This window comes from Esox lucius, chromosome 7, assembly GCF_011004845.1.
Source record: "Esox lucius isolate fEsoLuc1 chromosome 7, fEsoLuc1.pri, whole genome shotgun sequence".
NCBI lineage: Eukaryota > Metazoa > Chordata > Actinopteri > Esociformes > Esocidae > Esox > Esox lucius.
Window position 1 is genome coordinate 26,499,044 of NC_047575.1, and position 71,934 is coordinate 26,570,977.

At 40.4% G+C, this 71,934-nt stretch overlaps 4 protein-coding genes across 28 annotated transcripts in view; 3 read left to right on the plus strand and 1 right to left on the minus strand.

Moving 5' to 3' along the window:
- The first annotated feature begins 238 nt into the window (after positions 1-238).
- Positions 239-36,568, plus strand: sytl2a (synaptotagmin-like 2a). Of its 9 annotated transcripts, none has more exons than XM_010870765.5 (18): positions 247-553; positions 6,066-6,546; positions 8,768-8,919; positions 11,105-11,231; positions 12,288-12,357; positions 13,960-14,068; positions 16,638-19,061; positions 21,484-21,582; positions 21,782-21,835; positions 26,616-26,701; positions 28,047-28,166; positions 28,911-29,080; positions 33,936-34,038; positions 34,211-34,372; positions 34,508-34,604; positions 34,698-34,803; positions 35,267-35,472; positions 35,777-36,568. In XM_010870765.5, the coding sequence occupies exons 2-18, from the start codon at positions 6,446-6,448 to the stop codon at positions 35,923-35,925; spliced, it is 4,335 nt and encodes a 1,444-aa protein (XP_010869067.2). In that variant the 5' UTR covers positions 247-553; positions 6,066-6,445; the 3' UTR covers positions 35,926-36,568. The 9 variants fall into 9 exon arrangements, with proteins under 9 accessions (XP_019904161.2, XP_010869067.2, XP_010869070.2 ...); XM_010870768.5 differs by having other exon boundaries at positions 26,649-26,701; XM_010870767.4 differs by lacking the exon at positions 247-553 and adding an exon at positions 1,644-1,738.
- A 6,107-nt stretch (positions 36,569-42,675) lies between these two features.
- crebzf (CREB/ATF bZIP transcription factor) lies at positions 42,676-47,097 on the plus strand. Of its 2 annotated transcripts, XM_020048636.3 has the most exons (4): positions 42,676-43,046; positions 44,061-44,911; positions 45,114-45,189; positions 45,657-47,097. In XM_020048636.3, the coding sequence occupies exons 2-4, from the start codon at positions 44,124-44,126 to the stop codon at positions 45,735-45,737; spliced, it is 945 nt and encodes a 314-aa protein (XP_019904195.1). In that variant the 5' UTR covers positions 42,676-43,046; positions 44,061-44,123; the 3' UTR covers positions 45,738-47,097. The 2 variants fall into 2 exon arrangements, with proteins under 2 accessions (XP_019904195.1, XP_019904196.1); XM_020048637.3 differs by having other exon boundaries at positions 42,681-43,046; positions 44,061-45,189.
- A 699-nt stretch (positions 47,098-47,796) lies between these two features.
- Positions 47,797-49,763, minus strand: tmem126a (transmembrane protein 126A). Of its 2 annotated transcripts, none has more exons than XM_010870764.5 (5): positions 49,626-49,763; positions 49,265-49,392; positions 48,625-48,818; positions 48,420-48,534; positions 47,797-48,196 (listed from the first exon to the last, which is right to left on the minus strand). In XM_010870764.5, exons 2-5 carry the CDS (start codon positions 49,375-49,377, stop codon positions 47,998-48,000), a joined length of 621 nt encoding a protein of 206 aa, XP_010869066.1. In that variant the 5' UTR covers positions 49,378-49,392; positions 49,626-49,763; the 3' UTR covers positions 47,797-47,997.
- A 168-nt stretch (positions 49,764-49,931) lies between these two features.
- Positions 49,932-71,934, plus strand: part of dlg2 (discs, large homolog 2 (Drosophila)) — a 262,715-nt gene continuing 240,712 nt past the window's right edge. For 2 of the 15 annotated variants that reach the window (XM_034293214.1, XM_034293218.1), the window contains exons 1-2: positions 49,959-51,537; positions 54,150-54,281. In XM_034293214.1, the coding sequence (XP_034149105.1) occupies positions 51,405-51,537; positions 54,150-54,281 (265 nt within the window). In that variant the 5' untranslated portion in view covers positions 49,959-51,404. Of the gene's footprint in view, positions 51,538-54,149; positions 54,282-71,934 lie in introns of all 15 variants that reach the window. The other 13 variants (XM_020048234.2, XR_002196977.2, XM_020048218.3 and 10 more) reach the window with 13 other exon arrangements.

The window sequence follows — 71,934 nt, forward strand, 5'->3', positions numbered from 1 at the left end:
GCCATCTAATTATGACATTCCTATGGGATTATTGGAATTCACCTCGTTCCTCTTGCTTTCACCCTCTGTAACCCAGGATTACCCGTGACGTCCCATGTTCACATCAATGTTGTAGTGTTATGTAGAAAGATCTCCTGCTCACACAGCCTTGTTGGAACACAACAAAACCGTCATGGCTATGGCACTTCCCTCAGTCTGAAAAATATCTGGCTCCGATGTTATTTAAAGAGAGCAAATGTTTTGCTCTCTATCTTTCTTTCTTAAAGACCGACACATACACAATAATGAAAGTGGTTTGTTTACAATTATTTTGAGAATCACATTACATTTGTATCATACATGAAGGCAAATTGTAGCAGATTGTTTCTTCCCTCAAAAACATTTCCTCTCCAAAACATGTACTCACACATCTCTGTCTCTCTCTCTGTCTTTCATGCTCTCTCTCTCTGATACACACGCACACACACGCACACATACACATTCTCTTATGAGCCTTGTGCTCAGGACCTCTCAAGAAGTTGTTTTTACAGCTCAGCTGATGCCTCTGTCTTGGGTAAGTGAAATTAAATTTTTCTGGATGTGAGTTAAACCAACGTTTCTGTTTTCGTTATGTTGAGTGCAAAAGCTGCTGTGTTTTACAGTGCCATCCTACAGTAGGCCTACCTAACTTTAATCTTAAACATATTTACTGCGATAGGTTTACATACTTGCTGAGGCAGGATTCACCACTCTCAAATTCATCATCAGAGGTATAGATTTACAGCTAAGATACCTCTAATGAAACTCAGATTAAGTTGTTCTCCATTATAACCGAACACATTCCTCTTGAATTTGTATCTCTTCTACACATATACAAAACAGCTTTGCACAATTGTTCAATCAGCAATCCATCCTTATTCATACATAAAATAGTTCACATATGAATTGTTTGTTGGAAGAATGGACCTAACAAAGAGAAGTTAAGAGTGGTTTAGAGGCGTGGTGGTGGAATAGATCAAACTGGAATAGAAAACCATAGTTTTAGATAAATATCATGCCACACTTATTTTATTGTCAATCAGTTCTGTGAAATAGCCAGGGCATTGGGTCCAGCCCAACTTCAGCAGATCAACTGGGGCATAAATAGTAAGAATGTTCAAGAAAGACAATAGGTACATTGCAATACTATACAATATTGTACCAAGTACAATAAACATATAAAATACATTGTTGAAATTGCTTTGTCTTCTAAATGATTTGGATGCTTGGTGTATTTTATTCTCTGTATGTATAGCATTGTAAAGAATCCCCAATTATAGCATCACCAAATGGCCCATTCATATAAAAGGTTAAAACTGCTAGGGTATATTGATTGTTGTATTTAATATTTATCTGTTTGTGTGTCATTTAAAATAACATTCAAGACATATTAACTTTATATCATGTAAAAAAATTACTTCTATTGGTTACAAAATATTTGTTTTAATTGTGAAACAGCAATATGCAACAAAGGAACTTTAGTCCATGGCGCAGCAGAAATAAATGGTCCACTTTGGGGTGAAGTTTGGTGTTATTAAACTCTGATCGTTTGTGTCTTGTTGTATGGGAGCCTATGCCATGTAATGTTCCTAGGTGGAGAACGGAATGTTGAGACATGTTGAAGTCTTGACATGCTCATTGAAAATGAATGTTTGAAACAACAATGATCAGCTCTCTTCTCCAAAACCATGGGATGTGGTAAAAAAAAAAATTCTATCAGGTAATGATTTGAATTAAAACGGCAAGGTTAGAAATTGCTGATAAGTGTTTAAGGGGAATTGGTCACACTGGGAAGAGATATTTATCTGGGAGTATATTGGTCTTATAGAGGCCATCTGTAATCTGATGTATAGCAATGCTTTGCATTTTAAGATGAATAAAGGCGTGCTCTAGTCATTAGTTGAGTTTTCCAAGCAAGCCAAAGATTTAGCTACACTAGTGGTCTCTTCAAAGGAATGTTGGTGAATATAATCTCATGGCTAGTTATGCTCATTCTCATAAGCTTTTTCTTTTAACACGGCAGCTACAATAGCTGCCTTTTCTTTGACTAATCTGCCCCTATACTGCCAGTGGGAAAGATCAGGTAGCACGGCCTGTATAGTGTAGACTATGGAATGTCCCACACTCTGATTAACTTGAAAAGGAACATAGTCTTTTTTATTACAAAGTTTTGTTTTAGTCTTTTACATTTTATCCTTTGACCATGAGGGACAAATAACTAATTTAAAAAGTAAGTTTTCTGGATCCATTATTCATTGCGGCCAAACGTTATTGACATATTGGATATATGAACTACTGCATCAATGTGTTTGTCTATAATGCTTTTCAGTTTTTATGAGTTATGAATTCTCTGAAGGAATTCCTTCTTCTGCTGAAAATAAGGAAATATTGTGTACACAGCAAAGCAACCTGAATATACCCATGGTGAAAACAGGATTAAAAGAATTCTTTGAAGTCAATATTGTGTTCTGCTTCCTCTAATTACCCTGGTAATGGTATTGGTAATCCGGTAGAATTGACCAACCATTGGTAAAGTATACCAGCTATGCCTGCTTTCCTTTACTCTGGCCGTGTAGTCCCAGATCACTGGTATTTTCATAAAACGCAAGCAGTCTTTTGGTGCTGTTGTAACATGCAAGCATTCCTTTACAAGATGGCTCACCAGGTGTGTTAAACTGATATACTTCATTTCCATTCCTTGTTAATCAGTGGACTTGTTACAAGGGAGATTGATTGTTTTCTATACACTGTTAAAAAAAGTGCTTAGAAACACCAACACCAATTTATTGGAGAAAACCCTTTTCTAGAGTACTTATATGCACAGATTAAAGCTTCTTAACACTGTTATGGTGTTTCAAAGAACATCTGTTGCAGAGTTACTTTCTGGAGTACTTATATGTTTAACTTTTATTTATGGATCTTATTATTTCCTCCGCTAAACCCATTTTGGTAGGAATTATGAAGCAGTTTTCAATCCACTAGTAGTAACTAGAGATTTTGCAGCTAAAATGACAGAAAATATCATATATGTCAGAACATTATGGAAATGTCATCATAGAATAACATTTTGTCTTTCTGTATTTATTCATCACAATCATGTACACGTGATGGCGAAAGCTACTTAACTCTAATATGTGTAGAGTTGAACCCATTTTCCCCCATTCCATAACATTTAATTTGTCATTAAGGCCCTGCGTCATCACAGCAACTCTCTCTTAACAGGCTTGGGACAGTTGATGTCAAGATATGTGTTACCCAAAGTACGTACAATCATTTTCTGTTTCATACCCTGCTGCTCAATCAACCAAGAAGATTAACCAGGAAATGTTTGAGGGCAACATCAATGACTTCAAGGATGGCAGCAAAACTAAATGTGTGTTGTGCTTCATATAAAGTCTGTAGAAGGAAATGTAGGCCAGAGTAAAAATATGTCGAAACAGTCAAAAAGGCAAAAGGTCAGGACAAAGACAAATTATTATAGTCACAAAGGGGTTTTTAGCAAGTCGCCCTTGGGCATACACAACCCGTAGGAAAACGTCTAAAAACAATAGTTAGAACAGAGTTGACCACCCACTGTATTTCTGTATTGGTTAGTAGTTAGCTAAGCGGTTCTTGAGGCAGGCAAGTTCAGTTTAGGGGTGTTTGGACTATATTATTTCATTTCTTGGGTCCAGCTCAGATCCTTTTCCTTAACCCCTTTACCGTGTGTTTATGATAAACATTTTATGTTTGACGGTAGCTTTGGTTGTCTGTGTCGTTTATTCTACACCATGAGTTTGCATAAGTTTTATGTTACAGGTCTCTGTACCATCCACCCTAGGCTGCTAGAGCCACAGGGTTTGTAACATTCTCTATCATGGGTTATCTTCATACTTGACCAAGAATGCAGGTAACTGCTGAATGGGTGATCCACAAATCAACTTATTATTAACTCCTTCATTATAAAATGAAGGTGGAACCCACTACACCTCTAAACAATCAGGTTGAAAATCAAGACATAATTATATTCTCCAAGCGCATCTCGCCAAGCCATTGTGGTTTTTATCACACTGCTAGCTCAACAAGGACGGTTTTGTTGGAACACACACATTGAGTAGAATGCAATCTTTGCTAAGAACTAAGAGTGCGTTTTGCAGGTGCCTGATCTACCACAAGTTGCTAGAGCGTGATGTAACAAGGCAGCCCTATGCTGGAGGCATTTTGGTGTGCCACAACCGGGATTGACATACCTGTCCGCAGTATTCAGCCTTTTACTTCTGCTAAAAACCCTAAAAGTGTTTTTACAACATTACTAAATAAAAACCAATGTTAAGATTAATCAACCAGAGTGTGTCTATCCAGTTTGTGAAACACAATGTGTAAAACATTTAGACAAAACATTTATACTGGGTCAACACTGTCCAAACTACAGATATCAACTTAGATTACATACTTTAATAGTGTCTGGAGTCATTCTATTTTTACTGTCTATGCAGTGCCAGCTCTTGTCTTCTTGGGGCCCTCAGCAACATTTTATTTGGGGCCCCCTCTCCCTTGTTGGTCGAGGGTTCCCTAGCAGTTGGAGGCCCCCTAGCGGTTGGGGGCTCTAAGCAACCGCTCATGTCACCTATACCTGGAGCCGTCCCTGTGTCTATGACCCTGATGCCCACCATGGATCACAGAGAAAACACTGATTTGAAAAACATAGCTGCTTGTGTCAACCCTAAAAAAGCTGGTTGCTATGTTTATCTTTTTGGACTGACAACCCTCAGCATCCCAAATTGGTAATTTGTATGATCTGTTATGGATTGATATGTGGCTGATGTGATCTAAACACCTGATAAAATTGTGTTATAGCACGATCAGTATGATGTGTGCAATGTGGATAAGGTAACTAACTAACTCTAGCACAATTGAAGTGTTTAACATTAGCTGTCATTGCATCATTAGGTAGCTTTGGCTTGCGAAATTAAAAAAGTTGTATCCATATGTATCCACAGATACCACATGTATCCACATGTTCTTTGGCCAAACCCTTAGGTATTCCAAGTATATGACCCTGAGTCTATGCCAAGTTGAGTCATTGGGTATTTTATCATGAGGTTCTAAGGAAAAAGATTGGGAACAGATGGGGATGGCAGGGCTGCCTCTATGAGATGGGAAGCTACCTCTATGATAGAGGCTTATGTCATCACTGTGTCATCGGTTTTCTACATGCAGGGGCAAAATTGTGCTTAGATCATATCTCACTGTCTTGAGGTGTGGTACTGTATGAATAAGGTATAAATGAGTTCCAACGCGCTGTGTCAAGTAGAGTGTCTAATAAACATGGTCTTCTGTAGCTCTTTTTTTACAAGACAAAAAATATGCATTAGGAAACATGACATTCATAAAGCAGCACTGGCCAGCCATCCAGTTGCATTGATGTTCTTGAGCAACTTAGACAAAGTTCAGATAATGGTTTTGGTTTCTGAGAACAAGGAAACCAAGTTGTCATGTAATTGCGTTATGTATGGAAGTAGATGTAGATTAGAGGCTGTCAGTGACATCATCTGGGGATATTCTCCCGGTAGCAATACTCAATGCCATCACATCCAGTTTTAACACAAAATTCACCTAAAGAAGTTAATTTCCTTTCATTTGAACCATTTAGTCGTTCTGTACAGCCTTAACTGAAATGTAAACTGATAGAAAGAAGATAAAATAGTTGTTCCATATAGGGTCAGAAATTGGTGGCTAATTTGAATTAAGCTTAATTTGATTTGTGGACAACCATTGCTTTCTCTAAGGGGTTCCACCCAAAATGTTTTTCAGAGTGTTCAAACGCCACATCCTCTTAGTCAGATGACCAAACTGTATCACATGTTTCCTAATCTACCACCCTCTGATTCTTGAGGTCGATATGGGAAAATGACATCCTGCAGGTTTCCCCAAACTCAGGAAACATTGTGTTCAGAGAAAATGTAAGAATGTGCAGCTATTGTACTGTATGTTTTAATGACAGAGTATCAACTGAGCAGCATTTTCTTTTTTTATTGATATAAATTTTGACAAATGTTGTTTTGCAGGTGCTTATGCTGGATCTTTGCCAGACCACCACCATAACTGTGCATGCAGCAGCCTAATACATACAAACGTGGGAATTTCATCTACTTCGGTGACCTGCTAAACTTACCGAGCAACCAATTGCATAAAAGCCTTTGCAAACTCGATGCCTGCACTTAAGCACATAAGCTAACGCTACTAACCGGCACGTGGACTTCAAGGACCTGTGTACCAGGAGACGCTGGAATTCTATGAGTCCATATACATAACCACATCAGGACACTTCAGCAAGCCATTTTTCTAGACAAACAGGAACTATCATCATCACAGACCCTGGACAGTCGCTTTAAGTTGACAACCATTTTGTTTTCTGAGGAGACACTTTTTGGGTGGGCTTGGCACCATGATTGACCTGACCTACCTTACGGAGATGGAGCAGGAAATGATCCTGTCTGTGCTAAAAAGGGATGCCAATCTTAAGAAGTCAGAGGAACAGCGTGTGAAGTGAGTTTACATTCCATCATGTGTTCTCATACACCAGGTTTCAATCTGTAATTTTCCCTATGACAATAATGTAATTATTAATGTACAAGCAAGCCTTCAAATAGGTGTTAAAAACACACTGGGCAGAACATGTACCATCAATATTAAAATCCTTGTTGTTAATAGCTTGAAGCTTTGATAGCTGTTGGGGTTCAATAAGATGGTGGCTTGACATCCTCTCACTAGTTGATTGGTTTGAACTTTACCCCCTGGTAAAGATGCATTACATTTACATAGCATGGATGTTTTGTCATATAATTAGCACAGGACTTCAAAAACAGTAAATGTGACTACATACAAAAACCTTTTATTGCCTATATTATTTTACAATAGAATATACTGTGTACCTTTTCATGTTCAGCCCAGTGTGCTGTTATTAGGACATTGGAAAACAGAAGAAAAAGTTAATATTAAGAAGATTTTTCTGTCATGGAACAGACATTTTTGTTTTCCTTGTCTGACCTAGTTGTTGCCGATTGCTTAAGACATCAGTGGTCAAAGTCTTTTTATTTATTAAATGCATTGAATAAAACAGTGTCATTCTGAACAAAGAAATGTTTGTGACATGGCACACAACATCTACACGGGAAGAATTAAGAAATATATAAAGCCAAAATAAAGAAAACATTTACATAACATGTAAATTAGTAGCAATTTTAAAGCGAATAGAATGGGGAATATGAACAATATGGTTAGAAATATTTATTATTAAAAATATAATTGTAAGTGTAATATGCCTATGAATGGTGCATACAAATATTCTAATGTACAATGAATCTACATAGAAAGACATCAGAGCAAAACTTTTTGTGAGTCTGGAGGAGTGTGCCCTAATGCTCTGGTAGCAACTATCAGATGGCAGCAGTGTGAACAGACCATAGCCTGGGTGGCTGTAGTCTTTGATGATGTTCCATGCTTTCCTAAGGTGTTGTGTATGGTAGTTACCTTGCACAGAGGGGAGGTGGCAGCCGATGACACGCTCCGCAGACTTCACCACCCTTTAGAGGGCCTTGCGATTAGCAGCGTATCTACAAACTAAGAATGACAGTACTGTTATTCTTTGTTGGTAAACATACAAGTGCTGAAATTGTGAGAAATGAAAAATGACATTCTGTACATTTGCCTGATACTCATATTTTAATCGTATTTTCATATGCCAGCAAAAATAGAAATTTTAAAAAAGATAAATAGGTTTAATCCTTGTGGAATCTTTGTGTGTTGGTCAACCCTAAAGACATGATCCAAATCTTAGATAGATACTCTTATATACAGCTCCAGAAAAAATTAACAGACTACTACACCTTTTTCTTTCCTTTCCAAAAAAGTAGAAAAGGAAGGTTTTGAGTGAGGAACAGAAGGGTTAAAATTGAGAGACCACTGCAAATTGAACGCTTCTGTTCCTCACTCAAAACTTTCCTTTTCAACTTTTTTGGAAAGGAGAGAAAAAGGTGCAGTGGTCTCTTAATTTTTTCCAGAGCTGTATATGAATAAAATAATATGAATTCCCTTGACCATAGAATATTTTTTTATAAAATGTAATGTATTACTTACTGAAAGTATTTATAAAATAAGTTTGTGATTCAAAGGCTTTTATATTTAAATATCAAATATCAACACAGTGGGTGTCACTTTTCTTACCACTGACTGAATGCAAAATTAAAAGCATTTGACTATGTTGTTATCCATGCCTAACTCTCCCTCTCCCTCGCATCCACAAAATTAAGTTCTATCCTTGTAGGGACTAGTGGAAGAACAGAAATCCATGCTCCCTATCCCTTAGCCCCAAACCTCAAACCTTAACCTAAATCTTAACATGTACCTTTACACTAACCGAAACATAAACCTCAGTCATAATACTAAAACCTAAATGTAAACCCCATTCTATACCCTTAACCAAACAATAATCCTGAAACCACATTTATTTTCTAGTAGGGACCAGCCCCATGATCATATGGGGACAAATTAGTAAGTTTTTAATATCTTTGTGGCGAACTTCTGGTACACAGACCTGGATGACATACACACAAAAATAGACAACATGAGTGGATTACATGAAACTCAATGAGGTTTTCCAGTCTTTCACATAAGCTGTTACTAACTTATCGTATTCCCTCTGCTAGGCCTCCATTTGTGTTTTTTAATTTGTTGTTGTATTTGGAACTTTCACCCTCTCTCCACTTAGAAATCTACAAAAGCAAGTACATGACAAGAGCAAGTTGAAGTACCTGACTGGGGAGTGGTTTTACGAGACAAAATCAAGACGTCACAGAGATAGAATCCACGGTTCTGATATCATAAGAGCTTCCATAAGTGGGAAGAAACCTGTGACAATATGTGAGTAATCAAACATAACAATGTGGTCGAATCATCGTCAGCGATTTCCTAGTCTCTAATCGTAACTGAACATCCGTGGATGGCTTGGGTGGCTGCACAACTATCAGACGTCTGTACAATAGCATAAAATGTGATTTTGATTATGCATGTTATTTAATGGGTTAACTATTCATGCTCTGTCATGTGCAGCCAGTTTTCCTCTAAAATAGCATGGATTATTTTGTTTTTGTGAGGCAGGGTGAAGTTCATTAAGCATAAAGACTGTGCCTAAATTTGCCTAACAGGAATGTTCATTCTAATCCTTCACTTCATTATAAGGACTGCTAATGATAAGGATTGCTTTATGTGGCAAATACATTTATTTGTGACGTGAAGATGCCCTGAATGTCCAGCTTCGAATTTGACACCAGGCTCTGGCCAAAAGGGAATTTTGTCTTGGCCTAATGGCCTAATAGACTGGAAATCAGATCCCACCCTTCCCAATTTCTAAACGTCCATTTTACAATTATGTCCTTATCTCATTGCAGAAATCCTCCAGCAGGTTGGGGAGACTCAAAAGTAGATTACGTCCTCCAAAGTACAGTGGATATGAAAAGTCTACACACCCCTGTTAAAATGCTAGGTTCTTGTGATGTAAAAGAATGAGACAAAGAAAAATCCAACTTCAATGTGACCTATAACATGAACAATTCAATTGAAAAACAAACTAAAAAATTTGAGGAAACCCCCCCCAACAAATCCACAATAACCTGGTTGCATAATCGTGCACACCTTTAAACTAATACTTTGTTGAAGCACCTTTTGATTTTATTACAGTACTCAGTCTTTTTGGGTAGGAGTCTATTAGCATGGCACATCTTGACATGGCAATATTTGCCCACTCTTCTCCAAATCTGTCAGATTGCGAGGACATCTACCGTGCACAGCCCTCTTCAGATCACCTCACAGATGTTCAATTGGATTCAGGTCTGGGCTCTGGCTGGGCCATTCCAAAACTTTAATATTTTTCTGGTGAAGCCATGCTTTTGTGGATTTGGATGTGTGCTTGGAGTCGTTGTCGTGCTGAAAGGTGAACTTCCTCTTCATCTTCAGCTTTCTAACGAACGCCAGAAGGTTTTGTGCCAAAATTGCCTGGTATTTGGAACTGTTCATAATTCCCTCCACCGTGACTAAGGCCGTGATTCCAGCTGAAGAAAAACAGCCCCAAAGCATAATGCTGCCACTACCATGCTTCACTGTGGGTATGGTGTTATTTGGGTGATGTGCAGTGTCTTTTGGAATTATGGACAAAAAGTTCAACCTTGGTTTCATCAGACATTAACACATGTACCCACGTGCTTTTGGGTGACTTGATGTTTGTTTTTGCATGTTGCATGTTGAATGTTTTTCTTTGTAAGAAAAGTCTTCCGTCTTGTCACCCTACCCCATAGCCCATTCATATGAAGAATACAGGAGATTGTTGACACATGTAGCACACAGCCAGTACTTGCCAGAAATTCCTGCAGTTCCTTTAATGTTGCTGTAGGGCTCTTGGAAGCCTCCCTGACCGTTTTCCTATAGTCTTTTCATCAATTTTGGCGAGACGTCCAGTTCTTAGTAATGTCTCTGTTGTGCCATATTTTCTCCACTAGATGATGACTGTCTTCACTGTGTGCCATGGTATATCTAATGGAAATTATTTGGTACCCTTCTCCTGACTGATATCTTTCAACAATGAGATCCCTTGGATGCTTTGGAAGCTCTCTGTGGACCATGGCTTTTGCTCTGAGATGCAACTAAGAAAATGTCAGGAAAATCTTACTAGAACAGCTGAACTTTATTTGTGATTAATCAGAGTCACGTTAAATGATGGCAAGTGTGTAATGATTTCTATTTAACATGAGTTTGAATGTGATTGGTTAATTCTGAACACAGCGTGTGCACACTTATACAACCAGGTAATTGTAAGGTTTTTCTTTTACATTTTCGCCCTCGAAGATTTCAGTTTGTTTTTCAATTGAATTGTTCACATTATTGGTCACATTAAAAGCAGAAAAAATTCTGACATGATTTATCTTTGTCTCATTCTTTTACATCACAAAAACCTGGCATTTTAACACGGGTGTGTAGACTTTTTATATCCACTGTTTATATGGCCAGGCTGTTCTGCTTCTTATGCCTGTATCCCATTATTTCGGTCTTGTAGTGGAGCTCTCCCAGATGTGGTCAGAGAGACCCAGCTTCGTGAACAGTGAGAACCAAGATGTGTATGTTCCTCCTGAACTGTCAGGTCTTTTGGAGGAGACCCCTGAAAAGTCCAAACACTACTACAGGTGAGCCTTTTCGGATCCATTGTGTTCAAGTAATTTCACTGATCACACAAACAAACTTATTTTTAATACAATAAACGACAAACTTTAATTAGGCCTAGTGGTTGCATAAGCAAGTGCAAAAACAATGTTGTATACAAATGTCTCACTTTTTTCAATGGTGGTTTTTGCTTTTGGTCACTTACTAAAGTAGTGCATTGCCTTTTTTTTATTTTGAGCACTTGATGAACATATTTTTACCGTGCTGCAAGCACAAATTACCAGAATTTTTCAAAGTAATGTTTCAAATATACAGTATATTTCCTCGCTGGACCGGCTATGAGTTTACTATTGCTGCTCCTTTATTTGTATCGTCTTCACCAGCCCTATTAAAAAATAAACTAACTGGGATCTCAGACCGTGTTTTGTAGGGCTTTCACATACTTGTAGAAATGGGATTAAGTATTAGCCCAGATCATATGGGCATGATTGCTAAAGGATTCCTTCAGACAGTAAGTAGCTTGTAATGGGGCCAGCTATAGGTTCACAGTAATCTGCTTCTGAGAGCAAAACTCACATGCTCTTGTTTTCTTCGGTTTCCATGGTAATAATAGCGTAGAAACCAAAGAAATACATAGTTGAGGAAAAATATCTAAACAGGCAAAGTATGTATGAATGGTTAAACAAACTTGCAAAAAAAATCTGATCTCTGTACTCCGACCTCATAATATCTGATTTTAAATCCAAATCTTTGATGTATAGAGCCAAGATAAGAAAAATACTTCAATGTCGTACTTAAAAATACATATTTTTATGTCAACCTTCCTTCCGGATTTGACCTTTTGCATGTTTGATACCCATACACCAGCCAACAGCCTTATAGGCACTCCTGCAATGATCCTCTATGTTGAAGATCTCCTTACTTTGTAACTACTTGTGTGTGTCTTGTGACATGGAAGTGTTTGTGGCAGTATCAGCTTCTCATCTATTAGTTGTTTTTCAGACCTAATGCTGAAAACTTCAGTGTAGATGTCTGTTGCTTTTGTATTTTATTCATTGTTATTGTGTTATTCACCTTAGGGAAGACGGTGACAATCTGCCCAAAGAGTCACAAGATATGCTGAAAAGAGTTTTGCCGTCTTCCTCAAAGGTTAGTTCAGATATAACTCTTATTTATTCTTGTTAATATGATTTTTATCAGCAAAGTACAGTTAGGTCCGGAAATATTTGTACACTGACACAATTTTCATAATTGTGTCTCTGTACACCACCACAATGGATTTGAAATGAAATAACCAAGATTCAATTGAAGTGCAGACTTTTAGATTTAATTCAATGTATTATATGAAATGTTCAGGAATTGCTACAATTTTCATACACAGTCCCCTTATTTCAGAGGCTCAAATGTAACTGGATGAAAATTAACACAATTATAAATAAAATGTTTATTTTTAAAACTTTGTTGAGAATACTTTGCAGGCAATGACTGCTTGAAGTCTGGAATGCATGGACATCACCAAACACTGGGTTTCTTCCTTTGTGATACTTTGCCAGGCCTTTACTGTAGCTGTCTTCAGTTGTTGTTTGTTTGTGGGTCTTTCTGCCTTAGGTTTTGTCTTCAGCAAGTGAAATGAATGCTCGTTTGGGTTGAGATCAGGTTATTGACTCAGCCATTGCAGATTATTCGTCTTTTTGCCTTAAAAAACTAATGGGTTGCTTTCACAGCATGTTTTGGGTTCTTTGTCCATGTGTAAAGTGAAGCGCCGTCCAATCAACTTCGCTGAAAAGTCTAATCTGGCCTTTCAATTCTTGAGGCTTATGAATGGTTTGCACCTTGTGGTAAACCCTCTGTATTTGCTCTCATTAAGTCTTCTCTTTATGGTAGACTTGGATACTGATATGCCTACCTCCTGGAGAGTGTTGTTCACTTGGCTGGATGTTGTGAAGGGGTATTTCTTTACCATGGAAAGGATCCTACGATCATCCACCACTGTTGTCTTCCGTGCCTTTCTGTTGCAGAGCTCACCAGTGTTCTTTTAATCTCAGAATGTACCAAACTGTTGATTTGGCCACTCCTAATATTCCTGCAATCTCTCTGAAGGATTTTTCTGCAGCCTAAGATGGCTTGTTTCACTTGCATTGAGAGATCATTTGACCACATGTTGTGAGTTCATAGCAACATCTTCCAAATGCAGCTGCTACACCTGGAATCAACTCCAGTCCTTTTACCTGCTTAATTGATGAAGAAATAACAAAGGAATAGCCCACACCTGTCAATGAAACAGCTTTTGAGTCAATTGTCCAATTACTTTTGGTCCCTTGAAAAAGAGGGGGCTATGTATTACAGAGCTGTAGTTCCTAAACCATTGCTCCAATTTGGATTGGAACACCCTCAAATTAAAGCTGAGAGACTGTAAGCCCATTTTCATTATTTAACTGTAACGTGAATATAAACCAGAATTACCAAACCTGTGTCAGTGTCCAATTATTTCTGGACCTAACTGTATATGTTCACATCTGCACTCACACATGTGCATAACTGCACACGTTTTCAAGATGTGTCTTGTTGATTGATGCTTAAGCTCTAACCCTATCCTTAAACCTAAACTTAACACTTAACATTCTGGTAAATGTAAACTAAAACACACACACATACACACACACACATATAAATGTGAACAATATTACTTCTATTACTTATTGCTGTTCCATTGCTGTTGCCAACCTGTGTATCCCTCCTACTGTACTGAAGCAAAGACAGAACCCATTCAACAGCACACAACTTTCATCTGCGACTTTGGATGAAACAGAAGGCCAGTTAACTAATGGAGGAATTGACCCAACCAAGACACCTGACAGGGGTAAGCTCCTTACCTGTGCATTATCTGTTGAGTCCATTTTTGTATCCAAGAATAAAACAGAAATGGACAGCAAGCGAATATTTAGATATGGTAATAACATGTCATTTGGATGTTCTGTCATAATGCCTGCTTAAGTAGTCATAAACATTACTTAACCTTGTGTCACATGTTACAAACGTCTGAAGCCTTACAGTTGAGAAGTTAGTTACTTGTTACTTTTATTAATTGTTTTGTAAATATGGTTTTCAGCTATGTTATGTTGGCAGTATGAAGGAACATTCAAAACGTTCAAATGCACACTGAACTCTGACATGCTCTTTATTTTATGGCTTAAGTTTTCTGTCTTCATGTAACTGGCATCTTAACTGAAGTAATGTAGTCTTCACGATTCAACTGTAACACATACTGTGTTGTGTTTTTAATGGAGTGGACGGCTAGATGGACAAACATTCAAAGCATTTTCTGTACAAAAAAACGTAAGTGTGGGTAACTGATCAAATCAAAGGTGTTGCATATGAATCCTCTTCACGGCTTTCAGTATTTCTCCTGGGCTTTCGGTTTTTTTCTGGTGCACTTTAAAGAAATTGCCGCAATGTTCAATCTTCATTGCATGAATATGCATGTATTTTTATGCAGTGAGCTCAATATTGATCTTGTATTTCCTTCACATTAAATTTGTTTTCTGTAGTTCATGTTCTAGATTCCTATTACCAAAACCAAAGAATGTTTATATTCATTATTTGGTTAAGAGACTGGCAGTGCCCTTGTATAATAGCCAGTGCTTTTGTATTTAGTTGAATCTGAGTTTCGTGAAGGATGTGAAGCTGTATAGCTTTTTCAGGAGTTTTCCAACAAAAGTAAGGCAAACTGAAGGGTGTGCAAATTAAGGGATTGAGGGATTACTCAAAAAGGCATGTAGCCTGACTCCAAATCCCTAAACTGAACTGCCTGTGCTACAGGTCTGTAATTGTAATGTCAGAAAAAACTTTCAGATTTAAATATTATTTTGAAAAAGAAATGTGTGAAGGTTAGTAGAGTTACTGACAGTAAATAAACTGTAGGCTATAAAACAATGCAAAAGCTTCAAACTCCAGCTTAAGCTAAGTGATATAGAAGACAAACCACTAACATGTCGGCATAAACCTGAAGAAGTCACACTGATGCTCAAACGTTGGTGGTTTAACCAAATACACAAAAAACAAACCATTCTCTAGAATGAACAATTAACCCAAGCTGTCATCAAATCCTGGTGACGACTTATCCATTAAGAATGTGAACAAGCCAACAAGTGCAAATGTCCGTCAAATTACCAGATCCACCACTCATTTAATGTATTTGCATTTAGATTAGGATCCACTGTATGTGTATGTAACCATAAATTGCATTATCAGGGTTTTTTGAAACATCATGCTTGCTTTAGGCACCTGCTTTTGTGCCCTAATTTCCACCCGCCATTTTTCCACCCGTAGAGTTTCTACCATCATCTGGGGGCTGCATTGCTCATCTTACTAACCAAAAACTGGCCAGTTACGAATACATCCAGAGTGCACCTCTACCAATGCCAAAACAAAGAACTATAACTTCCAAATCCCAGGACTCTTTCACGGGAAACAATAGCCCGTCAGTCAAGCAGGCCACCTCTCCTGTCCCGAGAAGCATCCTCAAACACAGCCCCAGCTGCTTCTCCAACGACGGTGTTCAGTTCCACCCCGTATGCTGCCATGAACCAAAACCACATAGCCACCAAACTTTGCTCTTAAAGCCACCCAGCATGCCTGTCAGGGAAAGAGAGTACCAGGGCTGGATAGACAGGAAACAGGTGAGGTTTGGCCCTGCAGTGGGCAGGAGCAGCATGAAATGGCCCAGTAAGATGCAGGATGGAAAGGAAGTGAGCGAACATAGTCTGCTGGATTTGGACAGTACTAGCCACCCTGAAGGAGAGAAGGAGATAATGCGCTTAGACACAAGTAGCACCAACAGCTGTACTGTCCAGGATGATGATGGACCACATAAGAAAGAAATGGAGGCTTGGCCATCTCTGGGTTCACCTGGCTGCCTGCAACATTCCACTCTTGATAGGCAAAGACCAGCAGACTTAGGTGAGGGAGAGGCCTAAACACAGACCTAGCCCAGGTCTCTGCTGGTGAGGCTAGTGCAACTAAAATGTAATCAGTTGATGAATGAGATTACATTAATATATTAATCAACAATAGACTCATCAATTAATTAAAATAGTGCATCATAGTTTTTTTTGCGTGTAGAGACTCATTCTAACTTTTTAATCAATTCATTTTGGAGATTTTACTACTCACCTGGTCTATGTTTCTTAACCACTAACCTGCTTGCTTTCATACATGAATGATCCAATTTCATATATGATTCTAATAATTTGCTGATGGTGACTGGTGAATTGAGACTACAAGGAATGGGGGTATTCAGGCTTTAAAATTACTGTCTCGATTTTTACATGCTTTTCATATTCCATTAATCTATACTGAGTTGCATTTTCCTTATTTTTGTCAACATATACAAGTGATAAATGATCCAAATTGTTTTGATTTTCTTTCAGACCAACATGAGCAGTGTCATGCTCAGTCCCTTAACCCTCAGGTTTCCAACCTCCATTCAGCTCAGCAGGAGTCAGGTAAGCCCATACTTTTGGGGGCTGGGACCCAGGGGCTTTCCCCCACCAAGACAAAAGAGGAGGATGCCCAATCCCTGGCTAAGATCCGTGATTGGTTCAGCTGGGGACGCAGTGACATGCCACAGGCACAGCTTCAACCCATTGATGAACCAGAGAGTCCAGTCAACATCATCACAGATGAGATACCAAGTGATGCTGCCTCGGAGAAACCATCAAATCTCTTGTCCCTGAAGGCTCAGAGAAGGCTTCTAGGGATATTTAGTAGATGGGAAGCAAGAAAAGAGAAAAGCCCTGCGGTGCTGTGTTCTGTTGATGAGGACTTGATCCCTTCTGAACAGATCAAAGTAGATGATGCCCTTCTGAACATTGGTTTCTCCCAATCCACTGTCAATACTTCTTCTGACCAGCAGCAATATCAGCATGAATGTGTTGTTGACGAACAGTCTTCTAATAGTGAGGACATACCAGACGCTAGGGAAGTTAAACAAGGAATGGATCAAATTCCACAGGAGGCAGAAAATAGTGCATATGGAGAAGAGATTTTACCAGATAAATATTTTTGGAAAAGTGACCCTACAACACTGCTTGGTAAACTAAGCTCTGATAGTACACAATGTGAAGTACCAGTAAGTAGAGAGGTTGACATTGCTAAGAATGCCACGCTGTCTTGTCCAGATATTCAGCATGATTTTGACGTAAGCGCCATGACAAAGTTCAAAAACTTTGGAACAATGAGCAATGATAGGCTTGAACCAGCCATGCTGGTTACACATACAGTCTTCCAGAAGGTAGAAACCTCACAAAATTGCAACGCAGACCTTTGTGCTACTCTGTCACATGATGAAACATCTGCATCTTCTGTTGAAGGCAATAGAATGTTTAAAATTCCTGACGTAGATGGACCATTCAGGGCAGGATCTGTCCTAATATCTGAACATCATTCCAGTTCATCTGTGGGCTTGGCAGTGGCATCACAGGCTGTCCAGCCAGAAGAAAAGGCAACCATTCCTTTACCTGTCTCTCCATCCAGCCACAGTTATGGCCAGCGGGGGGGTATCCAAGTGTCGCTAGTTAGCCGATCTCTCAGTCCACAGCCAAGCATGAAGGCTAAGATCAACAACCTGAAGTCTTTCTGGGAAAAGGAGAATACTGGGCCAAGGGTTATTGTTTGCAAACCAAAGAAGGCTTTGAATAGTGAAACCCACGGATGTTCAGAATCCTCTCCAATTCACCAATCAGTTGCCACTTCTCAGTCTGAACTAAGACCAACTGAAACTGACCTAGTTGACTATGATAAGCAAAGCACTTCCTCATATGTAGTGAAGACCAGAACCTCAGGCTTCTCTATGGATGAGAAAATAGGAAAGGGTTCCGCCAAAGCATGTTTAAATACGTCATTGAGGAGTCACTGTAATGTTAGGGATGTGGATTATGTAATTCTGCAAGATCCAAGCAAGATTGACATTTTGAAAGGAAGGCCTTCAAGTCCTGAAACATGTCTTCATAGATCTGAACTTCCAAAGTGGAAAGACATAACTGATGATGAACTAAAGAGAGGTCCTTCAACGACTCACCCAACAGACCTGCACAAAGATTCATCAGGTTTCGAGGGAGTCGGGTGTGATAGTTCTCCATTAAAAACCTTCCTCACAGACAAAGTTTCACCCACAAGGGAGCCTAGAAATGAGCCAGAGAGATCAACACCAGTGGTTAGACAGAGAAAAGGACTTTCACATGAGGTGAAGCAGTTATCAAAGTTCAGTAAACATACTCTAGGAATCACCTCTTCCACAACACAGATTAAACCTGAAAAGAAAAGGCTGGTTTGCCCGAACATGCCACGGAGAGGCTCAGCACAGAGCTCACTCTATTCTATGCGGCCTTCACAATCGCCCACTAAGTCAATTCCTCATCCTGTCAGAAGGGTTAGTTTAGGAAACTTACATGTTCAGGAGGACTGTCAGCAGTCCTCTGGGTCAGATCATTGGCACCCCCATGTGAAGAGAGCCTCTGAAGCTATCAAAAGGGTTCCTGCTGAAAGAAAGCTCCCTGGGCAATCGAAAGACTCTGAAATGTATCCCTACCCAGCAAGATCTTTCATTCCCCAGAGCAATCAACATTATTTGGGACTCCCTGTCCATCAGAGGACACATATCCATCAGTTTATCTCAGAAAAAGCAGACCCTCAGCATATTACTCCTTCTGGCAACACTGCATTCCCTTTGAGCACGAGAAACAGTAAGGGGAGTCCATGTTTGATCAGTCCCAGGTCCACTGAGAAATGTGTCGACGGCTCATCCAGAAGAAGCATGCCTGAGATCTGGTCTCAATCTTGGGCAAGTTCAAGTTGTGAGCTTTGCATTTTATCCTCCAACATAGTTCTAATGATTTAGAAGTGAAATGGCGAATGATTATATTGTGGAGGCTAATCTTGACCATCACATACAGCTCTGGAAAAAATTAAGAGTCCACTGCACCTTATTCTTTCCTTTCTAAAAAAGTCAAAAAGGAAAGTTTTGAGTGAGGAACAGAGGGATTGAAATTAAGAGACCACTGCACATTGAACGCTTCTGTTCCTAACTCAAAACATTCCTTTTCAACTTTTCTGGAAAGGAAAGAAAACGGTGCAGTGGTCTCTTAATTTTTTCCGGAGCTGTATTTCTGATCTTTCCGTTCTTCTGATTCCTCCCATAAGTTTATTTGGCTTTCAAGTAGTGTCAAATCATGCTTGCTAGACCGTCTGTGTCCCATGTGAATATCACAATTGTTTTGAACTTGAACCAATTGTGCCTTATTGCTCCTTTAGCCAGGTTTGCATAGCCAATGATGGTTTACTAATAGTTAGGGTTAGGGTTAGGAAGTAGATTAGCAAAATGCCTACAATACTAACAGTATTTTTTTTAAATCTCATATTAAACTATAATTTTGCACTCAGCCAATAAGATCTGTTCTATGTTTCATGGCACTGGTCTGTGCTTCATCATGTTTTTCTTTCATATTTTATCTGTTTTTTACATAGGTACAGGATGATTGTCTCCAACAGAGATGGGCAAAGATACATCAATATTTATTTTAAAATAAGATACCAAATGCCTTATTTTTAAGTGTATCAAAATAAACTACAAAATACAGCAGCCACACCATACAAAATAAAATACTGTATTTTTGTATTTTTTAAATACTAAAAATACTTTTACTAAAGAGCAGAAAATCACTTTGTAAACCTTCCATCTATCAGCCTATTTGAGTTACCCCTAAACCAGTGCACTGAATCAGTTGATTAAGTAGACAATGTTTGATAGCAACAGCTTTTCTCTGCCTAACGAGTCATGTGATAAATCTGACATATGCAACCAGTTAACAGATCAAATATTCACCTAGATGAAGGTTAGTTTAAAGTAACCAACAGTTTAAAGTTTAACTAGGAGTTTGCTAATGACTCATAACTGTATGCTAATTTCATTGTTGGTGTTTGGTAATGAAGGGCCAACTTTGCATCAGCAAGACTGACTCAATAACAAACAAGTTATTCATAAGAAGACAACTGATGGCACCTTTATTCATAGCAACTAGTTTCTAAGTAATTTATCATTTTATTGTTAATCATCAGGCAGTGTCAGGCAGTCATTCACAAAATGGTATGCAAAATCATGATCCTATCAAATCATTTAGCAGTCAATTATCAATATTTGGACACCGATTTGGAAGTTTTTTTTTTTGCACTTTGTCAACAATTATTAAATAATCAATATGATTTGTTTTTAAATGTAGCCAGAAACGTGATCAGAAGTAGGGTTAGCCTAATCAGAGTATTCACCCAAATCCAACCACTGAATCTATTGTGAGCCTCAGAACATAGGTATAGAGCAGTTTTTCACCCAGCAAGTTTTAGGTCAAATAGTTAGTTAGAAAATTACATAAATTGGTAAACAATTTAGCCTAGGCTATTAAAATGAAAACAAAAACATAACATGAACTGTTAAAAATGTTAACACATTTTGCTAAAAATGGAAAGCTGGCAACCTACCCATTTCTCACCTTGGGGTATGGATACATTTTCTGTTCTGTTCTCAACAGGTCTGGGCAAATTACAGAGAAGGCAACAATCAGAGGCAACATTTTTATGATGATCATCATGTAGACTTTTCAAAAAGTATTTTACAGTATTTTTAAACTACAAAATACAAAAAAGTATTTTGATACAAAATATGACAACATTTTCATCAACCCTATCAAATACATACTACAAAAGACTATTTTGTATTAGAAATACGTATTGTGAATACATTTATCATATATACTGCCCCTCCCTGGTCTCTATAAAATTATCATGATGTCCATGTTGTAGCAACCAAACGCACTGACTAGTTTATTCCATTTTATTACTAGATGTTTCCACAGCCTCATAAAATATTTAGGAAATCCCCTCTTCAAATCTTTATATATCACAAACGTAATAAACCACAAACTGGATGTTTAAGCAATTGGGAAATAAGTAAATACTTATTTGTATTTTGAGGGTATTTCAAAGAATTAATTGACTGTAATGAAAACAAACTAATTTTAAGATTCCCTAATCTTTCCTAATCATTCCCTAATCTTGCCATGCAAGTATTTGCATTGCAACTCTTGAAAACAATGTAAGTACCCAGTCTGGGAATGTCAAATGAGGGCGTTTCACTTCCTAATGACATTAAATCTAAGACTGGCCTGTTGGTTGTTCATCTGTTCAGTTCTGTATTCCAGAGCTGATTTTGTTTATCTGTGGCAGGTCATGAGGAGGACTTAAGCCTTATCAGAGTAGAGAAGAAACAAATGACTTCAAGACCCTTATCCAGAAGTATGGAAGACATTCTATCACCGCCAAAACGTAATTAGAGAGTTCTTTGTCTTCTTAAGCTCGATTGAGGCTTGAGAGATGCGATTCTCAAGTGGTTAGCTATGGCCAATTGTTTGAACTGTTAGATTAAGACTTCCTGTAAATTGTTTCAGAAATGAGAATTATTATCTTGTTTTCTTGATTTATGAAGATAACAAGTGAATACCCAAAAATGTGTTTACTTTCTTAGGAGAAGACAATAAAACTGACCAAGAAGGTGCAATCATTAAAACTGTGAATGATGGTGAGTATTTCTGTTCAATTCAATTGAATAGAAACAATATATACAGTGGATATGAAGTATACACACCCCTGTTAAAATGTCAGGTTTTTGTGATGTAAAAGAATGAGACAAAGATAAATCAGGTCAGACCTTTTAATGTGACCTATAATGTGAAAACTTCAATTGAAAAACAAACTGAAATCTTCTAGGGTGAAAAATGAAAAAACAATAACCTGGTTGTATAAGTGTGCACACCCTCTTATAACTGGGGATGTGGCTGTGTTCAGAATTAACCAATCACTTTCAAACTCATGTTAAATAGAAGTAATTACACACCTGCCATCATTTAACGTGACTCTGATTAATCACAAATAAAGTTCAGGTGTATCTCAGGGCAAAAGCCATGGTCTGCAGAGAGCTTCTAAAGCCATGGAACACAGTGTAGACAGTCATCATCAAGTGGAGAAAATATGGCCCAACAGAGACATTACCTAGACGTCCCTCCAAAATTGATGAAAAGGCTAAATTAAAACTGGTTAGGGAGGTTTCCAAGAGGCCTACAGCAACATTAAAGGAACTGCAGGAATTTCTGGCAAGTACTGGCTGTGTGCTACATGTGACAACAATCTCCCGTATTCTTCATATGAATGGGCTATGGGGTAGGGTGGCAAGACGGAAGACTTTTCTTACAAAGAAAAACCTCCACGCCTGGCTGAAGTTTGCAAAACAAACATCAAAATGTGTTATGGTCTGATGAAACCAAGGTTGAACCTTTTGGCCATAATTCCAAAAGATGTTTGGCGCAAAAACAACACTGCACATCACCCAAAGAACACCATACCCACAGTGAAGCATGGTGGTGGTAGCATCATGCTTTGGGGCTGTTTTTCTTCAGCTGGAACCAGGGCCTTTTTCAGGCTGGAGGGAATTATGAACAGTTCCAGATACCCGGCAATTTTGGCACAAAACCTTCAGGCATCTATTAGAAAGCTGAAGATGAAGAGGAAGTACACCTTTCAGCACGGAAACGACCCGAAGCACACATCCAAATCCACAAAAGTATGGCTTCACCAGAAGAAGATTAATGTTTTGGAATGGCCCAGCCAGAGCCCAGACCTGAATCCAATTGAACATCTGTGGGGTGATCTGAATAGGGCTGTGCACAGGAGATGTCCTCCCAATCTGACAGATTTGGAGCACTTTTGCAAAGTAGAGTGGGCAAATATTGCCATGTCAAGATGTGCCACGCTAATAGACTCCTACCCAAAAAGACTGAATGCTGTAATAAAATCAAAAGGTGCACGAACCAAGTATTATTTTAAAGGTGTGCACACTTATGCAACCAAGTTATTGTGAGTTTTTCATTTTTCCCCCTCAAAGATTGCAGTTTGTTTTCCAATTTAATTGTTCACGTTATAGGTCACATTAAAGGTGGAAAAAGGTCTGACATGATTTGTCTTTGTCTCATTCTCATTTTAACAGGGGTGTGTAGACTTTATATATATGTAGACTTTTTCTTAAATTTGAAGGAAAACCACTATTGCTAATACATTTATGTTATAGTTGGCCTATACTGAATGTGATTTCTTGGTGTTATTTTCTATGATCATGTATTTATTAGTGATATTTGATATACAGCTCCAGAAAAAATTAAGAAACCACTACACCTTTTTCTTTCCTTTCCAAAAAATTTGAAAAGGAAGGTTCTGAGTAAGGGTTAAAATAAAGAGACCACTGCAAATTGAACGCTTTTTTAAACTTTTTTGGTGCAGTGGTCTCTTTTTTTACCCGTAGCTCTATATACACTGATCAACAATTACATTATGACCACTAACAGGTGAATTGAATAACACTGATAATCTCGTTATCATGGCACCTGTCAGTGGGTGGGATATACTAGGCAGCAACTGAACATTCTGTCCTCAAAGTTGATGTATTTGAAGCAGGCAAAATTGTAAAGTGTAAGGATCTGAGAGACTTTGACAAGGGCCAAATTGTGATGGCTAGAAGACTGGGTCAGAGCATGCTGGTCAGTACCTATCAAAAGTGGTCCAAGGTAGGAAAAGCGGTGAGTTGGTGAGAGGGTCATGGGCAGCTAAGGCTTATTGATGCACATGTGGAGCGAAGGCTGGCTTGTGTTGTCCGATCCAACAGACGAGCTACTGTAGCTCACATTGCTGGTACTGACAGAAAGATGTCAGAACACAATGCATCGCAGTTTGTTGCATATGGGGCTGCGTAGCCGCAGGCCAGTCAGGGTGCCCATGCTGACCCATGTAACTGTCTAAAGCACCTATAATGGGCACGTGAGCATCAGAACTGGATCACAGAGCAATGAAAGAAGGTGGCCTGGTCTGATGAATCACGTTTCCTTTTACATCACACGGATGGCCGGGTGCATGCGTCACTTCATGGCAACAGTATTCCCTGATGGCATTGGCCTCTTTCAGCAGGATGATGCAGCCTGCCACAAAACAGAAATGGTCCAGGAATGGTTTGAGGAACACAACAACCTGTTCAAGGTGTGGACTTGGCATCCAATTTTCCCAGATCTCAATCCAATCAAGTATCTGTGGGATGTGCTGGACAAACAAGTCAGATCCATGAAGGCCCCACCTCGCAACTTACAGGACTTTAAGGATCTGCTGCTAACGTCTTGGTCCCCGATACCACAGCACACCTTCAGAGGTGTAGCAGAGTCCATGCCTTGACAGGACAGGGCTGTTTTGGCGGCAAAAGTGGGACCAATACAATATTAGACAGGTGGTCATAATGTTATGGCTGATCGGTGTATATATATATATATATATATATATATATATATATATATATATATATATATATATATATATATACAGTGGGGAGAACAAACATTTGGTACACTGCCGATTTTGCAGGTTTTCCTACTTACAAAGCATGTGAAGGTCTGTAATGTTTATCATAGGTACACTTCAACTGTGAGAGATGGAATAAAAAAATAAAAAAACAGAAAATCACATTGTATGATTTTTAAATAATTAATTTTCTTTTTATTGCATGACATAAGTATTTGATCACCTACCAACCAGTAAGAATTCCGGCTCTCACAGACCTGTTCGTTTTTCTTTAAGAAGCCCTCCTGTTCTCCACTCATTACCTGTATTAACTGCACCTGTTTGAACTTGTTATCTGTATAAGAGACACCTGTCCACACACTCAATCAAACAAACTCCAACCTCTCCACAATGGCCAAGACCAGAGAGCTGTGTAAGGACATCAGGGATACAATTGTAGACCTGCACAAGGCTGGAATGGGCTACAGGACAATAGAAAGCAGCTTGGTGAGAAGGCAACAACTGTTGGCGCATTTATTAGAAAATGGAAGAAGTTCAAGATGACGGTCAATCTCGCTTGATCTGGGGCTCCATGCAAGATCTCACCTCATGGGGGATCAATGATCATGAGGAAGTGGAGGGATCAGCCCAGAACTACACGGCAAGACCTGGTCAATGACCTGAAGAGAGCTGGGACCACAGTCTCAAAGAAAACCATTAGTAACACACTACGCCGTCATGGATTAAAGTCCTGCAGCGCACACAAGGTCCCCCTGCTCAAGCCAGCGCATGTCCAGGCCCGTCTGAAGTTTGCCAATGACCATCTGGATGATCCAGATGAGTAATGGGAGAAGTAATGTGGTCTGATGAGACAAAAATAGAGCTTTTTAGTCTAAACTCCACTCGCCGTGTTTGGATGAAGAAGAAGGATGAGTACAACCCCAAGAACACCATTCCAACCGTGCAGCATGGAGGTGGAAACATCATTCTTTGGGGATGCTTTTCTGCAAAGGAGACAGGACGACTGCACCGTATTGAGGGGAGGATGGATGGGGCCATGTATCGCGAGATCTTGGCCAACAACCTCCTTCCCTCAGTAAGAGCATTGAAGATGTGTCGTGGCAACGACCCGAAACACACAGCCAGGGCAACTAAGGAGTGGCTCCGTAAGAAGCATCTCAAGGTCCTGGAGTGGCCTAGCCATTCTCCAGACCTGAACCCGATTAGAAAATCTTTGGAGGGAGCTGAAAGTCCGTATTACCCAGCGACAGCCCCGAAACCTGAAGGATCTGGAGAAGGTCTGTATGGAGGAGTGGGCCAAAATCCCTGCTGCAGTGTGTGCAAACCTGGTCAAGAACTACAGGAAATGTATGATCTCTGTAATTGCAAACAAAGCTTTCTGTACCAAATATTAAGTTCTGCTTTTCTGATGTATCAAATTCTTATGGCATGCAATAAAATGCACCTTAATTACTTAAAAATCATAAAATGTGATTTTCTGGGTTTTTGTTTTGGATTCCATCACTCACAGTTGAAGAGTACCTATGATAAAAATTCTACATGCTTTGTAAGTGGGAAAACCTGCAAAATCGGCAATGTATCAAATACTTGTTCTCCCCACTGTATATACGTATATATATATTAATATAATAATATATTTATTATATTAGCGATATACCAATGTGGAATATACAACTGGACTATCAAAGGGCACAGTATAACTTTTACGAATTCCATAAGCCTGGCAAATTCTCTCTGATCTATACAATTGTCTAGGGTTAGGTAGCTTGAGGTTGTTTTGAGAATAATTTTCAGGGAGTAGATCATTAAGAGCATGTTGATGAGAGCACGTTATATGGCCAGGGTGAATAATGCTACTTGTCCATTACATTGTTCTGTAATTTCATTAACCCATTGACTTAAGCCATTAGCAGACAGGGAGAGTATTGGCACTTCTAACAGAGACCTATCTACTTCAAATCTTCCAGTGTCTGCCGTCCCTCCCTCTTCCTCCCTTTCAGTACCAGAGCAGATGAAGATGATAAGCAAGTCTGTGTCTTCTTTGCAATATGAGGTAAAAAACAACAACTGAAAAACAACATGGCCAGAAACAGCCAAGTGTTCTGTCACGATACTGAAAGTGATTCCTGATTAAGGGGATGTTAATTGTCTTCTTATGGTTAGCTACAGATTCTTCCCTGTTGAATTTATTGCTTGAAAAACCAATATGCTTAACTTTTTTTTAATCTCTTTTGCTGCTTTGGGAGACATAAAAAGACTGCCTGGTTGCCCAGACTGGATGTAATACATTAAGCGTAGGTCTGGAACACACAAAGTAGTATGATAGCAGCCTATTCTATTTTTGGTATAATTCTACAACACAGAAGGCTATTTAAGGCAAAAATAAAATTAGGACATTTTATATGGGTGGGCATGAAACTTGAAAATCTAGAAATGTTTGAACCTCATCACAGACTTTTTCAAATGTAGTGTTTTGGCAAATTAGCAAGTGGTAAAGCTAGTATAACTTTTTTTTAAATACAAATGCAAAGTTTGGACTGGACAACATAAAAAGCTAAAGTGTTATCTTTTCATCTGCTTAAAAGTGAGCTGCACTGTAATTTAACAGTCTAACAGTTTTATTTGTATTTTACTACTTTCAGTGGATTAGGCAAGGATACAAATGCCTATTTCATCAATACATTTATATTAAAGTTGCAGTGTGTAGAATTGATCCACCACATGTAATCTTGGTGAATTGCACCAACTACTGTTTGCATTCAAACCAATTCCAACATTGCCCTTCCCTGCTTCCCACTGCAGTTGTTTCACTTTCCCTTTATGTCCACCAGCTTTGAAGATGTGCATTTACCTGCAACTTTCTTCACTGCTCCTAACCTTAGTCACTTACCTAACATAAGCTTATCTACCTACAAATGTGTACATTCTATCTAAATTGTGTCCAACATGCTATTATGGATATTTGAGCATAATGTCAGTTTATCAGTGTCTAAAAAACCAGTGATGCAAATTTCACATTGAAATTGCATTTCATTTCTATAATATAGCCTATACTAGCCTGTATGTGGTGTTCAGTGCAGGCCTATATTTCATGAGTCCTGCAGAGGTGCTACTTAGCGGTGGCATTGATACAAGCCATATGAAACATAACAGATCATACTACAGGGAAGGAGACTTAGGATTTACTATATTACTGCCACTGAGACCAGGTTGAAAATGAATATATTTACTATGCTTGGACAGGACATAGCTACTATAACCACTTGTATCCCACCTTTGAGTACCTTTTTAACATGGCTTGTATGTGCATGCAACAGACCGTAGATCCAACCTGTGTGTGTACGTATTTCTGAGTGTGTCTGACCAACTGCCTTTGTTGTTTCTGTGCTGTCTTGTAGAAGGATGGCCGAGACAGCGACTCCACCTCAGTGAACAGTCTCATTTTCGGCTGGAAAAAACGGACGGGCAGCTCTCTCACTAACCTTAGCGTGTCCTCTGGCATGGCGTCCATGTCATCTGTATGTTCCCACAGCATCCCTGTCTAATATGTTGAAAAGTGCCACAAAGTAATCAAACTTGCTTTGCTTTCAGGTTGACACAGATGCTACACTCATAACGGAGCTAAAGCAGATGCATTTGTCTTCTCCCCCACATTTGACTCACAAGAATCATTCCATTGTGCCAGATTAAGATTAGGAGGATTCTGGGGCTCCTTAATGGCACAACAGTGATGTCACTGCCGTGCAGCACAGCTGTGTCATTGCAGCCAGGAGTTTGAATCCTGGTTGTGGCATACCCACAATGCATGGGGACCAGCATGTTCCAGAGCACCCATATCACTGCAGCATGGGTTTAAATCCAGCCCACAGCTTTCTCAGCACGCTCCCATCTCTCTCTTTTGTACCGTCTTCATCTAAAAAAGCCAAAATGATATTTTTGGGATTAATATTAGGGTTTTATAGAATTGGGATTATTAGGGTTGTAGATGTGCGCCTAAGTTTGATAAACATGCTTTGTTAGACAGCTTGAAGAAAATAATACCATAATTGCATTTCGCTGCTTCCAAGAAATAAACACCAGGTGTCAGGCCTGCAATCAGTTTGTTGTTTTTTTCCTTTTGCTGAACTCCCTGGGGCAAAACGTTTAAATAGAAAGTGTCTGCCTAATTGTCAGTCAGAGGCACAACTAATGGATAGTTGGTTTGCTTGATAAAACCCCTGGTGATGCTGTTGTTTCTTCCCAACATCATGTGGACCATCAAGGTGAGCAGCAGCGTGGCAAGCATCTACAGTGGGTTAGAAAGGGATGTGGATGTGAAGGGAACCATCCAGTTTGCCATTAACTATGTCCAGAAGCTTGGGGAGTTCCAGATCTTTGTTGTCCACTGCAGAGATCTTGCTGTAGCAGAACCTAAAAAGAATCGTTCTGATCCGTAAGTTTTCTTGTGATTAATACGTGTGTGTGTGTGTGTGTGTGTATGTGTGTTTAAATATTACCATACCATACCATCTTCTTCCGCTTATCCGGGGCCGGGTCGCGGGGGCAGCAGTCTAAGCAGGGATGCCCAGACTTCCCTCTCCCCAGACACTTCCTCTAGCTCTTCCGGGGGGACACCGAGGCGTTCCCAGGCCAGCCGGGAGACATAGTCCCTCCAGCGAGTCCTAGGTCTTCCCCGGGGTCTCCTCCCGGTGGGACGGGACCGGAACACCTTCCCAGGAAGGCGTTCCGGAGGCATCCGAAAAAGATGCCCAAGCCACCTCAGCTGACCCCTCTCGATGTGGAGGAGCAGGGGCTCTACTCTGAGCTCCTCCCGGGTGACCGAGCTTCTCACCCTATCTCTAAGGGATCGCCCGGCCACCCTGCGGAGAAAGCTCATTTCGGCCGCCTGTATCCGGGATCTTGTCCTTTCGGTCATGACCCAAAGCTCATGACCATAGGTGAGAGTAGGAACGTAGATTGACTGGTAAATCGAGAGCTTCGCCTTGCGGCTCAGCTCTTTCTTCACCACGACAGACCGATACATCGACTGCATTACTGCAGAAGCTGCACCGATCCGTCTGTCAATCTCCCGTTCCATCCTTCCCTCACTCGTGAACAAGACCCCTAGATACTTAAACTCCTCCACTTGAGGCAGGCACTCTCCACCAACCTGAAGCGGGCAAGCCACCCTTTTCCGACTGAGGACCATGGCCTCGGATTTGGAGGTACTGATTTTCATCCCCACCGCTTCACACTCGGCTGCAAACCGTCCCAGCGCATGCTGAAGGTCCTGGTTAGAAGGGGCCAACACGACAACATCATCTGCAAAAAGCAGAGACGAAATTGTGTGGTCCCCAAACCTGACACCCTCCGGCCCCTGGCTGCGCCTAGAAATTCTGTCCATAAAAATTACGAACAGAACCGGTGACAAAGGGCAGCCCTGCCGGAGTCCAACATGCACTGGGAACAAGTCTGACTTACTGCCGGCAATGCGGACCAAGCTCCTGCTTCGGTTGTACAGGGACCTGACAGCCCTTAGCAAAGGACCCAGGACCCCATATTCCCCAAGCACCCTCCACAAGATGCCGCGAGGGACACAGTCGAATGCCTTCTCCAAATCCACAAAACACATGTGGATTGGTTGGGCAAACTCCCATGAACCCTCCAACACCCCGTAGAGGGTATAGAGCTGGTCCAGTGTTCCACGGCCCGGACGAAAACCACACTGTTCCTCCTGAATCCGAGGTTCTACTATCGGCCGTATTCTCCTCTCCAGTACCCTGGCATAGACTTTCCCGGGGAGGCTGAGAAGTGTGATCCCCCTATAGTTGGAACACACCCTCCGGTCCCCCTTCTTAAAAAGAGGGACCACCACCCCGGTCTGCCATCCCAGAGGCACTGTCCCCGACCGCCACGCGATGTTGCACAGGCGTGTCAACCAAGACAGCCCCACAACATCCAGAGACTTGAGGTACTCAGGGCGGATCTCATCCACCCCCGGTGCCTTGCCACCGAGGAGTTTCTTGACCACCTCAGTGACTTCAGCCCGGGTGATGGACGAGTCCACCTCTGAGCCCTCATCCTCTGCTTCCTCAATGGAAGAAGTGACAGCGGGATTGAGGAGATCCTCGAAGTATTCCTTCCACCGCCCGACGACATCCTCAGTTGAGGTCAACAGCTGCCCACCTCTACTGTAAACAGCGTTGGTAGGGCACTGTTTCCCTCTCCTGAGGCGCCGGATGGTTTGCCAGAATCTCTTCGAGGCCAGCCGATAGTCCTTCTCCATGGCCTCACCGAACTCCTCCCAGGCCCGAGTTTTTGCCTCCACAACCACCCGGGCTGCAGCCCGCTTGGCCTGTCGGTACCCGTCAGCTGCGTCAGGAGTCCCACAAGCCAACCAGGCCTGATAGGACTCCTTCTTCAGCTTGACGGCATCCCTTACTTCCGGTGTCCACCACCGGGTTCGGGGATTGCCGCCTCGACAGGCACCGGAGACCTTACGGCCACAGCTCAGAGCGGCCGCTTCGACAATGGCGGTGGAGAACATGGTCCACTCGGACTCAATATCTCCAACCTCCCTCGGGATCCAGTCGAAGCTCTGCCGGAGGTGGGAGTTAAAGATCTCTCTGACAGGAGACTCGGCCAGACGTTCCCAGCAGACCCTTACAGTTCGCTTGGGCCTGCCGAGTCTGTCCAGCTTTCTCCCCCGCCATCGGATCCAACTCACCACCAGGTGGTGATCAGTTGACAGCTCCGCCCCTCTCTTCACCCGAGTGTCCAAGACATACGGCCGCAGGTCAGATGAGACGTCAACAAAGTCGATCATCGACCTGCGGCCTAGGGTGTCCTGGTGCCACGTGCACTGATGGACACCCTTATGCTTGAACATGGTGTTCGTTATGGACAAACTGTGACTAGCACAGAAGTCCAATAACTGAACACCACTCGGGTTCAGATCAGGGGGGCCGTTCCTCCCAATCACGCCCCTCCAGGTGTCACTGTCGTTGCCCACGTGGGCGTTGAAGTCCCCCAGTAGAACAATAGAGTCCCCAGTCGGAGCACTTTCCAGCACCCCTCCCAGAGACTCCAAGAAGGTCGGGTACTCTGCACTGCCGTTCGGCCCGTAGGCACAAACAACAGTGAGAGACCTATCCCCGACCCGTAGGCGCAGGGAAACGACCCTCTCGTTCACCGGGGTAAACTCCAACACATGGCGGCAGAGCTGGGGAGCTATAAGCAAACCCACACCAGCCCGCCGCCTCTCACCATGGGCAACTCCAGAGTGGTGAAGAGTCCATCCTCTCTCAAGGAGTGTGGTTCCAGAGCCCAAGCCGTGCGTAGAGGTGATCCCGACTACCTCTAATCGGAACCTCTCAACCTCACGCACTAGCTCAGGCTCCTTCCCCGCCAGCGAGGTGACATTCCACGTCCCTAGAGCTAGTTTCTGTGTCCAGAGATCGGGTTGTCTAGGCCCCTGCCTTCGACTGCCGCCCGATCCTCTTCGCACCGGCCCCTTATGGTCCCTCCTGTGAGTGGTGAGCCCACGGGAGGGCGGCCCCACGTCACCCGTTCGGGCTGAGCCCGGCCGGGCCCCATGGGGGAAGGCCCGGCCACCAGGCGCTCGCATACGAGCCCCAACCCCGGGCCTGGCTCCAGGGTGGGGCCCCGGCTGCGCCATACCGGGCGACGTCACGGTACTCATAATGTTGTTCTTCATTAAGGGGGGTTTGAACCGCTCTTAGTCTGACCCGTCGCCTAAGACCTGTTTGCCCTGGGAGACCCTACCAGGGGCATATAGCCCCAGACAACATAGCTCCTAGGGTCACTCGGGTACTCAAACCCCTCCACCACGTTAAGGTGGCAGTTCTTGGAGGGGGTGTTTAAATATTGAATAATTAAAAGACTATTAGGCTTTTAATTATACAATAATACAATAATAGAAGCCAATTCTTGTTTTGTCTTTAAACAGAATCATCAGTGTTTTATGGTGACTCAGGATGGAATTTAATCATACTGGGCATGTAGAAATTGCATCTTATAAAGGCAATATTACACAGATTTAGGTGGCATTTTCAGATGAAATGTAGAGACTGTATCTGAAAAGATAGTTTGGGATTTTGGCAATGAGGCTACACAGGATCCAATAAAATCACATTAAATCTTCCAGAATTGTGAACTAGTGTTAGCACAATATCTGAAAGATCGTAAGCAAAAAAGTGGACTAAAATAATTGGTAACAATTACACCGATAATATGTTGCTATATAGCTATAATAACAAAATAACTGTGGGAGTTAGACAGGACAATGTAACTACATGGTAATAACATTATTGCAGAACTTGTTGAACAATAAGGACAAGACATGTGTAATTATTCGTTCACTCGCATTCATTCAATGGACGGTTGAAGCTGTGTGTTGGTCAGGTCTACTAGTGATAATGTACCACTGAATGAAATACTGCAGGTAACGGTGGAGAGTGGTGCAGTTTGTCCAGTTATGTATGGGAGTATGGGATAGGATCTGTGTGAGAATAGACACACTCAAGTGTATTCTTTCTCTGGTCCAACCCATTGGTTTCTGTGACTAATCAGATGAAACCCATTGGTTTTCTGGACCAATCAGAATATTAAGATTCTTCTGGGGTACTTATTCCACCACAAACTATCAAAAACAAATCTCACAAGCATCAAACAATGGAAGCCCTCAAATTATATCTAATCAAAGGAATGAGAACATTGTCGCTACCTTGTTTAGCAATTATTGTCTAAAAGAGCGTTACAGTCTTGTATTTCATTTCCAGTCTGCCCTACACTGTCTATGTGTTTGTCGCTTCTGGTGAAGCCAGTTTAATCGCAAACCACTTTGTGTGTGGACACAAATAATTTCATTAAAATGTATAGGGTCCCCCTTACAAAAGAAGGAATAATGAAAAAACTTGTGACTAGTTGCAAGAGAGAACAGAAGACTGTGGCTGTTAAAAATAACTAAAAATGAGTAGCTCGCACATTCTTTTGCCCTCATGCTCTATGACATCCATGTTGTTTCCTCCATGCCCAGTGCCATTCATCTCAGACCTTCTTAATCATTGAGGATCAGACATTAAACACTGTCAAGTGTCAACCCCAGCTTCCAGTCCACTTAGCCAGAGCTAGAAACTCTACCTGTGGATTTTTCAGAAATAATTACAGTTTCTGGATTGTAGTATGTTCTCACAATAGTACAGTTTTAGATTGAACCCCAGCCCTAGTTGCTTTTGCTTTGTTTTTCTGCAGCAGCTAAGAATCTGATGTTAGAAATTAATTTTCAGGTATGTGAAATGTTACCTATTACCGGACAAAGCCAAGATGGGAAAAAGAAAAACCAGTGTGAAAAAGAAGACCTTGAACCCCACCTACAATGAGATCCTTCGGGTAAGTGAAGAACTATGAAGAATGATTACAAACACAAAGCTGTTAACAATTATGTATATACAGTGTATAGTGTATATAATGTATATACACTATATATACACTACATACACTATATACTATACTATATACCTCAGTAAGGTATTAACTACTATTTTATTTTCTATCCCAAAAGTTTAAAGTTACCATGGAGACCCTCAAGACTCAAAACCTTAACGTCTCTGTGTGGCACAACGATAACTTTGGACGGAACAGCTTCCTTGGCAAGGTGGACTTGGATTTATCAGAATGGGACTTTAGCAACACACAGATGAATGACTATACCTTAAAAGAAAGGGTACGACTTCATAAAACAGTTGTTCAGTTTCAATTTTACATACAGTATTTGGGAAAGACTGACAGGATACCATCTTACCACAGCAGAGGTTCCCTCTGGGGAGATCAAAGTATTTATTTTCTGTCCCCCCCGTAGATGACAACGCAGTCTGTCAGTCCCTCTCCCTTTCGAACCATTGACCATAGAGGAGAGATGAAAATAGCATTACGTTTCCTGCCACAGGTCTCCCACGGTAAGCTGTATCTCAAATCAATCTCACTTCACCCATCTCACCTATTCTGTATTCTAGTGAAATAACTTGTGTTTTTAACCCCTCAATTGATAGGTAAGAGGTCAACCAAAACAGAGACGGGTGAAGTGCAGATCTGGGTGAAAGACTGCAAGAACCTGCCTGCTGTCAGGGACATGGTCATTGACCCCTTTGTGAAATGGTATAAGTTAGGATATGTTGCACCTGGTTAAACAAGGGTATACTACACTGTATTTCCCAATTTGCCATTTAGATGTATATAAACAATTTCTACAATGTGTCCAATGGATTTGATGCATTTCACTCAAATTGACTGACTGTATAGGAATACTACAATTGAGTACTTTGTACTCAACGTCTCAACCTTTGTCCTCCTTCACTCTCTAAAGGTTGGGCCTGTTTCAATATTGAAAAAATGCTTCCTCCCTCCATTCCTTGAGGCAATCAGAGGCAGGATATGCAATTGGATATGTAGAAAGACACCATCCTATTACTTTCAAGTCATGTTGTTCATACCTCTGATTCTCTCTCATTTCTAAAGTATCCAAACTGGGCTTTTGATTGCTCCTATCATTAGCCTCCAGGATCAGATGGGGAGACAGTGCTAGGCTACTAATCAGTTGTTTGTGCATACTTTCTTTCAGCACTGTGCTTCCAGAAACAAGCAGGAAGAGCCGTCAGAAAACTCGGGTTGTAAAAAAGACAGTAAACCCGATGTTCAATCACACAATGGTCTACGGTGGCTTTCTGCCAGATGACCTACGAGATGCCTGCGTTGAAGTCACGGTGTGGGATCATGACAGGACCACTAACCATTTCCTTGGGGGCTTAAGACTAGGCCTTGGAACAGGTAAGATACTTTATCTTTTTTGTATTTATTTTCAAACAGTACAGGGCATTAACATCCAGTGAATTGATTCAATTACACAAAGGAAACAGGTATGTAAAAAATGTAGGAAATGCCCCAAAAATAAGAGGGAAGCCTTTGCGAAATTCAAAGGTGTCTTATTTGTGTCTAATTTTCAATGTCGTATGTCTTGACTGTGTAGTCAGATGATTTATAAAATTGTTTGCTAATTATTACATTATCAATTATGTTAACACAATAAATGCAATAGGAAACAATTTGTTTTATCCTAAATCTGCCTTTACAGGTAAATGTTATGAGTCAGTAACGGATTGGATGGATTCAACAGCTGAAGAAGCAGGTTTATGGGAGAGAATGATGCAGTCACACAATGAATGGGTGGAAGATATTTTACCTTTGAGAATGTTAATAATGGGAAAAGGTTTATCAAAATAAGATGGTGTCGTGTGAAAGGATGTTTATTTATACAAGTATTTGAAAAGGAGAAAGACATTCTCATTGGGTGCATTCTTTTTAAAAATGTTTATAAAGGATAGTTCAATTGATAATATAATCTTTCATTTTAGTAGGAGAAAGAAAATAGATGCACATTGTAACATTGGAGTAAATTTTACTGCATAGATGTTTCACAGATTAACATGAACTTGAAAACATGTTTTTAAGTTCTTGATTTCTTTTGATCAAATAATTACAAATTGTTAAGATATAATTGTTTTCATTGATTTATTTCAATATATGTTAATCACTATTTATATATAATCCCATATTCCATAATGTAATTTAGAAAATGTTATTCCATGGCAAATAAAATGAAGAACATATTTCCACAATTTATACAGCAGCTTTCAAACGTTTAATCATTTCAGATGTGGGGTTATGTTTTCATTGTTATTTTTGTTAAATGTATTAATTTCCTTTACTCAGGTGTGGTGGGAGTCTGCTGTGGTTGCTGAAAATCTGTATTAAATCATGATTACCTGGTAAAAGATTACCTGGTAAAAGTATGCATTGTATAATACCTGGTTTTATTGAGTTGTACACACATGTGAACTCAGTACAGATAAACATTTCAACCATGTAATTGAATTCAAGTTCCTTTTGCTTCATTACTTTTAGGAACAGCAAAAAACATAATTATATTGTGTGTGTATGTATGTGTGTGTGTGTGTATGTTTGTGCAGGTGGATATGATTCATGTGGTTCATGGCTTGGGAGGGCCCACTGACCGTAATATTGTTAATGTCATCTGTAAGTGAGAGGGCCTGGGAATGTAGCTTTTCAGGGGGCCAATAATTACTGGTTGCGGCCCAGTGTGTTTGTGTGTGTATACTCTCCTCGGTCTAAACAACAATGTTATTCAGACCAGTTTGTCAGCTACAGGTTGATCCCATGGAATAGTTTTAACTTTAAAAAAATATAATCTTAAAATGCTCCAGACGTGTGTTGGGAGTTTCAATACAATAAATGGGAGTGTTTGTGTGTGGGTGTGTAGATTCAAAGGTTCACATATGTTAATTACTAAAGGGACTGTGTCAAACAGGAGACAGATGCAGACATCCCGGTAGTCATTTGATAATCCTTTGGGAATTTTGTTTAACAGTCATATGGCTTTTGGGGTATTAACTAGGCAAGCTATTGTTGGTTGAGACAATATATTCTATACCAAGTAAGTCTGCCATTTGGGGAAGGGGCGCTACCTGATGTGTGGACCATGTTAGATTGGTAATGATGTGAACACCATGAAACTTGAACCTTTAAACTCACTCCTGCCCCATTCTTGAGGCCCTGTGTGTTTTTAAAACCCAACAAAGATAATCCAGAAGTTTTTTTTCTCCATAAATTATACTACATTGGAACCATATTCAGCGTACATGAAACAGCACTGTCTTTTGTGGAAAGTGAAAATTATAAAAACATGGTTAGGATTTTATGGTTGTCCATCTGTACTACAATCTTTAGAAATATACTACATATCTGGAATAAACATGCCTCATATAAACAACGAACGACGCATTACATTTATTTGATGCTAAACCACAGAAAATTGTAATCAATATTTTCACTTCATTTGTGTTCAATCAGATGTCGTCTATAGTCACAACAAATACAGAGACACATCACTTTATAACTTTGGAGTAATTAACATTTCTAATAAATCTCAATGCAGATGTTTATTGTGCTACACTTATAGTAAAACAACATTGCAGGCACAATTAATTTGTTAATGAATCCACTTTATTTCTGTTAAGGAAAGGCTCCTTTATTCATACACAACATAAAGAGAATTTCTAAGGTAGCATTTTTGAGAAATGTACATTCAATTTGCATAGGGCATTTCTATGGAGACTTGGATGCTGTCACACTTGAAGCTACATTACAGCTTAAATTTCCATAATTAGTTAACCATTCCAATTGATTTGCGATAAGGTAGGTCCCCGCTATGTCTCCACCACATAATGAGCAATTTTACTGTAGCATTTTGGAGAAATTGAAAGGTATATTGCATCTCTATGGAGACATTGGTGCTGCCACATTTAAAGCCACATTACAGCCTCAGTTCCAATAATTAGTTAATCATTCTACTATATTTGAGTTGAGGTCTGTCCCCTCTATGTGTCCACTACATAACGAGCAATTTATCTGTAGCATTTCAAAGAAATTCACATTTAGGATATAGTGCATCTTTATGGGGACTTGGATGCTGTCACACTTCAAGCAACATTACAGCCTCAATTCTAATAATTTGTTAACCATTCCACTTAATTTGAGTTAAGGTATGTCCCCTCTATGTGTCCACTACATAACGAGCAATTTATCTGTAGCATTTCAAAGAAATTCACATTTAAAATATAGTGCATCTTTATGGCAACTTGAATGATGCTTCACTTAAAGCTACATTTCAGGCTCAAATCCCATAATGAGTTAATGAATACACTTGTTTTAGGTTAAAGAAGATCTCCGTTATACGTACACCACATATTGAGCACTTTTACCGTAGAATTATAATTTTTGGAGATCATCATCATCATCATTTTCTTCTGCTTATCAGGAGCCGGGTCGCAAGGGCAGCAGTCTAAGCAGAGATGCCCAGACTTCCCTCTCCCAAGACACTTCCTCCAGCTCTTCCGGGGGGACACCGAGGCGTTCCCAGGCCAGCCGGGAGACATAGTCCCTCCAGCGTGTCCTAGGTCTTCCCCGGGGTCTCCTCCCGGTGGGAAGGGCCCGGAATACCTTCCCAGGAAGGCGTTCCGGAGGCATCCGAAACAGATGCCCAAGCCACCTCAGCTGACCCTCTCTCGATGTGGAGGAGCAGCGGCTCTACTCTGAGCTCCTCCCGGGTGACCGAGCTTTTCTCTAAGGGATCGCCCAGCCACCCTGCCGAGAAAGCTCATTTCGGCTGCCTGTATCCAGGATCTTGTCCTTTCGGTCATGACCCAAAGCTCATGACCATATGTGAGAGTAGGAACGTAGATTGACCGGTAAATCGAGAGCTTCGCCTTGCGGCTCAGCTCTTTCTTCACCAAGACAGACCGATACATCGACCACATTACTGCAGAAGCTGCACTGATCCGTCTGTCAATCTCCCGTTCCATCCTTCCCTCACTCGTGAACAAGACCCCTAGATACTTAAACTCCTCCACTTGAGGCAGGCACTCTCCACCAACCTGAAGTGGGCAAGCCACCCTTTTCCGACTGAGGACCATGGCCTCGGATTTGGAGGTACTGATTCTCATCCCCATTGCTTCACACTCGGCTGCAAACCGTCCCAGTGCATGCTGAAGGTCCTGGTTAGAAGGGGCCAACACGACAACATCATCCGCAAAGAGCAGAGACGAAATCGTGTGGTCCCCAAACCTGACACCCTCCGGCCCCTGGCTGCGCCTAGAAATTCTGTCCATAAAAATTACGAACAGAACCGGCGACAAAGGGCAGCCCTGCCGGAGTCCAACATGCACTAGGAACAAGTCTGACTTACTGCCGGCAATGCGGACCAAGCTCCTGCTTCAGTCGTACAGGGACCTGACAGCCCTTAGCAAAGGACCCAGGACCCCATAATCCCGAAGCACTCTCCACAGGATGCCGCGAGGGACACAGTCGAATGCCTTCTCCAAATCCACAAAACACATGTGGATTGGTTGGGCAAACTCCCATGAACCCTCCAGCACCCCATAGAGGGTATAGAGCTGGTCCAGTGTTCCACGGCCTGGACGAAAACCACACTGTTCCTCCTGAATCTGAGGTTCTACTATCAGCCGTATTCACCTCTTCAGTACCCTGGCATAGACTTTCCCTAAGAAGTGTGATCCCCCTATAGTTGGAACACACCCTCTGGTCCCCCTTCTTAAAAAGTGGGACCACCACCCCGGTCTGCCATCCCAGAGGCACTGTCCCCGACCGCCACGCGATGTTGCACAGGCATGTCAACCAAGACAGCCCCACAACATCCAGAGACTTGAGGTACTCAGGGTGGATCTCATCCACCCATGGTGCCTTGCCACCAAGGAGTTTCTTGACTACCTCAGTGACTTCAGCTCGGGTGATGGACGAGTCCACCTCTGAGCTTTCATCCTCTGCTTCCTCAATGGAAGACGTGGCGGCGGGATTGAGGAGATCCTCAAAGTACTCCTTCCACCGCCCGACGACATCCCCAGTTGAGGTCAACAGTGTCTCACCTCTACTGTAAACAGCGTTGGTAGGGCACTGTTTCCCTCTCCTGAGGCGCCGGATGGTTTGCCAGAATCTCTCCGAGGCCAGCCGATAGTCCTTCTCCATGGCCTCACCGAACTCCTCCCAGGCCCGAGTTTCTGCCTCCACAACCACCCGGGCTGCCGTCCGCTTGGCCTGCCGGTACCCGTCAGCTGCCTCAGGAGTCCCACAAGCCAACCAGACCTGATAGGACTCCTTCTTCAGCTTGACGGCATCCCTTACTTCCGGTGTCCACCACCGGGTACGGGGATTGCCGCCTCGACAGGCACCGGAGACCTTACGGCCACAGCTCCGAGCGGCCGCTTCGAAAATGGAGGTGGTGAACATGGTCCACTCGGACTCAATATCTCCAGCCTCCCTCGGGATCCAGTCGAAGCTCTGCCGGAGGTGGGAGTTAAAGATCTCTCTGACAGGAGACTCGGCTAGACGTTCCAAGCAGACCCTTACAGTACGCTTGGGCCTGCCGAGTATGTCCAGCTTCCTCCCCCGCCATCGGAGCCAACTCACCACCAGGTGAGTTGACAGCTCCGCCCCTCTCTTCACCCGGGTGTCCAAGACATATGGCCTCAGGTCAGATGAAACGACAACAAAGTCAATCATCGACCTATGGCCTAGGGTGTCCTGTTGCCACGTGCACTGATGGACACCCTTATGCTTGAACATGGTGTTCGTTATGGACAAACTGTGACTAGCACAGAAGTCCAATAACTGAACACCGCTTGGGTTCAGATCAGGGGGCCGTTCCTCCCAATCTCGCCTTTCCAGGTGTCACTGTCGTTGCCCACGTGGGCGTTGAAGTCTCCCAGTAGAACGAAGTCGGAGCACTTTCCAGCACCCCTCCCAGAGACTGCAAGAAGGTTGGGTACTCTGCACTGCCGTTCGGCCCGTAGGCACAAACAACAGTAAGAGACCTATCCCTGACCTGTAGGCACAGGGAAACTACCCTCTCGTTCACCGGGGTAAACTCCAACACATGGCGGCAGAGCTGGGGAGCTATAAGCAAACCCACACCAGCCCGCCGCCTCTCACCATGGGCAACTCCAGAGTGGTGAAGAGTCCATCCTTTCTCAAGGAGTGTGGTTCCAGAGCCCAAGCCGTGCGAAGAGGTGATTCCGACTACCTCTAGTCGGAACCTCTCAACCTCACGCAAGATCTCAGGCTCCTTCCCTGCCAGCGAGGTGAAGTTCCACGTCCCTAGAGCTAGTTTCCGTGTCCAGGGATTGGGTTGTCTAGGCCCCCGCCTTTGACTTCCGCCCAATCCGCTCCTTATGGCCCCACGTCGCTCCTTTTGGCTGAGCCCGGCCGGGCCCCATGGGGAAAGCCCCGGCCACCAGGCGTTTGCGTACGAGCCCCAACCCCGGGCCTGGCTCCAGGGTGGGGCCCCGGCTGCGCCATACCGGGCGATGTCACGGACCTCAAGATTTTCTCACCATTAAAGGGTTTTGAACTGCTCTTAGTCTGACCCGTCGCCTAGGACCTGTTTGCCTTGGGAGACCCTACCAGGGGCATATAGCCCCAGACAACATAGCTCCTAGGGTCAACATAGCTCCATTTTTGGAAATTTGCTTTAAAAGGTAAAGGCCATCACTGTGGAGACATTAAAAAGGAGACCTTTCTTAACAGAAATCAAGTGGATTCAGATCTTATTAGAGATTCAATATATGTTTGAATGTTAATTTCTCCAAAATGCTACAGTGAAAATGCTCAATATATGGTGTACATGGGAAGGAGTCTTTCCTTAACAGCAATCAAATGGATAAATTAACTAATTATGGGATTTGAACGTTTACTGTTGCTTTTAATGAAGCAGCATTCAAGTTGCCATTGAGATGCATTAAATGTGAATTTTACACAAAATGCTACAGAGAAAATGCTCCATATGTGGTGTACATTCTACTTAAATCAAGTAGAATCATCAAGTAATTATGGGAATTGAGCCTGTAATGTAGTTTTAAGTGTACCAACATTCAAGTCACCATATAACTGCATTATACCTTTCAATGTGAATTTCTCCAAGATGCTACAGTAAAATTGCTCTTCATGTGGTGTACACAGAGGAGACACACCTTAACTCAAAAGTTGAATCATTAACTAATTATGGGATTTGACCGTTTATTGTAGCTTTAAATGCAGGAGGTTTCACTTCTCCATAGACATTATAGCTTTCAATTTAAATTTCTCCAAAATGCTACAGTAGAATGTCTCTATATGTGGTGTTCACAAAGAGGGGAGCTACCTTAACTCAAATTAAGTGGAATCATTAACTAATTATGGGAATTTAGGTTGTATCAGATGTATAAAAACATCTGTATGTCTTATAAGACATACTACATCGTATCTTCAGAATTTTTTTATTGCTTTAATGTATCTTAAAATAATAAAAATCGAACCGGTAGAGCAAGACATGCTTACGCCTCGCGCACACAATTTTTCAGAGCGCCTAATTTGACCGAGTATTTCAAGAGTCGCCTAGGTTGACCGCAGTCACCAGGAGGATTCCTATTTAAAGCAGCGTTCGTTAACTTGAACGCTAACACTGATTGACAGCAAAGGCTAAAGTACTAAAACAGCAGTTTTTCGGTTCTTTTCAACGTTTCAAAACGTTTTCACAATGAACTTTGCCCTGGCAACTTGTAATGTTTCCGGTGGGTGGCCATTTTTAACGTACGCTCTGGGGATGTTGAAGGCTCGTTAGTGTATGTAGCTAACCGTCCAGTGGATTTATTTTTTATTGAACACGCTTCCAGACTCTTAAAATATATTTATTGTTTTCAAAAAAAGACACTGAAGAATATTACGATCATAACCCTACAAGAATCGGGTCCCCGACCGTTCGATCTTGACGTGAGGTAAGTAGCTAGCTACTGGCAAACTAGCCGGATAAAAATGCTTTGTCATCGTGTTGGTGCAAAAGGCTAGCAACGTATAACTGGTTAGCGAATTAGTTAAGAGTTATAGCGACATAATTCATTGCTATAGATACGTTGGCTAATGTTTAACACAAATAACACAAGTGTTGTTGAAAACAACAACCATTCGACAGTATGTACAGTAGTAGTTTGCTAGCTACGTTAAGTACTGACTTTACAGTCAGTAACACGTTCCCAACTCAGAGATGTTAGCTGAAGTGTTAGCTTATGAGTTAGGTAACACGTTCTGTCGCACACGCCTAGGCCTAGTGTAAGTTACACAACCTTCTCTGAGTAGTATAAACTGCACAAACTTTTGCATATAAGTTTATTTAATTTAATTAGATTAGACTGAGTTGACTGTGTAAAATGTGTTCTAGCTTCAAATGAAATATTGGATTGAGAGACAATGATGTCGTCAAAAATGTTGCTATTCTTTACCACGGCTGCTAATGCTGGCTAACATTTGCGTTTATTTATCCAGATCTTTAAACCTTACTAACGTTACCTATTTTAATACAAGCAGATGCATTTGGTAGCGAACGTGAACTAAACTACCACATATTTGCAAACTTTGATACTCCACAAAAAACGATTATTTTGTGAGACGTTTCGTCAAATTAGAATGCCACGCACTACGTTTGACTACCTCAGGTGACCTAACTGAATACTTCCTGTCAGAATTGTAAAGCAAATGTATTCAGTGAAATATAATACTGTTAGAGTCAAAAGCCGGTATTAGGAGACTGCATGTCAATGCAATACTGATGTACGAACCGGCGAGGAATATTGCAGGCACTCGCTACAATTTTACAGAAAAACTTTAAAACATTCACTGCAAAGTGTCTTCTGTTTATTTAAGCTTCTATTTATGCTGGAAGGACAGTTAAAATATTGCCTTTTTAATAAAAAATATTTCAAAAATAATTAATATCCTCTTGTGTGTACTTACAGGTAAACAGAACAGAGTCCAGATTGGAGCTGGAAAACATTTTTAGTACTTGCTGTCAAGTTAAAATGATCACCAGAAGAAAAAGTCGTTCAGATTTTGATGCAGAGGTGCACACCTCAAATTCCCCTTTTGGGGTTGAAGTCACTGACTTTGTTGACATTAGAGAACAATTTAAAACTAGTGCCTCTGAAGAAATGAGCTCAGAGAATGGAGATAGTACAGTCGGATTAGAACTGGATGATTTATTTGGAATAGACTCGTTAAACTGGACATTTGAGAAGGATGCGGTCTCTCCTCTTTTCAATACTGGATTGGGTGACACGACGGATCAAGATTTTGGAATCGGCGGATCCAGGACCCCGTCGCCAGAAGGAATGTCTGCTGGTCGGAAAAGGAAGTGGAGAAATGACCCTTCTGGACGCATGAACAACAAGAATGCCATCGCTGCAAGAATGAATCGCCTGAAAAAGAAGGAATATGTCAATGGCCTGGAGAATAAAGTTGGGACACTGTCCTCAGAAAACCGCACTCTCAAACAGGAAAACAGCCAATTAAATAAGAGGGTGGAGGAGTTGGAAGACGAGACTAGGTACCTCAGAGCCGTGTTGGCCAACGAGAGCATGTTAGCCCAGCTGTTGTCGAGGCTGAGCGGTGTGAACGGCATGAAATTGTCTTCCTCACTTTTCCAGGGGTCCAACAAGAACGGTGACCATGATTATGCCTTGCCCAGGAAACGTGTGAAGGTCGAGGAGAAGGAAACCTCTGGTGGTGTCTGTCTGCACGTGGACAAAAATCACGTCTCGGTGGAGTTCTGCACCAAGTGTGCAGAGAGTGCAAGTGCATCACTCAAAATGTAGGGTCAAGTACTTTTATCTGTTTTCAGATGTTGAGACTGAACCTGATTTAACATCAGGGTAATGAACATCAGGGGAATTTATGAACTCTGTTAAGAATTTGACACCAGTACTTAAAAAATGTTGAATGAGCATGTGTGTATGAAAATCTTATGAAACCAATGATTGAAGAACACATTACTTGTTAAACCTTGTTGCCAGTTTTCTCCTAGGTGAGGATTGTTCTACCATGCTGGATGAATGGCTTACAGAACATCCCTGTCTGCTTGGCTCCATGGTAAGGATCAAGACAAGCTGATTTGATAAATGCTCGGATTTTGTTTTTTTCAGGTTTTAAGTTTTCCTTCTAAACCCACACCAGAGGTTTTTATATGAACTTTAGCTTAACAATGTGCTTTTTTTTCTTTCCTGATTGAGTAATTACTTTAATTTGTTTTTAATTTTTTGGGTTTAACTTGTAAATATGAAGTCAAAACGATTGCACTCCCAAATGTAAAGAAATTGGGGCTTGTTAAATTGGATTTGGATTATAAAATGTGAATAGAGGTGAAGTTTCACAAAGAGTTTACAAAGCATAAGTTAATTGTCTCAAACCATTGTGGGGTGAAAACAACAAATATAGTTGATTATGGTTACCATGGTTATGGTTATAATTGTTTGGTTGAAAAGGTCTCTTTGTGAAACGTCACTATTCTGCTGAAGAATGTTTTCACATAGCGCCCCTATTTTTCTTTATTGCTAAAGTGGATTCCGCTGTTGAGGAAGCTGAAGAGGCGGGACCCGCTGCTGCCAACTTGGTCTGGTATTTTTTTAAAGGTAGTATAACAAATGGTGTAAGTTACTATTTTACCAGTATCCCATCACACCTGCTTTGAGAAAAAGTGAGTTAAGAATATATTATGGATGACCAGTGTTCCACTTCCTATTGCAATGGCACCAGAGCTCCTTCACCAGTTTAAACTGACACACTGAAATGCAAACCAGTTGGAAACATGCTTACCAATATAATTTGTATTATTTAAGTGGTTATCCTAGCAGATATGGATGACACCAATTTTGTATAAAGTGAGTCAGTCCCTTTTGAATGTCATGTACAATACAAGATGTTTTGCCTGAAACCATGTAACGTTTTTGTTTTGTTAATGAGAATGTTTTAGGAACATGGCTATAAATGATGGACAATAAATATTTTGATCATACACGCTTCAGTTATGTATTTTAAATTGAATTTTCCCCATGTAATTGATATTAATGCACCTCTTTTTCTCTTTTCAAACAGCAAGCTCTTTCTGCAGACAAAGGTCTTTCAATTACTCTACAAAATGGAAAAAAATATGGTAATGGTCCCCAAACACGTGAGGTCTCTTGAGTGGAGAGCTCAAAATGAACTCTGTCCATATGCCTATTAGGTTCATATACTTGTGTCAATACAATAATCCTAACCCAGTAAGGTTGCAAGTTGTGCTTCACTCTGAAAATTGGCTTGTTTTCAAACCTCAAAATGTAATCAGCTGTTATGTTTAGTGTAGATCTAGCTGCAGATCTCTATTCCAAATGAATAGAAAAGCTGAGCTGTTATGCTACTACTTCAAATATTTTTTGAATAGCACATTCTCCATGTTAATTCAGCTTAGGCGAATGGTGGGTTTTGCACACCTGATAGCTTGAGACGACACGTATTGAAATCTATCTGTGAAGTCTTGTTTACTTATGAGCTGGACTGCATGGCATTTCTTGGCTTTTGTATTTTAAAAGTACATTTGCCAGTTCCTGTCAGATCTTACTTGCACAAAAAGGCCTGGATAAGTATTTTGCTTATCAGTGAACTCTGGCATAGTTGACGTGGCACACAACCATTAAGCATTCTTCACACCGCAGGCCGTAATGCTCAAAGGGGGAAAAATGCTATTTGGAATATTGACTGTTCAAACGGTGTAAGTGACCAAATTGTATTTGTCTGAGGTTTGCGCGAACAGTGTGTCAGGTTGAAGATGTAGCCTGTGATATCTGGCCACTGGTTGTAAAAGGGGCTTGGTAAATTGTGTACTGTTACATATGTATGATTGTCATCAATACCATTCGCATACATACTCGTCTCTTCCGAAGTATGTCAGCCTTTTCTGGTGCATACAGTACTAATCTGGTAGACTGTCATTCACACTAATAAAAACTTACACTAAATCAAGAATAAGTTGAGTTGATACATCCTGTGACCTGCTAGTAAATGGCAGTAGCCAATAAGTTTCACTAAACAAAAGGAAATATTGAGGTGACATTTTGCAGGTAACTCAATTTGATGCTATGGTTTTCCTATACAATTCAAATCACAATATTTGTGTTGCTGAATACTGAAAATGTGAACCTGTGTTTTAATGATCAGCCACTAAATATTATTCTGAACCTGATGGGATAGGGTATGTTGGCTGTCAAGGGCCTTTTAGGAAACATTGCTGTCCTGATTTGAAGTTTCCTATCATTAAAATAGCAATTGTATCATGTATCACAAATTGGCTTTTTAATATCTTTGAGTCACAGTATGATGTGCCAAGTAAAAACAAATTCCGCAAATGCAAATAGTATAACTACATTATCTTGACATATCTTTAATGGCTGTGTGCATCCACTTGATAGTGTCTGTAGTGCAGTGTCAAAAGTTGGTTTGAATCCTGGCCTATTTACTTATTTCAAGTAAGAAAGGTCATGTCCTATTCATCCCTGTTTCTCACTGTTATTAAATTATACAGTTTTTGTGATTTAGGAATATTTTTGTTACTGAAACAGATGGCAAAACACTGCCTTGGGCTCTTATGTGGCAAGTAGTTTTCAGCCTCTGGATATTAAAGTCAACATGTAAAAAGCACATAGGTAGATATTGCAGACAAAGCAAAGTGTGCTCCGATTTAATTAATACTTTGTTTTAAGTTTAAATTGGCAGCACTACAATTGGATTTACAGCTTGTAGTTTGGTTAAACAGAATCATTAAGGTATTTTTTTCAATAAAGATGTTCTTCAAACTTGCTCAGAGTCAGCACTGTATATAAATGGTATAACTGGGAAACAAACAGAAAACAGAGTTTAAAACATTTAATCCTTAAGCACTTTGCTGTCTGGAGTGGACAACTGAAGCATCTTCAAGTAGGTGTCGAAGTGCTTGGAGCTCAGGTAGGTGCTAAAGAACACCTGTAGCACTATCACAAAACCCATTTTCCTCAAGACTGGCTGGGTAATCTTCTTCCAAAAACGAAGAATGTTTCCCTTTTCGGGCATTGGCGCTGTGTTGTACCTGAAAATATTAACCGCATAATTATTCAAAAGCGCCAAGTATGGAGGTCCTGAAAAATCCCTGGATCATGTCACACTTAGGGCCCATTTTCATTAACATAATTTCTCACATAAATGTAGGATGTTGCCCCACCCAAACCTTTCCGGAGAAATGGTCAACTGGCCAAATAAAAATTAATGCAGAGGAAATGTAACCTAACTCATGGATAGACAGTTGTACATACCTTGTTGCAAGACCTGCATTTACTGGCAAAGCCAACACAATAGGATATATGCCAGCACCAACTGCACCAACTAGTGCACCTCTTATCAGGACACAAGTTGGACAATTAAGGTCACCTGAAGAAGTGAATAGAATTAGAATGTCAGTTTCAGATGAAATGTAAAAACCAGTAATACATTATAGAAAATAATTTAAAAGACACTCACCTGACAACAATGGTTTGGACACGGCTACATTATACATGGCCACTGTTGTCAAGAATGGTAGGACAGCCATTGGGAGACTTGATGTGAAAAGCCCTTGAGTGACATTCAGTGCTCTCCTGTAGAAGCTGTTGGCAATCAGTCCTGCCAATGCGGCATTACCTCCCAGATACAGAGGGCCATAGTTAAATATTTTTCTGTTAAACAACAGGGATATTTTATCAGTTGAAGTGAAAGCATGTAGCCAAATTGTGATACTGATTATACAGACAGGTGTGAGTGATAAGTTGAGATACAATGGAATCTTGTACGATGTTTTGATTTGGGGAAATATCAAATCTGACATTCTTTCAACTAATTGGTGTTTTGACCCAAGCATATCACATCTCTATCCCTTGACGTGTTTTGGTCTGATCAGCTTTGAAAAGTGCATGTGGCACGTGCACTTTTCAAAGCTGATCAGACCAAAATACTAAATTAGTTTTAAAAAATTAGATTGGGAATTCCTTAACTAAATAACATACAGTTAGATATAAGAGCAAAATGTAAATGGCCTGTGAAATAGGACTAGGTCAAAGTGATGAACACGTCAAGGGATAGTCTAGCCCAGTAAAATGTAGCTTGGTTAGGTATAAAAACGTACCTGTCGAGCTCAGGCAGCCGTTCGAATTTTTCCGCCAACATCTGAATAACCACTGCTCTGCTAGGGATTGTGACGCCGGCACCTTTCTCTTCAACGATACTGTTTTCTGACATGTTCACTAAGATGCCCTGCAACGCATGAGCAAAATGTTTTCACCCCCCCAACTAATATCAGTCTCGACCAGTAATGAAGGCAAGCACTGACAGGATTTAATTAACGTATGGGAAATATTTTATAAGTGATTCAGACAGCTACATTAAAATAATTAAAACTCTCAACAGCATACATTATACACGACCACTTTCGAATAACACCAGAGAAATATATCGCGGTACTAACAAGTAGATTACTCACCACTTACTCTGGCAACGTTCCGGCTAGAATGTTTAATGTGCTGTAAACGTGTAGCAGTTTCAATGTTTCTTTCTGAATCCTTATTTTTAGGAAGGTCGCAGACATTTTAAATCACGTGCACCGGAGTGAACTCTGAACTCACACAAGGGGAGCGTTGACGAAAACCTTGCCATCCCATTGGATGTAACGTTCTTTCAGTCAAGGGATTGCTAATGTACAACCTCTCCGTTGCTACGGTAAAACTGGTACTGATGCTTTCGTATCCGACTCGTGGTTTTACAATTGCATAATAAAATGTGGTCATTTTACACAGCTGCCAAGAAGCAGCAAAGGATGTGATGAGGAGGTTCCAGATATTTCGCAATGAAAATAGTAAATATATGAAATTGACGGGGGTCGTGCGCGATTGTGCGTTTCAGGTATTTTTTTCTAAGTCGCGGGCGACGCACTGGCATTGACATGAATCTCAAGCACGCTGGAAATGCTTTCGTAAACCAATAACGCTTAGCGAACTTCACTTTTGGGCTAGCCGTGTTTTTCGTTTTGGTGCCTAGCTGCTTAAGCCACTATGCATGTGTTAAAAGAGTTGTGTTAATTATAAACGTGTAATACACATATTTAAAAATCATATGATGTTATCTTAAACTAACTGAAAGATGACAGAATCATACTAGCTAATTACACAGCTACATTCGTTTTTGGATGTACCCTGTACACATTTATTCGTAGTGGTATCTGAATTGAAATACATCTTGACCAGCTAATCTTATGTATGTTGGTAGTTATAACTCCAAAAGGTATTTCGCTGCACATCTCAATTGTTTATCCAGTTGGGTCGCCCCAAATTCATAGAAAAAATGTTTGACTATGAGTAATTGCAACCAGGTGTGTAGGGTATGAAAACTTGCAGTGTTGTTAGGCTAAAAATAGGCTACACCTCTTGTCACCATAGCTGCGGCAACATGAAACGTTCCATAAGCTAAAGTTGATGTTGCATATTTTTGTGGATTAACGTTACGGCGCCTTTAACAATTCTTTGTTCTGCCATTGGCATTGTTGGTTTTGTTTTTTAAATACCCTGCTCATCACATGGGAATGAGATCGATTATGCTAGCATCAAACTGCAGGGCAAGTAATAGACACGCTGAAAGTGGGGCCTCACGAAAGTAATTTGATGGAATAGACCGGCCATTTACGATATGTTATATTCAGTGTCCATGATATCATCTCCTGACAGTTGTCTGAGGGGATGTTAGAACGCGCGCGACTGCATTCACACCTGTCAGGAACACCAGCACACCTTTATCGGAAATATCTGTGGAGCACAGGACAAGCTGCAGACCACAGTTTTCATAGCCGACCGCAAATGGGAGGATTCGGCATTCTTATATTGTCTAATGTTTTCTTAACTTGGACGCTTTCGGCTTGTGTGCATCACAGTGAAGCTAGCATTGTTTTGGCTATTGCAGGACTTGTGTCAAGCTTTGCTGAAGATCAACTGAACAACCATGCTCAGCCACATTGCAAGCACCGTTTTTTTGTGGCCTGTTTTGGACTGATAGTCTCTCTTTTGGACGGTATAGTCTATTAGAGCCTAGTAGAGCAGAAGGCTGAATGAAAACCTACTGCCTCTCTCTAAGGCTACATGTTATTGCACAAACTCGCGGTTGGTTTCCTATTGAGCGGGTTACTACCTGAAACTTTTGATAATGCACTGTAAAGAACTGTGAAGACGGTATGTTATTGGAACAACAGTAAAACACCAATACGGATCCAGTCTACAACTATGCCTGTAAGAAAAGAAGGTGAGCAGAAACGTACGGTAATTGGCAACAACAGGTGTCTCGCTACTGACCGCGCCGCAAGTGAAAACTGGCTGCCTTTCAGCACGTCTATACCCATATCACCATTTAGGTTATGTAAGTACACGTCATCATTGCCTTTTTCGGTTGCGTTTTGTGTAGGTGGACTCGTGGTTAAGAAAAAGTACTCCGTAACGTGTTATTACAGTGCAATTGTTTTATGCTACTTGCTGGCTGATGTAACAGACCAGTCATGGATAATAGTTTATTTTCGATAAGAACATTAGTAAACACTCAGGGATTCAGGGATGCTTGGCAAAAAGTAAAAATTACTGCCCAAATTATTCAACTCTACAATGAATGTCATGCAGGAATTTTCAAGAGGTTAGAGGTGAATGCTGTCGACTGAGAATTTAAGTCAGCTACGTTAATTTAACAGGAAAATCCGTATCTTTAAATACGTTTTTACAGTATGTTCTTTTGAGTTTTTCTGTGTTGTCCCATAGTGACAAGGCTTGAGATCAATGATGGCTCTTTTGTCTGAGTGACAGTGGAGTCGTTCACTGACATTAACCAAGTGTACACTCGATCTATGCCCCACATTTCTATACCTTGAAAATTGTCTCTAAGTAGAAATGGTTGCTAATAATAAATAATTCCTCTTCACTGCTTTTGTCATTACATATTTTACATAGCTTTTGCGACCAGTTATGGAGCCTTCTGTGGTGAGTTTTTGTCAGGATCACCCTCGTGCCACGTTCTTTTTGTTGCTTCGGGTCTTCACCTCATGGCTCTTGCCCCAACGCTCTGTTTTTTAAGGGCAATCGGTTTGGGATGGGATCGCCTCGCAAGATTGTTGTTCATGCTTTAGCAGTGTCCATCTACTAGATTTTTGCTGCTAATCAGTGAATGCAGGTGTTAGCTGGGTATTTCTAGCACTGGAGGTGGTTTTCCCACCTGCTAGGGCTTTGTCAGGCATGATTGTATTTATTTTCATGGATATGCTTGACACACCCCGTTTGGTATTTTGTTCCCTAAGGAAGGGAATGTGGGGGCAGTGGCTGCAGGAAGCATCAGGCAGCAAAACATCCAGGAGCACTTTGGACAGGGACAGCTATGAGTGATTTGGGCCTGGTAGTCCTGAGGCGTGATCCTCCTAAGGTCATGACACCAGGAAAGCTAGAGAGAGCATTCCTAGGATTTACAAGGTTACATTCACCAGCTATTACACCTGAGGGTGGTGTAATAGCTGAGAGGTGTCCTCCCCGGGTTTGGGTTAGAGGATGGGCCTTCCAGGGGAACACGTAACTCCCCGGACTACACTTAATCATAGAACTTGCTGAAGAGATGAGTCTTCAGTGGATACTTACAGGTTGAGACTGTGTCTGCGTCTCTCACTTTAAAAGGCAGATCATTCCACCCTAGTGGAGCTCTGTGGGAGAAAGCCCTGCCTCCAGCTGTTTGTTTAAAAAAATCTAGGTACAATACGGAGGCCTGCATCTTGTGGTTTTAGGCTTCTTACTGTTTAATCGTTATTAGTTATGGGTGTGGAAGATACTGAGTCTAAAACTGTTATGTCAGCTAGGTGATCTTTAGCAGTTGTACAAGGTGATTTTTCAACCATTCTAAGAAAACTTTGATATTGTTTTTCTGACCTCATATAGTTATTTGTTTAACTATCTTGTCAGTGTTAAAGGGAGCAGTATTTTCTGTTTTCTCTTTCTCAAATCCTGTTCAGTGGCACTTTTATACCACCTGTAACTGACCACAGGTGAAATAACCCATGAAAAAGGGATCACCTGCCTGTTACTAGAGCTGCACCATTTGGATAGAATAGCTGATCACACTTTCTTTTAACCAAATATTGCAATTAGGAGTTTTAAATCACTTGGTATAAACAGAGTAGGTCACTGAATAAAGAACGAACCGAATTAGAGTTCTAAGTGTAATGTAACACTTATTACTGATTACAAGGTAGCCAAACAGCCTGTGTTTGAGAATTTGCAGAATACTAATTTAATGCCGTGGATTTTTGCTACATTTGTGCCATTGCCAGTAGCTAAGCAAACTTTATCCACCCTTGAGCGCTTATTTTTTTAATTTTACTTTATTTTCCTTCCGTATCAAGTATGTTGGTAGGCACCAACATTGAAGTTGAAGCATAATATCCATGCTGTTCAAATGTTTAAACACCCTAAAATATTTGAGCAAAACAATGTAAATAGCCAGGCAACACAAAGTCTCAAGGAGACATTATTTCCAGCTGGCCTATATTACTATGGCTGCATCTTCTCTGCGTTGTTGCAAGCAATCATGGGTTGAATCCAGGTATGAAAGTAAACTACAAAAATACTTACAAAACCTTTTGTTTTTGATTGTTATGAATAATAAGCAGGCTTATCAACCCACTGGCGTAACACAATTTAAATTTGACAGAGCAACATTATGAAAAGCAACATTGTTCTTCACTTTAAAGTTTTTTTGATGAAATGGGCATTTGGAGGAATCTACAGCAACAGCATCTTTTCAGAGTTGCTTTGCTCTTTGATCTGGGTAATGTGGGTAGAAGCTTAAGCTAGTGTAAACCTTTTCCATAATGTTTATTATTGTGGATGGTCTATACTTGTTTGATGGTCGGATATCTTATTGCTAGTGTCTGTATGTTTACATTAAAACTGTTACACCCATTTTCTGAATAGCATGCTAACTGTTACTTTGACCTCTTGCAGACACAGCAAGGGCCCTAGGGCTTTTAGAAGACTATTGTGCCAATCTGAGGAAGCCAGAAGAACAACAGCTGAAAACTGCCATTCAGAGAGTAATGGGGGTCTTCAAAAGCAGCCTATTCCATGCACTCCTTGGTAAGTAAACAGGATATTTGAATACGTTAATTCTTTCCAAAATCCATTGTTAGGTTACAATTTTGAGAGTCCCAATTTTCATCTGTAGATGTTCTATAGATAGTAAAACTATCAACAAACTGTCGGTTGATAAACAACTGCTTGCTAAGGTGATGGTTAGTTAGCTTTAGAATAAGGTTTAGGGTAAGAGATAAGCTTAGGGATAGAATAAATGTTAGGGTTAGGCTGTAGGTAACGTTTAGGTTTATTTACAGATTGTCAGTAGCCATGTCATGAATTTTGCAGCATAATAACAATCAATACCCCCTTGGCAAAGTCTAAGATGGTACCTTGAAAAATACTTTTATATTTTGGGATTTCTGATAATTTCTTACTTACCTAAAGTCAAACAAACTATTTGGTTTTGTCTGCGTTCAGTTAAAATAACTTTGTAGTTAGATTTTGTTTAGCTTTGTTCTGTATCTGGAAGTCTTGGGTGGATACTAGCCAATTCCTCTTAAAACCTGTCACATTATACTTTGAACTACTTAAAACATTTACCCATTGGTCATTTTGTTAATCAACATATTATGTATTTGTTTGTTACTGATAATCATAAGAATGTTCTTGTGATTTTTCTATCATATACTGGCATTCACATTACTGCACACAACGCTTGGAATTACAATTGTAATTATGGCAAATGAGTATGCATGAATGGATTCTGATCTGATAATTTGTTTTAAATGTTTAGGTCAATGTCAAATGCATTGCACCAATCGCCATGCTCTGTTTGCACTATTTCCTGTTGCAAATATGGATAAGTGTATATTTAAATTAAAATATTTTCTCATTAACGTGAATAGGTCCTAAGTATGGAATATCAACAGACGGCCACTGCCTATCCAATATGGTTTGCACTACATTCCTGCTTTTGAGAGGAATGATCAAGCATTCACTAAAGACTTGAAGTAATTGTACTAAGCAAAAGAAATTCCACTTAAAACATTTTTCAAACTGCGCGTGGAGACAAACAAATTACATTCTTACATTTGTCTGGTTGAGTATTAGGAAATGTTCCTTCTAATTTTAACTCACTCACTTCTATAATGATCACCCTTTAACTTGTCTTTGCTGAGTCATGGGCAACCTAAATGTGAATTTTTGGTTTTCACAAAACCTGTTATCCCTAGAGGTGTCTGTTGTCACATTTGCTCAAACTGCATTTTGCTATACCTGAGCAGTGTGTACATTCAGCAGGTTTAGGGGTTTTCATAAAGTTATTTTTAACCCTGCTGATAATGCAGTAGATTCTTCCCCGTGCCTGTGATATTTTTGTATGTGCTCCTTTTACGGTTCCTCTGTGATTTGTCTGTAATGATTCAGAAGTAGCATTCTGATGTGGGCTTTTTGTATATTTGATCCAGTTGATTGAGTGGCACACAAGTATTTACAATGCATTTTTGCAGATTACATTTTTTATTATTCATCATTTCAAGCCATGGACACTCCTCACATCAATCTGACCACTTAGGTCAAATTTTTAAAAGTATGACATTTTTTTTTGGACTCTTCTAAAAGTAATATCTGCGATTAGCAGTTAAAAAGCCTGTATAAAGTAAATCCTAGCCCACTACAACCTCAGAATTATCTGGGACAATAAATGCAGATGAATGGTAGTCAATCTTAACCTAGTAACAACATAGAAAGTTAATCTTACTTAATTTTCTGTGAGTTGACATTTAAAGGCTGGGCAGGGTTTTTACACACGAATAAGTTGTTTCCTCAAATTCAGGTGTTACGCTCCCAACTCCCCGATGGTAACAGATAGGGGGCTGTAGATAGGGGGCTGTAGATAGGGGGCTGTAGATAGGGGGCTGTAGATAGGGGGCTGTAGATAGGGGGCTGTAGATAGGGGGCTGTAGATAGGGGGCTGTAGATAGGGGGCTGTAGATAGGGGGCTGTAGATAGGGGGCTGTTGGGGGACACGTGAGTAGCATGCTGCATAGAGCGTGTGCAGCAGCGTGAATAACCGCTAGGGACACCAAGACAACAGTCACCCTATGTGGAAAGTTTAGTAAATATTCTTGTACATATGTACATAAAACAGAGTAACACTCAACGGGGGTGGTAGAGAAGGACTGAACCCAAGGGGTCAAATCAAAAAAGGAAAAAGGGGTATTTTACCTGCCCCTTCTCCTGATAGGTTACACATACACGAGCAGCAGATAGGAGATAACAAACAAGTAGCACAAGAACAGAATTCGACAGCAGGTAATGAACTATGAAATATTTAAATGGTGTGTATAAGTTAAGGCACAAACAAATAACGTGCTAGAGTGGCCTAGCGCAAGTCGTGCGCAGCCCAAATCACTGGCAGGTGTCTGGTAGCCGCGCCCAACTCGTCACCGCACTGTGAAACTTATTTTGAGACAGTACATGTGGGACGTTGCTGTTATTATGGTAGTTGGGGAATAAGATGCTGTGGCTAGTTAATTTTTACACACTGCTGCTGCTTTCAAAAACAAAATTACTTTTCAAGTTTGGTCATCATGCTTGTGTTTGTCCCGGTAGTACAGTAAAACCTATACATGTGGCCCCTTTAAGTTCATCCATCTGCCCGAACAGGGCAGGCCTCTCAAGTACACTGATCATCTGTCAGATGTGGTACTCTTTTTCAGCTCCTCAATTGCCTGGTGTTGTGAAACGCCGGCCCACTGCAACTGCTTCCTGTTTTTAGCAGACAAGTGTGGAACCCAGTGTGGTAGTCTGCTGGAATAGCTCACCCATGACAAGGGGTTGTGTGTCCTGAAATGCTGTTCTGCACAGCACTGTTGTACTGCACTGTCTTTGGCTGTTTGTGGCCCACATATTTTTCATACTGTCTTCTGGAAAGATCTGTTTTTGTGATCATGGTGGTGTATCTAATAAACTGATCACTGACTGTGTGCGGGCACTCTAACATCAGATCTAAGCAATTTAGCTGATACTCTTCTCCAGGACAACTTATAGTGTTGACTGTATTATTTCATTCTGGACCCTTTGGGTCTTGCAGTTAGTTGTATGTGATATCTATGGATGGTTGCCTGAATTTCATTAATGATTATTTGACTCGACGTTGGTCTTTTCTGGGTGTTTTTTAATTCAATCCATGCTAATCACTCAACTACACTGATAAATGTACAGCACATCTTTTATAGCAATTTGTCTTATTTGCATGGGTGGATTATATATAATTCTATACATTTTATGTATATTATCAACAGGATGCCATTTCAACTCTCATGTAAATAATGCCTCCTGAAATAGATGTAATCATCTTAGGAGGCATTAGGTGTTGTCTAATCCGATCAGAATGTAAAGCCCTGGGGACCGCCATCACAGCAGAGTGGAACTGCACATAGTTTAACTGGTCCACCACCACCCACCGTGCCATCCATAAGTATGTGACACAATCTCTGTTGTTTTGGCTCTGTGCTGCAGCACATTGGATTTGAAATTAAATAATGACTATGAGGTTAAAGTGCAGACTGTCAGCATTCATTTGAAGGTATTACTGTGTAGGCATTAGTGTGCATTACCTTTTTTTTTACCCTATTGTCAGCAACCATCATTCCTTCGTTCCAATGGCTTGTTGTTTTTGCTAATCCAAGTTTATCATTTTAAAAGACTGTGTGATCATTACAAAAAAACCTTTTGCGATCATGTTAGCACTGCTAAAAACTGTTGTGCTGATTAAAAAAGCGGTAAAACTGGCCTTATTTAGACTAGCTGAGTATCTGGAGTGTCAGCTATTGTGGTTTGGATTACAGGCACAAAATGTTCAGAAACTAAAAAGGTTCTATAATCAATGTGGAAAACATCATACTTAGTACTCATGTCTTTCATTAATTTTGCCCCATTGTACCGTAGATCAGTGGTTCCCAACTACGGTCCTCAAGGACCCCCAACAGCACACATTTTCATTGTAGCCCCAGCCATGCACAGCTGATTCAACTTGTCAATTAATTATCAGGCTCTCATTGAGTTGAATTGGGTTTGCTTGTCCAGGACTACAACAAAAATGTGTGCTGTTGGGGGTACTTGAGGACCGTAGTTGGGAACCACCGCTCTACGTTAAAAGGGGGCAAAATTTATGAAAGACGTGAGTACTAAGTATGATGGTTGGGAACCACTGCCGTAGAGCCATCGGACCAGCTTCTTAAAGACCATTTTGGTATAGTAGAGTGTTTCTTCCCTGCGCATGCATCATCTAACCAAGTGTTATCACATCTGTTCTGCGGAGGACAGACTCTCCAGTGGTCTGATTGCAAAAACAGGACCCCGTTTCTCAATTTGTTCCATAGTGGTTTTAATGGGCCTTATTTGTCACTGTCAGATGATTAAGGCACTACACCAGCCTCTAAATCTGTTCCCGCCTCCCTATCCGCCCCCAAGATGGCTGGTAAAAAAACAAAACAAGGGTCTTGGAACAAAGTGTGTGCATGTCCTTGCTACTATGTCTTATTGTCAGGGCCTTGACGACATGACCAAGGCTGGGTGTGCTGATGGTTTATGATGGTCATTATACTAGACTAAAAACTGGATGATAATTAAATTGATAAAACAATGTAACACTGGGAAGAGAGACAGATAGATAGATGACGTAAATCTAGATGAGCTGATCTATGCTTCATATCTATGGTAAGTGCAGACTGCCATCTTGTGGCAGGACAAGCTGTGTATTATGTCCCACTACTTTTACCTGACCGGTGCACTGGTTGTGTTTTTGACAGGAAACAACACATACTCTTTACTGTGGCTTACGCTTCAGTGCGTGCCTTACACTTTACTATTTACATTCATAGAGGATACTATGTAAAGTTGAAGGTATTCCAATAGTTTTTCCAAACAACAGTGTTTTCTGAATATTTACTGTTACTAAAGTATTACTATTCTATTTTATTAGTCAGTTGTAGGTGCTCAGAGATAAAAAACAAATCATAGTAAGAAACATTTCTGGTGGAACATTTTGTCTCCTTAACTATGGTAACAAGCAATATGGAAACAGTGGCATAGCGAAAAGTAGTAATTGTATCACTATCTTTATCTCTAACTCCACATGCTGATTTAGATTCCCTCTATTTGAGCATTGTACAAGCACATTTATTTACTTTATGGGTTAAAGTCCCAGGAACAGAAATAATATGGGGCTTGTTCTTTTTGCTCATCTGGTAAATTAACCTGGTATAATCCTGTTATGCAGCCAGGTATTGTCCTGTGATTAAGCTGTGTTAAAAAGGGCTATAATGAGACCAGAGTTTTTCTAATGAGGTCACATGGTTTTAAAAACCCCTGGATTAACCCCTTTGATTCAGGGATACTGAAAACCCTTTCAAACTGCAGCAACCTTATACTTGGTCATTTAAAAAGTAATTTAAAGATGGACCATCAGGGCTGTGTCCTATTCACAGACACAGAGAAAGCAACATGATTGATCAGTAAAACTCCATAGGCTGAGCTGGCGTCATATATGTTTTCAATGTGTTCTGCCCTAGGCAACACTACGCCTACTTTAAAAACAGGGCACCAGCAAATGTAATCTCCCACAAATGCTGCAATGCTCCTGGGCCAATCTGTGAAGCTGTGCAAATGCTGGCTCTCTATGACAAGCTTCACCATTCACCCATGTTTTGTCAGAATCGGGCCAGTGATGTCCAAGATTGCTTTGGGTAGCGAGACCATGTCCCTGAGCATATGACAGTTTCTTGCCCATTATATAGTGCAAATGTTGTTAGTGTCTATGTTCTTGTAAATTGAGTCTTGACAGTATATACACCATATGTACCTAATGTTGTTACAAACGTTGTTTGAAGAAGGAAATATATGTAATTTGTAATGACTTTAATTACATTTTCATTACTGATGTGGTCAGAAAGCAATTGTTTAGTTGTCATTAAGCATTAGACATTACATTGTGACATTGGGTTTTCTGTTATGTAATAGAGTATACCTACAGATCCTCCTGAGTATCATAATGCTTTCAAGACAACTGTATGACTTGGGATTATTAATTGGATATCCATTCAAACAGATTTCCTTCTTTGGGGCCTATTTGTTTTTAAGAGTTCCCAGTTGTCTTGAAAGCATTTAAGTCAATGGTAGAACTATCTGTTTGAAGAAAACTTGTCTGACTGTGCTGGCTATTCTGAGGACAGACTCTGTTAAACAAAGTAGTTGAATTGGGGTAATTGCTGGGCTTGGAGTATGTTGCTGATGATACTACCATATATCCAACAGAGGGCGCTATTAGGTATGGATTTGATTACTTTAACATAGAGATTCTACCAACTGATCCTGTCTGTTTTATATCTCTGTGTTCCTAGTTGTAGTAGTATCTCTGTCGCCCACAGAGGGACAATGACTGCAGTAAATTGGTCATTGTAAAGATGGTATCTGTGGTCAGCCTACATGTCTGAAGCTCGCTTGCTGAAGAAGACACAGTAACAGTGGAATATCTATTTCTAATAGGTCTAAATGTGTTATAATATAAACACTGCATGTATTGCCATATTGCAATTAATTAATGCCATATGTCTACATTTAAGTTCCTGTTCATACAGTTAATAAACAATGTAACACTGGGAAGAGAGACAGATAGATAGATAGATGACGTAAATCTGGATGAGCTGATCTATGCTTCATATCTATGGTAAGTGCAGACTGCCATCTTGTGGCAGGACAAGCTGTGTATTATGTCCCACTACTTTTACCTGACCGGTGCACTGGTTGTGTTTTTGACATGAAACAACACATACTCTTTACTGTGCCGTACGCTTCAGTGTGTGCCTTACACTTTACTATTTACAGAGGGACAATGACTGCAGTAAATTGGTCATTGTAAAGATGGTATCTGTGGTCAGCCTACATGTCTGAAGCTCGCTTGCTGAAGAAGACACAGTAACAGTGGAATATCTATTTCTAATAGGTCTAAATGTGTTATAATTTAAACACTGCATGTATTGCCATATTGCAATTAATTAATGCCATATGTCTACATTTAAGTTCCTGTTCATACAGTTGATAAACAGGGTACCTAATAACAGCATCAACCAAAAATATGTATAGCCTTTGAACTCATGACCCATTGGATTGCAGAAGTAAAGTATGGTTGAGTTGTATTTTTCAGTTCAAAATCTGCAGATTTGTTATGCTTTTTATTGTGGAGCTATAAGCCCCACTGTCAGTGGTTCACCTTATTGGATTGTATATTCCACTGTTTGGCAGAGAACACACACAATTATGATCTGTATTAATCAGTATTAGTGTCTCGGCCACTTGGACTGGCGAATCTCATGGAGAGTGTACACATCATTAATTCAACCATTCAAACGTTTGGGGTCACTTAGTAATGTCCTTGGTTTTGAAAGAAAAGCACATTTTATGTCAGTTAAAATAACATTAAATTGATCAGAAATACATTGTAGACTTTGTTCATCTAAATGCCAACTGTAGATGTAAATGGCAGATTTTTTTATGGAATATCTACATAGACATACAGAGACCCATTATCAGCAACCATTGGTCCTGTGTTACACTGGCACAATGTGTTTGCTAATCCAAATTTATAATTTTAAAAGGCTATTTGATCATTAGACAAACCTATTGCAATTGTTAGCACAGCTGAAAACTGTTGTGCTGATTAAAGAAGCAATAAGACTGGCTTCAGCATCAGCAATTGTGGGTTCAGTTACAGGCTCAAACTAGCCAGAAACCAAGTACTTTCTTATGAAACTTGTGAGTCTATAATATTTCTGTGAAATCAAGGTTAAAGTATTCCATGTGAGAAATTGCCACACAGAACAGTGCAAATGGGCTATTACCAGAATAGAAAGTGTGGGAGGCCCTGGTGCACAACTGAGCAAGAGGACAAATACACTAGAGTGTCTAGTTTGAGAAACTGGCAGCTTCATTAAATAGAATCCGCAAAACACCAGTCTCACGTCCAAAGTGAAGAGGCGACTGTGGGATGCTGGCCTTCTAGGCAGAGTTGCAATGTAAAAGCCATACCTTGTCAATGCTTATATTACGTCCATGACCTTGTGGTCCTCCTCATCCTTTGAGACTTTCTCACCTATCACCCTTTGGCACATAAGAAAGGGGATCATCTATGGGAGAGAATTGTACAGCTGCACGTTAGCACACTGTTTGCAAGGTGGTTATACATGGTGATGCAGCTAGGTCCGGAAATAATTGGACACTGACACGTTTTTTATTTGAACTGTTTACCAAAATACAGCTCCTGAAAAAATTAAGAGACCACCGCACCTTTTTCTTTCCTTTCCAAAAAGGTTGAAAAAGGTGCAGTGGTTTCTTATTTTTTTTCTGGAGCTGTATGTGAAAGTCACAATCAAAATAAAACAGTAATGTATACATTTAAGTAGCAATGTAACAAAGCAGGTAAAGCTGGATATACAGATCAGCTTTTGGCATCATTTGGCGGGCCAAAAGCACCATCACATCAAAAAGGCTTGAATACACTATGAAACCTGAACTTTGAATCATGTAATGAGTTTGGTTTGTGTTCATATATTAATGAGAATTAATTCAGTCACCCGCCTTATTTCTCAGTTAATGTTCTACATTCACTACGGTCACAGCCTTAATGGAAGGGGCTTCTCTGCACACTCAAAACAGGACCTTGCATAATGGATGCTGATCATGTACCCTATATAAAAAGTAGATGTCTTCTCACTTTTGATCTTTTTAATTTTATAAAAGAATAATTTCTTAGCGTATAATCAGCCAAGCCCTTTATTGACAGTCTGGCTTTCCTCCTTGACGATTGCGTTGGGTGGGACCGAAAAACATGCTTCATTGAGAGGAGCAATGCTTGGTTTTTAGAATTTGAATAAAAAAAGAATGCATAGTTTAAAAGCATTGAAGGTCTATTAGTAAGCTTGTTACATGCGTATATGGTCCTTTCTTTTGAGGGTATTTCTCTATCGGCTTAACCGTTTAGTAATAATGTTATCTGTGAAATGAGGTGGAGGGGGTGTTATGTTTTCAGCATGTATGACTGCTACTGGAACTGGCTCTTTATCTTCTTTGATGATGTGACTGGAAAGCAGTAGGATCATTTCTGAAATGTACAGAAACATATTTTCTGCTCAGATACAACCAAATGCCTAGAAACTCGCTGGAGGGCACTTCACCTTTCAGCAGGACAATGACCACTAACACACTGCTAAAGCAACAATGGAGTTTTTCAGACTGGACAAGTCAATCACCTGTCCTGAATCCAACAGCATGCATTTCAAGATACCTAGTGTCCAGTGATGTCTGGGTTGTAGACTTCAGGCAGTCTTCGAATGCAAAGGATTTCAACTGAGTAGTAAATATGATGACTTCAGGATTATGGACATTTTTCCAAATACTTTTGGTCCCAAAAATGAGAGTCCAGTTCATATGTGTTCATTTTAAAATGAGTGGCCGGTGTTAATTAATATATAATCACATTCAATTATTCATCTGAATTATTTTTCAATGCAAGGATCAACCCAATTCTCTAGTGCTGTACAGTAAATCTTTGGGGAATGTTTGAATTAAGTGGGTTGAACATGCTCTAGAAACGACAAGGTTAATGGAGGAAGGACATTAGCAAGCTTGTTTTAATTAATTATATGATTTCTCAGATTCTCTATATTAAAAGGCTTGATTTACATTAACAGGCTTTTTGAATGCTGTAGTGATGCACAGTTGTACTTGTAGTGCCAGAAGGCTGCAGAAGGCACTCATTTTGTGGAAAGACCCAGCTCAGTCACACAGAAGAAGACCCATATGTTGAATATTTATCTTCTACGCTCAGCCAAGGGCGTATTTATTTACATAAAGGAGAAGAATGAGTCATTAAGCGTGACTGTTTGTGGTATGGTTGGTGTGGAGGTTGCATCTCTTAGGGCCCTCTCTCACACCATGGTGGTCCAAAACCCCTCTCCTCAGTGAGTTAGTGATAATGTTGATTCCCAAGCATGCCCCTTCCCTCCACACTTGAAATGCGTGGCCACGCTCTTTTATGCCATATGCAACGTTGTCCCTGTTGTAGGAGGGGGAATAATCAAGTGTGGCATAATTAGATCCTCCGATGACCACTTGAGCACAGCCTGTAGTGCTGTAGGCTCCACAGCCAAGTGGTGTCTCTGCACAGAAAGCCATTTGTTTCAGGGTTGTGCAGTTTCATAAACAAATATAATGAGTTGGCCGGTGTAAATCTCAGGTCCAAGAGGTTATGGGAAAATTGGCAAAAGTGTTTCATGTTTACCTTTCAAATGTCCCTGTTTGGTGGAGAGGTTTGACTTAGATCATCAGCTGAGGTCTTGGCCCACACCTCCGGAGTACCAGGCTTGAAAGACTCGTTGCTGTCCAAAGTCCTCCTTGTTGTGTTGTAGATCAAGATGATAGCTGACAATTCCAGCTGCCACCAACCCCCCAATTTCTTGTTATCGTAAAACCAATATGAATACAAATACCCCCAAATAACAGTGCAGTATCTATAACGTCACATAGTCATTTTTGTTATTCAAACTTTGGTAGAATAGAGCCAGAAAAAGAAAATGCTTCACTGCCCCAATTATTTCTGCAGGACAGTGTAAATTCCCTGTAGGTGGCTGTCTGGACAGAACCCGTTCTTTCTCTAATTGAGGCTAGAGGGCGTAGTTGACCCATTTCTAATTCACACTCATATGGCCATAATAATAGATCACTGCCAAATGAGTGCATAAAACATTTTAACATTTTAAATCAAGTATCATTAGTCATAATGGAACAGTGTGATCAAAATAAACATCTGAATATCCCAAAAAAAGACAAACTGGCTCCAACAGTGTTGTTGGGTTGCTGGTTTAAGAAAAGATCTAGAGTGCCAACTCTACAACACTCTCGATTGTCACCATTTAAAACAACATAGTGAACTGCAAATAGTGGTGTTTTGGTATTTCTGTTAGATTTTGAGGAAGTGACATTATGAATGTGCGTCCAGGTTCATGGGTTTACAGATCCCCTAATGTAAGCTTCAAAAGTTGAAACAGGATGTGACAACATAGGTACCGACATGCCAGTTGTTAAGGTTGAGGGACTGCTTTGGCATTGGGGAGATCAGTAAACCACAGTAGTTCTTCGGAGGTGCTGATGTCATGAGAAAGCAGTGATTGCTTGTTTCCATGGAGACGGCCATGCTTCTGCTTGTCACTGGGAGAAGCCCGGGGGTGTATGAGACCAGGCAGAGATCTCCCAAGAAGCTTTACTTCACTATAAACGATGGCCACCTGACGAAGCAGGCCTTATCATTTGTTTCATGCTTGTTCTCTGGAGAATTATTTGAGCGCAACTATGTATGCAGTTATGGAATTCATTTTCACGAGTGTGGAAAGCCTAATAGGACACTGATCTAAGCTCCTGTCACTTCATTGTTACCCTTCAAATAATGTTCCTTAGGCACAGTTAAGTCTGGCTCTTCTCCTGAACTTTGCATTCATTAGGATTTCTCCATCTGCCGGTTTGTGACTGACCAGGTGAAGGGGCTTGGGCTCAGCAGAGTTAAATGTATTACAGTTAATGTAATAAATGTTGGATAAGGCTTAAGGTTAGGGTTTGGTTAGTGTTTGGGTAATAGCAAGAATAAAGGTTAGGTTTCGGTTAGTATTAGGGTAATATTAGGGGTTTAGGTTGGGATTTAAAGTATGAACAGGATTTTACGATCTCACTAGCTTTTTTGCAGTGTAATCTCCACCCTCTTCCTTTTCAAGATGCAAGTTGAGTAAAACAATAACATGCCTTTCTTCCAACACCTGAACAAAATCATGACCTGTACACCAAAAAATTCATTTGTATGCACGTCTGGCGGAAACTGTATACTGTTATATTGTGACTGTTTCTGGCATTGAAATGCTCAATTCTTATGATTATTCCTAGGAAGTTAGTAGATACTAGACTCAATGGAGTCTATCGACTGCTGAAACTTGTAATGCCGTGGTGTGGTGGTTAAAGACAGTGTCTCTCATATGGAAGACCTACATTAGAATCTATTGAGAGCAACGGCATTAATTATTTCTGGTAGATTCCACGATTCTCTCGTCTTTTCACTTGATGAAAAAGTTAGTTATTGTTGCATTTATTGATAGTTATTGTGTAAATGTAATTCACAAATGAAAAGTATGTTGTTTTGCCATGAAATGAAATAGCTTTGGCAGACTCTAGCAATTGCTCAATTCTTATGACTATTCCAGTAAGTTAGTAGATACTGGTAAAGCTTATTACTGGCTAATATGCTTTTAAAACAACCAGTGGCAAACGGAGTACATTGTAAGAAACGTTAGTCAGTTTTACTTTGGGGTGCTCCGATCAGGATTTTTGGGACTGATCACCAATCCCCGATTACTGGAAGCTGTATTACCCGATACCGATCACCGGATCTATTTGAAGCCTTCTATTCATCATGTAGCATTATTTATTAAGCTATATTTAACAACAATGTACATTAAGTATTACAATTAAGAGAAGACAACTTATCATGAATTGACAACTGTGTATTTATTTGCAAGAAACATGTTCAGCATATTAATTTAGCAGCCTGTGCTTGGTTTTTTGGAACAGCTTAGGGCTTGACAAATACAATTTTCCTGTAAAATATAAAATAAAGTTAAAGACAGAACATCTAAACGTCTTTAAATTTAGCTTTAGACTTTAAACTAAAAACTGCAAAAAAAAGGCTATAGCCAAACTATTGTTTTGATTCAGTCAGCCATCACTTTTTCTACACTCAAAGGACCACAGGTGCACAGCAACAAAAAATACAAATAAGTAACAACTTCCATATCTGTATCTATCTATTAGCAGCCTGTGCTTGGTTATTTGGAACAGCTTAGGGCTTGACAAATACAACTTCTCTGTATAATATAATATAAAATTAAAGATAGAACATCTAAAAGTCTTTAAATTTAGCTTTAGACTTTAAAGACTGCAACAAAAAAGGCTATAGCCAAACTATTATTTTGAGTCAGTCAGCCATTCGTTTTTCTAATAGACTTAAAGGACCACAGGTGCAACAAAAAATACAAATAAGTAACAACTTCCATATCTGTATCTATCTATAACTCTCTTAGCTTTTTTTTTGTGGCCATTTATAGAGGTAGAGAGAGGGAGAGTGAGGTAGAGAAAGTGAGAGGGGAGATATAGATAATTAGATCTCCCAAAGCTTACTTCTTTGACATCAATGGCAGATTTTTCTTTATAACAATAGCCTCTGTGGTGTGTGACCCGGAAAACTCTTGAGAGTGTAGAACAACTTTTTGTAGTTCCAAGTTTTGATTAATAAACTGCGCAGTGAGGCTCAACATGGACATGGGACATACACTCGCACTCCAAATGTCACTAGTGAAACCAATTGATGTTATGTTGTCCTTCATAAGGCTGTCGACATGTGTAAACACTGTTTGGTATAACTGCGGCAGGCACATATCAGTGAAATATTTACGCCCTGGCATAGTGTAACATGAATCTAAATAGGACATGAGTCGCCGAAACCCTTCGTCTTCCACGATAGACAGTGGCTGGTGATCAAGGCAAATGAATTCCATTATTTTGTCTGTTATTTCTTTATGCTTCTTACTGTTCCTGCTGTAGGGCTGCTGTCTTTGAAACGTTTCTGTTACCGACAGCTGAGTGAGTGGCGCGTGAGTTGAACTGTCTCCACTGTCTCGCGCTCTCTTAGCGCTAGCTAATTTTGAAAACTCCTCATATTCCTTTACGTGACTAACCTTCAAATGTCTGATGAGGTTGGTTGTGTTAAAATGTTTTGCTTTCTTTCTGCCTCATGGGATTTGCTTGGTACACACATTGCACATTGCTAATGTATTGGCTTTTTCACACACCTTGTAGAATTGCCAGACCGGTGAAGCCATTTTTAGCAGCGCGTAAAAAATTGTCTTGTGAGTTTTGCATCATCTGATCGGCTTTTCTGGATCGGCCTTTATAGAGACCGCCGATCAAACATCCCAAAGCAATTATCGGCCGATTGTGATCGGCGACCGATCAATCGGAGCACCCTTAGTTTTACTGTATCAATGTCATTCATGAATGGTCAGTGTTGTAGTGGTTAATGAAATAGCCTATCATGTGGGTGACCCGGGTTCGAATCTTGAGGTGGTAAAATGTTCTATTGCGGGCCGGCTGAACTATGCTTGCCTGGTTTCTTGTTTTTGTATGTTTCTATGTTACAGGTAAAAGTGCCCCCCCCCCCGCCACCCCCCCATCAATCTACTTCATATCACACAATGATGAAGCAAAAACAGGTTTTTAGACATTTTTGCTAATGTATTTAATATTAGAAAATGAGATCACACTTACTAAAGCCATTTATTTGAGTAATAAGTGTTTATTTGTTATATTATTACATTCTGTATATATTTTTTGGTGACTTATTCAAGCTTTATTTATTTCCTATTCAGTATCACTCGGGAATGACTGTTCTGGTGATTGAACAGTTGACATTCATTTCCTCACAGCCTAACAACAAAGATGTCTTCAGCAAAGGAATAGCCTGTATTTGACAGACAAATAGCCAATGAATCTTGCTTGTACAACAAGTAGACAGGCAAAACAAATATGGCCAGAGATTAGATTAATGGCTAGCTACGGATGTTTGGTCTAGAGACCTAAGAGGAGGGAGTGATCTAGAGTTTGTCTCTGTCTGGGAATGAGAGGAAAAGGAGAGCAGCTTGTATTTATTTAATCGTTGTAGCAGGCTCAATGACACCCCCTCATGTTTCCTTACAGGCAGGCAGCCGATCTTGCCAATAGCGATGCTAAAAGAAAACCGTGCTGACAACTTTTTGAGATGCAGGGAGATGTGTACTGTCAGCTGAAATTAGCCTAATTCTCTCCAATCACAGATAATCACCAAAACTAGGCTACTCATAACATATCATTCCACCCATCCTTCATCCACACAATATTTCATGATCCGAAATCTTCCTGTATGCAGTTGTCAGTTGTGATTCAAACTGCTCATCATTAGTTGCCTACTCTGGTGTATCCATCAGTTACTTAGTGACTTTGTCATTATATTTAGTGAGCTTGCAAAGTTTTGGGGCCACTTTTATTGGAAAAAGGGGCTAGTAACAATCGTCTATCTCTCAGGCTACCTTTGGTGAGTTTTGTCACTGAAGGTTTCTATGGTTTTGAGTGGAATTTATTCACTTTTCACACTTGATGATGCTGTCTGCACAACAGGAAGCTGTCTGCACAACCACACAAATGACAAATTAAACACACATATTAATGGAGGTATACAGCAGAATCCCCAAGCAATGAAAATGTCAATGGCAGGGTTGAAACGTTGGGAGCAAAGAGTTTCATTAAACCGCTAAACTATTACTTGTTACGAAACTTTCCAGAATTTCCATTTCATTAAATTAAACCTAAAAATGTGTAGTTTCACAAAAAAGCTAGTTATAATTCATCGTTCATTTAAAATTATTAGTGTGAATACAAACAAGAATTTATTTATTGTTGTTGGATTTTTAGGGCTCTCTCTTGAGTAATACAGTGACACCTTTTGGGAATGAGAAAGGGCGAAGCGAGTGCTATGTTGGTCAACTTCTAGAAATTTGGTGTGTGAGATAACGATTTGCTGGAAATCTCTGTTACTGTGGAGGAGGGCTAGTTGTAGGAAGGGAAGGCAGCCGGAATAATCGTTGTCGTTCCCTGGAGTAGAGAAACTATAACAGGGCTGAGGACTGCAAGCAGGAACCCACTCCACCCACCCGTTATGTAAGCACGGAGAAAGCAGATTTGCATTGTGTGTGTGTGTGTGAGTCAGACAGTGAGTGAGTGTTTGTGTCCATGTGGATGTGAATTTCTCTGGATCCACTGCATGGTTGCCGTGGAAACACAAACTAGTAAAGCTGCATGCAAACAGCGGCTGTTGGGTATCTGGAGGCACAAAGATGGCATTGGCAAGAAGAGGGACTGATAGAAAGAGAAAGAAGTGTGTCAGCCTTTTGAATACGTTAGGAAAGTGAGGATAATATTGTGAAGTGCAAAGGCCTTTGGCTCATTATGTTGTGCATTTATAGAGATGTGACTGATATCACATGCCTTTTTGAGTTAACATTCTTCTTACATTGAGTGTTTTTTTTTATAGAAAAATATGTTAAAAAAGGTTCACATTCATCATCTTGTACTCAGAGACATTATATAATGGATTTATGATTAATATTTAAGTGTGCCATGCTTTTACAGCCGCATAGACTGTAAAAGTCAAGTCCAAAATTATTGTTGCCTTGGTAAAGATTAGAAACATTTATAATGATATTTTCTGCAGTACAAAGCCGAAACAAAGAAACCTCTGTCATCGACCAAGTACTTGTGGACTACACTTATATATTGACACTGATCTTGAATGTGGAACAAAACATATCCATTCAAGGTCCGTTTCAAATTACTGTGCAGCTGAAATTAAATAATAAATAACAGGTTGAAGTACAGAGAGTCAGCTTTAATTTGTGTGTATTGACATCCATAAATCTTTAACTGTGTAGGAATTACTGCCTTTTTCCTAGATACTCCCCCAATTTCAGGGGACCTGAAGGCATTGGGCAATTTAACATCTTGAAGTTGTCATATTTAGTATTTGGTTTTATGTTCTTTGCGTTCAATGACTGCCAAGGTCATTGCCAGGTCAACAAACCATACACATCACCATGTTCCCTGATGTTGCTCTGCCAGCCTTGTACTAGGGATGTGCATGACAAAGATTTCCACTCATGATAATTCCTCAGCTTTTGTCATCAAATAGTCGACCCCACCCACTCGTGCTAAAAAGAGAAAAATAATTTAATTTAAATTGTAATTTGTTATGCAATAAATTCAACGTTTTATTTACAAATGTGGTTAACAACCTCAATAACGTTTTAGTATAAACAATTTGGCTTGATTTATCCATTCGAGGTTCGTCCATCTTATCTAGATTACTCCGGCCATCTTATCTAGATTACTCCGGCCATCTTATCTAGATGGCTGGAGTTACCTTTTCACCATTGGTAATCATGAATCTGATAGGGTGGCTATGACACGCAGAGTTCCCCAGGGATAAATTATTGGACCACTTCTGTTCAATCTCTATATGCTACATCTGGGCCAAATTCTACACAACAACATTTATCACATTAAACAGTCATGTCAAAGCGGTCACCAAAACGGCATTCTACCATCTTAAAAATATAGCCAGAATCAAGGGCTTGGACTCCCAAAAAGACTGTAAAACAGCTGCAGCTCATTCAGAATGCTGCTGAATGTTAACCAGGACCAAGAGAACAGAGCACATCACTCCGGTTCTTAAATCTTTGCACTGGCTTCCAGTCAGTTACAGTGTTGCTTTTAGTTTATAAATCACTGAATGGTTTAGGCCCCAAATATATTTCTGATATGTTTCAATAATATAAACCGAGCAGGGCTCTTAGATCCATGAACTCATGTCAGCTAGTAGAGCCCAGAGTCCAAACTAAACATGGCCAAGCTGTGTTTAGCATATATGCTGCACACAACTGGAATAAACTTCCAGATGATCTTAGACTTGCCCCAAACGTATACATTTTTAAATCTAGATTAAAAATACTTTTCACGCGCCTATGACTGA

Coding starts and splice junctions, on each gene's coding strand:
- sytl2a (XM_010870765.5), top strand. CDS start 6,446: ATGATTGACCTGACCTACCTTACGGAGATGGAGCAGGAAATGATCCTG. Junction 21,583..21,781: donor CATTCTATCACCGCCAAAAC/GTAATTAGAGAG, acceptor TTACTTTCTTAG/GAGAAGACAATAAAACTGAC. Junction 26,702..28,046: donor TGTCTTCTTTGCAATATGAG/GTAAAAAACAAC, acceptor GCTGTCTTGTAG/AAGGATGGCCGAGACAGCGA.
- crebzf (XM_020048636.3), top strand. CDS start 44,124: ATGATCACCAGAAGAAAAAGTCGTTCAGATTTTGATGCAGAGGTGCAC. Junction 44,912..45,113: donor GCAAGTGCATCACTCAAAAT/GTAGGGTCAAGT, acceptor CCTTGTTGCCAG/TTTTCTCCTAGGTGAGGATT. Junction 45,190..45,656: donor CCTGTCTGCTTGGCTCCATG/GTAAGGATCAAG, acceptor TTATTGCTAAAG/TGGATTCCGCTGTTGAGGAA.
- tmem126a (XM_010870764.5), bottom strand. CDS start 49,377: ATGTCAGAAAACAGTATCGTTGAAGAGAAAGGTGCCGGCGTCACAATC. Junction 48,819..49,264: donor CGGCTGCCTGAGCTCGACAG/GTACGTTTTTAT, acceptor GTTGTTTAACAG/AAAAATATTTAACTATGGCC. Junction 48,535..48,624: donor GTCCAAACCATTGTTGTCAG/GTGAGTGTCTTT, acceptor TCACTTCTTCAG/GTGACCTTAATTGTCCAACT.